Consider the following 51,877-nt stretch of genomic DNA (forward strand, 5'->3'; position numbering starts at 1 on the left):
CAAGTTGCTGGAATGGTAATAAGCGTAAAGCTAGCAAGCTAGCTCCCTAGCAAACAAAGAGCTCAAAACAGGAGACGTGCACGATAGCATGCTAGCCAGCGTTAGCATACTGCGTCACGTAGCTTTTTGTGTCAATAGCAGAAAGAAACGGGAAAAGATGGAAAATGTAGCTACGTTCTTCCATATATATTAAACACAACCCTTCTGGCTGTATTTAAGTTGTTAGGGTAACGCCACAGTGCCAATAGCTAGCTGATACTACAGCAGAAACCAGGCTGTAGTCGTGAGCAGAATAACGAAACCCACACATCTAGACCCATCAATTCACATTAAACCACACATATTTTGCATGTAGCTGAATACATTAAAAAATGAGATTACCATGCGAGCAGCCTCAGCCCAGGTCCGCTCCTTCTTTCTCTTTTGTTTGTCCTTCATTTCCTCTGCGCTGGTGTTTGCGGCTAGTCGCTGTGTGTCTACAAAGCAACCTCAAAATACGATGGCGGTTTAGTTGTTTAGCAAAAATGCTAACTACGCTATGGGATAACTGTGCAAATGCCAGTCAAGAGCTTCCTTTTAGCTCGGCTCAACGATGCGGTGTCTGCGAGTCTCTCAGAATCGCTACTCGGTCTTAATTAGCTCAACATACATAGTCTTTCTAGCGTAGAAGCCGTGTGGACCAAAGGGATGACTGTGCTGCTGCAGGACAAGCCTCTCTGGAATGCAACAACCAGGTCAAAGGTCAAACCGTCCGCAGGAATGCAACAAAACAAGCCCTGCCCTCCGCTTTCATATCCTGCAATTAACCACATTTTGCATGCAAACTATCTGATATTTTCAGAGTTAAGCTCGCACGTAGTAATGGAGCTCATATGAACAGAATAATCTTTAATTCAGGGTGAATTGATAACCTTTCATCATTAATTCAATATGGTTTCAGTTATTTATTTCAGTTAAAATGTGTCTGCAAATAACAGATAACTCCGGCCAAATGAATACACATCGGAATCAAGACAATTAGGACACTAAGATTTAATTTTGGGCCATGGTAAGTCATTAAAGATGTAACAGATACTCAGTTGGTACAAGGGTGCTGTATTAGAGTACTTCAGAATACTGTACATATACCTCAGAAATATATGTACACAGCTTTTTGTGAAAGATGCTCCTAACTGGCCTCTTCACTGCTGCACTGTGCACATACACTCAGTAGCCAGTTCATTAGGCGTACCAAATGTATGGGATTTATTCTCCAGCCACAACCTCCAGGAGTACACGGACACTGTACTCTCGTACATCAGGAACTGTGTTGACAATGTCACCATCAACAAAAGGGTCAGGGTGTTTCCAAATCAAAAACCCTGGATGAATAGCGAAGTGCAATCCCTCCTAAAAAGCTGCAACACTGCCTTCAAGTCAGGGGACAGGGCTGCGTAAAGGGCGGCCAGGGCAGACCTGAGTAGAGGCATCAGGAAAGCTAAGGCTGCCTATAGGAGGAGGATTGAAGATCACTTTGCTGACAACGACCCCAGAAAAATGTGGCAGGGGATCAATCACATTACCAACTACAGAAGCAATAACCAGGCGACATCTAGGACTGATGCCTTGCTGGCTGAGGATCTAAACCGTTTCTTCGCCCGCTTTGAGACGACCAGGCCCTCAGCTGTCACACCACTTCCACCCGCCCCCAGCACTGGCACACTAACACTTAGGGAGCACCAAGTGAGGTGTGTTCTAAGGTCAGTGAATCCCAGGAAGGCGGCAGGTCCTGATGGAATACATGGAAAGGTTCTCAGAGCATGTGCTGACGAACTGACCGGAGTCTTACTAAAATTTTCAACCTTTCCTTGTCATCAAACACCGTCCCGCCCTGCCTCAAAACCTCCACCATCATCCCCATCGCCAAGAAGACAGCTGTGGTCAGCCCAAATGACTACAGGCCTGTTGCACTTACGCCTGTAGTGATGAAGTGCTTTGAGAGACTGGTCTGTCAGCACATCAGGGCCGGTCTGCCTCCCACTCTGGACCCCCACCAATTTGCCTACAGGACAAATCGATCCACCGAGGACGCTATCACCATAGCGCTCCACACTGCGCTGAGTCACCTGGAGCACCGAGGAAGCTATGTGAGAATGCTCTTTCTGGACTTCAGCTCAGCATTCAATCATATCATCCCGGAGATCCTGGTCCAGAAACTGTCTCACCTGGGACTCTCCACCCCCATCTGCCTCTGGATCAAGGACTTCCTGACAAATAGACCAGTCTGTCAGACTCGGCCCCCACCTGTCCAGCACCATCACACTCAGCACTGGGTCTCCACAAGGATGTGTTTTGAGTCCCCTCCTGTTTACGCTCTACACATCCGACTGCTCCCCTACCCATCTCTCAAACACCATCATAAAGTTCGCGGATGATACCACAGTGGTTGGACTCATCTCAAGGGGGGATGAGTCGGACTACAGAGATGAGGTCAACAGACTGACTGAGTGGTGTTCAGTTAACAACCTCCAACTGAACACCACGAAAACTAAAGAACTTATCTTGGACTTCAGGAAGGGCAGAGCAGACCCGGCCCCATTTTACATTCACGGGAACTGTGTGGAGAGGGTACACTCCATGAGGTTTCTGGGCGTGCAGATCTCTGATGACCTCTCCTGGACTGCAAATACCACGGCGGTGGTAAAGAAGGCCCATCAGCATCTCCACTTTCTGAGAGTGCTCAGGAGGAACAACCTGGAGGAGAGGCTGCTGGTGACATTTTACAGAGCCACCATAGAGAGCATCCTAACGTACGGCATAGCAACATGGTATGCAGGGTGCTCAGCTGCAGACAGGAAAGTACTGCAGAGGGTCATCAACACAGCCCAGAAGATCACTGGCTGCTCTCTGCCCAGCCTGGAGGTCACTGCAAACTCTCGGTACCTCAGCAGAGCTGGCAATATCATCAAGGACCACTCTCACCCCAGCAATCAACTGTTTGAACTATTACCGTCAGGCCGACGGTACAGGTCACATAAAACCAGGACAAACAGATTCAGGGATAGCTTCTTTCCCAGAGCTATCACCCTAGTAAATAAGCACAAAAACAATTGAACCTGCTTAGCTATACCATACCGTCACTGCCATTATATTATGCTGCTATTCATACTGTCATTATATTAATGCTGCTATCCTGTATATATCGTACTTACTATTGTTTGAGTACTTGCGATTATTTTATTGTACTTTTATATTTTACATTTATATTTATTATTTATCTTGCACCAAGGGAGTGGCACTCCAATTTCGTTGTACTCTGTACAATGACAATAAAGGCTATTCTAATTCTAATTCTAATTCTAAAGACTCATATACACGCATTGCTAATCAGTAACTCAATGCATTTAGGCATATCGACAGGGTCAAGAGGACCTACTGAAGCTCAAAATGAGCATCAGAATGAGGAAGAAATATGATTTAAGTGACTTTGAACGTGGCATGCTTCTTGGTACTAGACAGGCTGGTCTGATTCTTTCAGAAACTGCTGATCTGTTATAATTTTCTTGCGTGGCCAAGGGTTTTACCCAGACCAGCAGCTCTCTGGATGAAAATGCCTTGTTGATGCCAGAGGTCAATAGAGACAGCCAGACTGCTTGAAGCTGATGGGAATATAGCATTAACTCAAAGAACTAATTCTTACAACCAAAGTCTGCAGATGAGTACCTCCGAAAGCATTGTAATAACGCCTACAGTACTCCGACAGTACTGTAGGGGTTCAGAAGTACTGTAGGGGTTCAGGTAAGTGACGGAAGTGACGGACAAGGTAAGCAACCCATGTTGTAGGTGACGTCAGACGCCGGAGATTTTGGCGGAGAAAAAGCAAATGGTAGCATAGAGTTTAACAAAGGTTTTTCAAGCTTCAGTATTACCAAATATACTAATCAATTGTCATATAACTAACAACATCTGTTTTATCATCTCTAACACCCTGGAGGACAACGGGGAGAGTTTAGACGCTCTCCAAGATTACATCGACCGCTGTTTTCAAGATTTAGTAATGCATAAGGCCCAGAGTGCATCTTCCCCGGCCAAAATTGAGACGCCGTCATCGAAGAGAAGTCGCCAGGCAGACTCCCCCGGTACAACATCGCCTGCCGGCAAAGACATCGCAGAAATCCTGGAGTCAATCGACAAGCGATTGTCCAGTTTCGATGCGAGGCTGTCCCTGGTGGAGATTTTACACCGGGAATTTAAGTCTCTGAGAGAATCCCTGGAATTCAGCCAGCAGCAGGTGGAAACGCTTGCCGCTGAAAATGCCACGCTACGGGAGTCGGTTAAATCTCTCACCGATAACGTGACCCAGCTAAACATTGAAAATAAAAAAATAAAAGAGTCCGTTATCGATCTACAAGCCCCGTAGCATGAGAGATAATCTTGTGTTTTCTGGTATTCCAGAAACTGCCGAAGAGGACGCAGAGGCAACGGTGAAAACTCTTCATTAAAATCCACCTGAAGCTGCCAGAGGATACCGTAAAGAACATCGACTTCGATAGAGTACATCGCTTGGGGGGCGCGCGGTCGCGGACCGGGAGACCACGGCCTATTGTGGCCAAATTCAGTCAATTCAAACAGAAGGAACAGGTGAAGAGTCGCGGCAGAGAGCTGAAAGGAACGGACTTCAGCGTGAACGACCAGTTCCCCAAAGAGATCCTGGAACGACGCAAGGCCCTGTTCCCAGTTCGACGTAGCTTCATCCAGAAAGGCTCCCGTGCTGTCATCGCCGTGGACCGGCTCTACGTGGACGGACAGCTTTACCGCGACCTCGGCACCACACCGTGGTTATATTAACTGCACTTCAGATAAGAACCCGCTACACTCTTTTCTTATTCATTCACACTCTCTCCTTTAACATGAGTCTAAGCTAGTAATATCAATATGATGTCATAGCAGATATAACACCGTCACCCTCCGTCATTGCTTTAATTGGAATGTTTCCGTTTCGTTTCTTTTTTTTTTTTGTTGTCGCTCACAGTTCATGTGGTTTCTTTCTTTCTCTTGTCTTTCACTGCTGTGGTCACCTACTTCCCCACTCACCTACAAACAACACCCTCTATTTCTCCATATTTTCACAACACGATCACGCAAACACATCAGCTCAACGGCAGCACATTCACAACAGCCTCACAGCACGCACAAACTTGCAGGACACATAAGCAAACCACGCTTGTTCATATTAGTGAATATTCACACACATAGTCAGACTTATGGAGCCTCTCACCACACTTCTTTTTTCTCTTTCTATTTACAAACAAGGGATGTTTCCATATCCTCTCCACCTGTCTAAACGAAACACCCAGCATACATCATTAGACATACACGCACAATTAAGGGCATGCTGAGGTTTGTCACATGGAATGTAAATGGAGCTGGCTCCAGAGGAAAGAGGTTAAAAATATTTAACCAGCTTAAAAAACTACAGGCAGATGTTGTTTTATTACAAGAAACTCACAAACCTGTCACAGGTTTAAACGAACTTAAAACACCTGAGTTTCCTAACGTGTTTGCAGCCGGTTATAATTCTAGACAACGGGGAGTAGCAATTTTAATACATAAAAATGTTAATTTTACAGTACTCGATACAGTTATAGATCCAGAGGGTAGATTTCTAATTATTAAACTATCAATATTGAACAAAAAACTATGTATTGTTAGTATATATGGTCCAAATGTTGATGAACCCTCATTCTTCCACGGTTTTTTTAGTGCACTCTCTGAACACCTTGATTGCACACTCATTCTTGGCGGTGACCTCAACCTTGGACTAAATGAAGAAATGGATAGGCTCAACACAACAGGAACTCAGCGCAATTGGCAGTCCACAAATATAATCAAACAGTATATGAACGACTTTGGTCTTTGCGATGCATGGCGCTCTCTTCACCCCACCAGTAAGGAATATACTTTTTTCTCGCATGTTCATCACTGTTACTCTCGTCTGGATTATTTTTTGGTCAGCAGCTCACTGCTGTGTGACATTTCAGACACTGAGATTCATCCTATAGCTATCAGCGATCATGCTCCTGTATCTTTAACACTAATGCACAAGAATAATACTACGCCAAGTAAAAACTGGAGATTTAATATATCACTACTTAAAGATGAAGACTTTATTAAATACTTTAAAAAGGAATGGACTTCATATTTAGACTTTAATGACACTCCCGGAATATCTGCTTCTGTTCTATGGGAAGCAGGGAAAGCTGTGATGAGAGGTAAAATAATTTCTTTCTCATCACACAAAAAGAAAGAAGAAAACAAAAATATTCAGGAATTAGAAAAAAACATCAAATCACTAGAAGAAGCCTACGCGTGCAACCAAGATCAGGAAACATTGAACAAAATATGCAAAACAAAACTAGAATTAAATGAAACTATTAATAAAAAAACACAATTCCTTATACAAAGACTTCGCTTGCAGAATTTTGAACACAGTAACAAATCAGGTCGATTTCTAGCTAACCAGCTAAAAATAAATAAAGAAAAAATAACTATATGTGCTGCTAAAGATTTATCGGGGAACACAATATATGATCCTGGAAGAATAAACAACATTTTTAGGGATTTCTATGAAACTTTATACTCACCACAAATAAACCCATCTAAAAATGAAATTGATCTGTTTCTTGACAACGTAACTCTTCCAAAATTACTAGACAGTCAAGCAATGGAACTGGATTCGCCACTGACGCCAAGTGAACTCCAGGAAGCCCTGATAAGTATGCCCAATAATAAGGCTCCAGGTCCAGACGGCTTCCCTGCAGAATTCTACAAAGAATTCTGGACAATTTTGGCACCAGTATTCCACAGCATGTTGCAGGAAATCGAGGAAAAGGGCAGACTACCACCAAATATGAATTCTGCCAACATTAGTCTCCTGCTAAAACCAGGCAAAGGCCCTTTATTTCCCTCAAGCTATCGTCCAATTTCTCTTTTAAATGTAGACCTTAAAATAATCTGCAAAGCTCTCTCAAAGAGATTAGAGAAAATGACCCCCCTCTTAATTCATCCTGACCAAACTGGTTTCATAAAAGGTCGGCACTCTTCAACAAACACTCGTAGATTACTTAATTTAATAGACTACTCATACGATAAAAACATCGAAACCATAATATTATCTCTAGATGCAGAAAAAGCACTTGACAGAGTTAATTGGAAATTTTTATTCGCAACTTTACACAAATTTGGTTTTGGAAACTCTTTCATAAACTGGATAAGAATATTATACAATTCCCCAACGGCTCGTATCAGAACAAATGACCAGACATCCTCCAGCTTCTGTCTCCTGAGGGGCACCAGACAGGGATGCCCACTCTCCCCTTCACTTTTTGCAATTTTTATCGAACCTCTAGCAGCAGCATTTAGACAGGCTACAACAATTAAGGGCATAAAATGTAAGAACATAGAACATAAAATCAGTCTCTATGCGGATGATGTGTTGCTTTTTCTGCAAAACACACAAACCAACCTCTCTGAGGTAATTACTTTAATAAACTGGTTTTCAAGAGTTTCAGATTATTCAATTAACTGGCCAAAATCTACAGTTCTCCCCATTAACTGCTCCTTCCATAATTCTTCCTCTGCCCCACTGCAATCCGGAAATATTAAATATTTAGGTATTAATGTCTCTCCTAAGCTTTCAGACTTAACTAAATTAAACCACATCCCACTTCTAAAGAAAGTAGAAGGCGATCTGACTAGATGGAAATCTTTACCCATATCACTCATGGGAAGGGTCGCCACTATAAAAATGATGATCTTGCCAAAAATAAATTACTTATTTTTGATGATCCCTAACAAACCATCACAAGATTGGTTCAGATCTCTGGATTCATATATTTCCAAATTCCTTTGGAAAGATAAACCCCCGCGTATTAGCTTAAAAACGCTACAAAGAACCAAGGATAGAGGAGGATTAGATCTGCCTAATTTTCACCAATACTTCTTAGCCAACAGGCTTCAGTTCATCTCAGAATGGTTAAAACATACCTTCTTAGTTGAGCCCTGGCTAGATGTTGAACAAGCACTATGCAAGGATCTAGAGATTTCAGACCTACCATTTATTAGCTCAAACATCAAAAGACATGAATGCTTTAAAAGTATCAACATCAGCTTTTCTCTAACAGCATGGTGGGAGTTTCTAAAAATAACGGAGTCTTCATTAATCCCATGCAAACGTACACCTATCTGGAATAACCCTGACATATTACAAAACTATAATATGATTAATTTCCCAGAATGGAGTTGTAAAGGAATTAAATACTTAGAACATATATTAGAGGGAACAGAATTTATTCCATTTGACAGACTAGTTGAACAATATGGGATCAACAAGACAAGGTTTTTAGAATATCAACAAATTAAATCCATAGTAAAAAAGAAATTTAACCTCAGTCAAGTTGAATTACAAACACCACTAAGTGCGGCACATTTTCTTACTCTTAAATCCCCCAAATTATTATCTAAAATATACAGAACACTTTCTAAATTAGATGAATCAATATCCCTTCCTACTGCAAAGTGGGAAGCAGATTTATCAGTCAACCTAGACCAAAACTTCTGGTCTCAGATTTGCTTAAAAACCTTTAAATTAATTAAAAATCCCAGTCTGCAATTAATACAATACAAAATACTACACAGAGTGCACTATACAGGTCATCGGATGTTCAAGATGGGCTTTACATCTTCCAACAACTGCTCACACTGTCAAGGCAATACACCAGACAATTACATCCACGCTCTTTGGTTCTGTCCACCAGTGCAAAAGTTTTGGCGCGAGATATGTGAAGACTTATCAAAGTGTCTGAAATGTAACATTCCAACTTCCCCCTTAGTGTGTCTACTGGGCAGCTTAGATAATGTCACTTCAGAAAAGAATATAGCCCATATGATCTTCACTGCCCTATGCATAGCCAAGAAAACAGTCCTCATGAACTGGAAAAATAAAAATAATCTTAATTCTAACCAATATAGAAATTATCTATTAGATTACATTAGTCTTGACACAGCCTCTGCCACCACATTAGATCAATTGCTCTGGGCCCCTTTTATCAGCTCCATCACCTAGTGGGGGTGGGGGGTCATAGTTTGGTCCCGCCTTCACTGTTGCGATTGGTGAGGGGGTAGGGACAGGCTTAGGGCGTCGGGGGGTTCCCCGGAGGCATCTTCCTTGGGGGGCTCAACCCGGGGTAGCGGTCACGTCCGGTTGGGGGCTCTGTTGGCTCTCAGGTGACTGTTTCCTCGCGGCTGCGTGCAGCGGGGCTAGGGGAGGGTCTGTGCTGACGGACGTGGGTTACTGACCTGGCAACCTGGCTGCCCCTGGGTGGGTCCGGGATGGGCGTGAGGTTCTGGGGGCGCTCCGTCTCTGGGCTGGGGCCCGGGCCGGGCCTCGGGGGCTTGGGTCCTGGTTGGTGTGTTGCCGGGGTTGTGGGCGGGTGGGTGCATGGGGGCCCGGCCCTGGAGCAGGGTGCCGCCGGTGCGTCGAGCCGCCTGGGGGGCTCTTCAACTGGTGGGGGGGATGGTCACATCTTGCAGGAGCTTTCTTCTCTTCAGGAACTCTCTGCAGGAGGGGGAGATACAGGAGAGGTGGAGGAAGATCTCAGCCTGGGCGTTTACCGTCTTATGTAGTCTGGAAGATGAGTGGATGGTGGGGTGGGTGCAGTTTTCTCTGTGGTGGGGTTGGGTGGACTGTCCAGGGCTCTGTGGAGCCGGGGGGCGCTACTGCACTGGGCCTGGGCCCCCTTTCCCTGGCGGGTCGCAAAGGGTGGGAGTGCCTACTGGGGTCAGCGGGGGAGCTGGCCCCAGGGAGGGGTTACCTGCCCCTCCCTTCCTTCCCTCCCCATCTCCAGCTGCCTCCCTCTTCCCGCTCCTCCACAACCACCCACACATGCAGGGCCTTGGAGTAGGGGTATGTCACCAGGGTGCAGAGGAGGCTACCCCCCCCTCTGTCCCCTTCTGGCTGCCTCTGCCTCAATTTTATCCCACAACTTAGACATTCACATTATTCACACTCTCATTACACATACATATAGGATCTTGGGGGTGGGCACAATCACGGAGTCCAAATTACCATCAGGGTGTATACCTCACCCCTGACGTCGTTGCCCTCCTCTCAATTTTAAATACACTTAGTCATTGAGGGCTAGCAGGAGGGACTATGCGCTTACCTGCTGCTCCTTGGCAGGTAGCTCCATGCCCTCCTGGGTTTTAATTGCACCTTAGAACACATATGCATCAACACTACAATGAGCGGGTGGAGGGAGGTTTGGAGTCTTCTCCCACCCCCATTCTCTGCGGCCTGCTGGAGCGGGAGGGCTAGTAGGAGGAGTTGGCCGTCCGACTGCGGTCTGGGGTGTGGGGCCTCCCTGCTGCTGCGGAGTCGGGGTGGTCTGCCTCTCCCCACCGCAGGGAAAAGGGTAACACCACCTGGGTCTGGGTGCAATTCCCCCCTCCAGGGGCAAGGGTACCTAGACCCGGTTTGTAGAGTACGCTTGGGGAGTGTGATTGTGTGTACAGCGTCTCTTTATGTCTGTCTCCACGTTGGTTGAGTGTGGAGTGAGTGCATATGAGAGCATGAGGGTGGGAATGGATGTTTGTGTCTGTGTGTGCCTGTATGTCTGTGTCTATATGTCAGGTTGGGTATCAGACGCCACCTCTCTGGGGACACCTCAGGCCCTCCAAGGTTTGGAGGCCTATCTCCACCCACCACCACTTCCCCTGCCGGTGGCTGACTCCCTCAGGTGTCGGTGTGTTGGTGGTTCCTTGTGTCTGGGGGTGGGCGTCCGGGTACACACCGGCTCACTCCTTGGCGGCCGCTTGTCGGGGCCTGGGGCCTGGGGCTCGCTCGGGCCCCTTTGGAGGTGGGGTGCCCCCGGCCTCTCGGCCTGGGGCTCGGTCACTCAGGCACAGCTGGGGGCCGGCGGAGCTCACGGGCGCGTCACTGCAACTCCCCCTGGCTTCTGCTCCGCGGCTGCTGGGCGAGCCCTCATCTGGGACTCTCCTCAGCTCTTACTGGAACAGTGGCGCGGCTGCCCCTCTGTTGGTCTTCCATGGTCTCTTGTGTTCTGGGGGCCTCTGGATGTCTGGAGTTTTGATCTCCCCCATACCCGCCTCACACCCTGGAGGACGGGGCTGTGGCCCCCCCACACTCCCTAGCACATCATTACATGGAGAAACCTTTGGAATGCAAGCATGCTGATCCACACAGGTATGCACACAGGTGTACACATGGGTATTCACAGACGCGGACTAAAGCTTTCTTGGCTGCTGCCTCAAAGCACACTGTGCGCTGTCTATCTTGCGTGCTGCACAATATCGTTTATTATTTAGTAACTATTGATATCTATGACTAGCTAGTTTATTGTGATGGTGCTTTGTTTTCTCTATTATTATGTTGCTCTTTGTTGTTTGCTGTCTCCTCTGTTTGTTTGTTTTTTTTTCTCCATACAGGTGACCCAGGAGTTTTTTTTTTTTTTCTTTTTTTTTTTTTTTTTTCTCTCTCTTCCCCCCCCTTCTCACCGTCTCTTCTCCCCTTTGGTTTTCTTTCTTTCTCTCCCCCTCTTTCTCTCATTCATTCCCCCTGTCCTATTTATTAAGAAAAAAGAGGAAAAAAAAAAAAAAAAAAAAAAAAAAAAAAATGACAAAGGATGAACTGAAGCTCTGCCATCACGTAATGTCGCATACTGCTGTTTCTGATGTCATTTAAGAAGAAAAAAAAAAAAAAAAAGAGTACCTCCGAAAGCACAACATGTCAAACCTTGAAGTAGATAGAATAGAATAGAATAGCCACCTTATTGTTATTTAGAACATACACACAATATAGAAGTTCATGGCGTTTACTTGTCATTGGACTGCACAAAACAAATAATGTAAATACATGTAAATTTCAAGGTATAATGTACATTATTATTATACATTATTATTAGTATGTAAAACACAATATTATGAAATAAATATATTTCACAGCAATAATAGCAGCAGAGAACAACTGCCTTAAATATACAGTCATGGAATAATTCAAGGAATGTGTCTTGTACATATTTGGAGAGAGGGGTCCAGTTTGGGGGCTATTTGTGTGTCATTAAGAGTCTAATGTCTTGGGGAATTAAACTTGCTGAATTTGTCTGTCCTCATCCTGATGCTGCAAAACCTCCTTCCAGAGGGTAGCAGGGAGAACAGTTCGTGGTGATGTCTTGTCCATAATGAGACCCACCACTGTTGTCACCACTGTGACATCTACACACTTGATGATGAGATTAGAAGCATATGCAACGCAACACATACAACTGTGGACTCAGGACACAGCCTGAGGGGAGCTGATGGAGAGAGAGATGGTGCTGCTAAAGCTTCTGTTTCCCACTGTCACAAACATAGGTCTGTTAATGAGGGAGTCCATCAGCTAGTTACATATGGGGGTGGTGATGCTCAATAGCTTATGCAGCATAATCATATTGAATGCTGAGCTGAAGTCAACAAACAGCATTTGCACATGACTGTGGGGTTAGTGAAGAGGGGCTGCTGCCCTCCGTACATTCACTCTCCTCTGGGTTGAACATGAAAATTAGTTCACTGTACTCCATTGGTCTCCACAGTCTGTAGATCTAAATCCCATTAGAGCACCTTTGAGATGTGGTTGAATCGGAGATCTACATCATGGATGCAGCCAATAACTTTACAATAATTGTGTGATGCTGTCATGTCAGCATGGACGAGAATATCTGAGGAATGTTTCCAAGTAAAGAGACTTAGGTTTTTTTTGTTGTTGTTTTTGAATGCTAATTCAATCATATCAATAAAAAAATGGGCAAATGCCAGCACAAACAAGTGAGCACTTAAATTCATTGGATCTGTGATTAAATAACCAATGATCGATTAGGGAAGAATTTGTTATTTGAGGATGTGACATTGTAGGGAATATTTTTTTAAACGTGCTTTTAGACAAAAAAAAAGTTGATCTATCAAATAATAAAAATGACCACTGATACTTTGATAATTGTATTGACAATAAAAAACTTCACAAGTACCACATGAAAACATTATTGTTTAATGCATATGTACCCTGTGACAACTTGCTTATATAGATGATACATTTATTGAAAGTGCAGGAAAACATGACTGGTTAAGCTGGAAAAAAATTGCATATAATAAAAAAATTATTTTAATTGCATTAAAAAAAACTCATGCTGATCACTACCATATTTCTTCATTTGGCATGCAAATCCAGTTTAGTGCCACAGCCAGCCTGGTGGGGGCAGAGGCGTGACACCTCTAGAAGTTTGATTTGAACCTGGTGGACTTTGGAGGCCAGCACAGAACCTCCAAATCACAGAACAGAAGGGCACACATCGGGAATCATGAGGGATGACGCAACAAAGAATACAGACAAACAAAGGGTTTAAATACACTGTGATAAAACAATGACCCACGCATATAGCGTTGTATGGTGAATGACTTTACTGTATTTGCTGAATTTCTCTTTGCAGCAGTTTTTCAGCTGCTTCCTCCTCTGCTGCACATCACACACACCTGTTCCCTCAGGTCCTTGCATCCACCTCAAATGGGTTAGACACGATGAGGTCAGGTGAGTGGATCAGCCTCCCCTGACACCACTGCTCCTCCCACTACACCCTCCACTGGAGGGGCATGATCCAAACAGAGGGTCAAAAGGTGGCTAAGGAGGAGAAGAGAGCTCTTTTTTTGGTCTTGGGATGTAGGCAGGATGCAATGGGTGCTGTTTTAGCCATCTAAGGGCGGACCTGCCTGCCTCCCAAGAGGTACACCAGATACTGTACCTTCCTGCGTCCAACCGCACACTTTTTTTGGTGGGTCGTGAGCCTCAGGGACACCAGGACTGCAGCCACCAACTGCAGTCCTGGTAGAATGACACCGTCATCTTAGTAGGTGGCCACATATGCACCATGTGGAGGCAGCACCCAGTTCATGAGTTGCTGGAAAATGGCTGGGACAACTGGTACAAACCGTATGGAGTGGAGAAGGCTGCTTTATCCTTGGACTCTGCAGAGAAGAGGAACTGCCAGTTGTTCTTGGTCAAATCCAGTTTAGTAAAACTGGTCCAGGAGCTCATCAACCCGGGGCATGGGATAGGCATCAAACTGTGACACCTCATTCACTTTGCAGTAGTCAACACGGACTCATATAGACCCATCTTTCTGTACTACAAGAACTATGGGGCTACACCATGCGGTGTCCGACTCCTCTATTACCCCCATTTTCAGCATTTTGGCCAATTCTCTCCGAATAATTTGACTCTTATCCTCAGGTAACCTGTATGGCAGGGAACACACTGTTACACCAGGCTGCGTTTTAAAATACTACTCTATGAGATTTTGCACATCCGGGCTCGGAGGAGAACACATCTGCAAACCACTATTGCAATACAGCAACATAACCTAAGTAAACTGGCCGGTCCCAGCTCTCACCCGAGGAACGGGAGCACTGATTTTGCATCTGCAAATGTTTTTATTGTAGCTCGTCTGATCAACTCCTAGCTTCCTGCTCCAAATGTATAAAAGGCTCCACCCACAGGTATGTTCGGGGATAATCGTGGGCGGATCAATTATTAACGTTAAACCCTAGCTACTGCTCCCTGTATCTTTGCATGTTAACCAGGTTACGCACCCCCCCAGGCCCTTCCTGATTCCGGTGCAGAATCTCATTGATTTTGAATTACCTATACAGTTGCACATTCCACTCCTCATGCTCGAACCTCGCATACCAGCCAAAGCCCTAAATAATCAAGTGTTTGCTCACATCACTCATCGAAGTGAACCTGTCACATTAGTCACATCAGGTAATCATAGAGAGTTACTTATCTTTTTCACATTTAATTCACCTGCCACCCTACTTATTCTCGGTTTCCCCTGGTTAGGACTCCATAACCCTCATATAGACTGGTCTGGTCAATGAATTGCTAGCTGGAGTCTGTTTTGTCATTCAAACTGCCTCACCTCCACTTGCCCACACGGTCCGGTAAACCCTCATACTATACACGGCATCGCACCGGATCTTACCTCCGTCCCATCAGAATACCATGACTTACAGGAGGTATTCTGCAAACAAAAGGCTCTCTCACTACCACCCAACAGACCATATGACAGTGTGATATATTTTCTCCAGGGATCTGCTACCTACCAGCCGCCTGTACAACCTGTCTGCGCCTGAATGAGTGGCCATGAAGAAGTATATCCGGGAATCTTCGCAGCTGGAATCATCTCTCTGTCCTCTTTTCCGGTAGGGGCCAATTTCTTTTTTGTGAGGAAAAAAGATGGAACTCTTTGGCCATGCATAGATTATCGCAAGTTGAATGACATTACGATCAAAAACAAGTATCCTTTTCCTCTAATAAATTCTGCTTTTGAACCTCTTCAAGGTGCCACAGTGTTTACAAAACTAGACCTCTGCAACACATACCACCTGGTTTGCATTAGAAAAGGAGACAAATAGAAGACCACATTCAACACACTACTTGGACATTTTCAGTACCTAGTAATGCTGTTTGGCCTAACTAATGTCCTGGCCGTTTTCCATGCACTAGTGAATGATGTCCTTAGGGACTTTTTGAACAGATTTGTCCTTGTATATTTGGATGATATAGTGATCTTTTCCAAGTCACTTGAAGAACATCAGCATCCTTCAGCGCCTCCTGGAGAATAAATTGTATGGCAAGGCCAAAAAATTTGAATTTCACTCCCCCTCTCTTTCTTTCCTTGGCTACATCCTGGCAGGAGGGCAGGTAAAGGAATATCCAGCCAAGGTCCAAACGGTCAAGGAGTGGCCAACACCTGCCTCACAGAAGCATCTTCAACAGTTCCTGGGTTTTACCAACTTCTACAGACGGTTCATAGGTAACTACAGTCAGGTAGCCTCACCCTTAACGCGCCTCACTTCCATCAAGGTTCCATTTACCTGGACACCAGAAGCAGAGACTGCTTTCACCAAGTTAAAAAAATCTGTTCACTACGGCACCAGTTCTGATTCATCCTGATACTGACAAACCATTTGCTGTGGAGTTAGACGCTTTAGACCAGGGGTCGGCAACCCTAGGCACGCGTGCCACAGTTGGCATGCGAAGGGTTAACTGATGGCACGGCCATAGCTGGATTGGCCATCGGGCATACCGGGCATTTGCTCGGTGGCCCGATGATTTTTTTTTTTGTAACGGTATAAACAATGAAAGGTGTTGGATTGGCCAGATGCTGGCCGGTGTGTAAAAATAACTCCGTTGTTTGGTGGTGGCATCGCAGAGCTTCCACAGATTCAGTAAAATTAACAAGTGGTGGAGGCCAGCACGTGGATGAGGAAGATTGGAGGCAGGACGAGGAGAGACCCAAGGCGGCCGCCGGTCCGAGCGTCAGGTGAACTGAACTTCAGGTAAGAAGTTATGACCTGCAGTCTATCTGGGTCAGATATAAACCAAGTTTAGGTGTAGTTTATTTTCGTTGTGCTGACTTTTTACAGTCAGTTACAAAAACTCGTACTGCGTACTAGCTAGAATGACGGAGTTTCTATACAGCTGGGCGGGTGCTTTGATGTTACTGATGTTGAACTTTATTTAATTCATAAGGTTAGTTAGTAGAGTTGCCAACCGTCCCATAAAAAGACGGAATCCTCCCGCATTCAGAGAAAATATTACGCATTTCGTGTTGAGCTGAGAGGGGACGCAGTTTGTCCCGTACTTCAGCTAGAATGAAAAAGACACAAAGGTGGAGTTATTCTTTGTCTTTCCTGCACAGCTGCCTCTTCTTCTCTCATGCTCACCCCTCTCTCTCCTGTTGCTACTTTAATCATGAAACTGATCAATGATCGGCTTTTCTCTCTTCTTTGTTTATCGCCCACTTTGCGCCAGAAAGAGGAAATCGCCGGATGTCGCGCTAAACAACAGCAGCATGTTTAAGCTTGATCAGCTGTTGTTAGAATTTATTTAATATTAATTTCTAGTATCAGCTGATTTTTGCTGGAGCCACAGCCGTAAAAAGTGCTGGTCATGATATCGGTTTGTATATCTGGTGAGAGGGAAACATGAAGATGAAACCAGGAGATGTCCTTACTGGATCATCAGAGCTGAACAGGTGATGGAGAAACAGGTTTACCTTTTAGGTGACATGAATGAGTTAAAGGGAAGTTATGAACTGTTTCTGAGAGACAAATAACGCCAATATCATTTTCTAAGTAGCTGACAGCTGGTAACTGTGCAGGGGTGGATCTAGCAAAGTTTTCCCAGGGGGGCCAGGTGGGGCATTAACAGGGAAAGGGGGGCACAAAGAAGTACTTTTCTTTCTTATTTTCATTTAAAATGTCTGGCTGTTATTAAATAATTATCTGAAGCATACAACCAAAGTTTTCATCTGATGTAAAATGTATAGAAATCATACTTATACCAACAAGACTGTGCATCACTGTTACAACAGCGTTTGTTTTCATTCAAAGGCTTTATGGCTTTAATACCTGGTGGGCCGGTCTTTAGTCAAAATACCCGGGCTGTTTTTTTGTCCCAGTCCAGCCCTGGGCACGACATGCAGTGAATTAATCTGAGAAGGTGCATCAAAAAATAAATGGCCGCGCCAGCGGTGCACATCGCAAATCAGCTTCTTAATAGGTATCTTAGCTAACAACCCCAACTACCAGATTCAACTTGTAATTGGCTAAAAATAACTTAGCCCGCTGGGGAGAGGGACGTTGTTAGCTTTCCACATTCCGACACTTCAAAAGCTTCAGGAGCTTTCCGCTCAGAACAGCATCAGCACCACGGAAATACACGGATACATCCGTAGACTCGAGACACAATGCATTTTTGGGACTTTCAGGCGTATGGACCAATGTTTTATTTTCTGATCAAACCAGAAATCTTTAATGAGCAGCTAGATTTGTCTCGCATTAACTGGCTGAGTTAATGCCAGTTAATGCAACATCGAAGCAGCTGGTATCCATAGCTGTGCGCGTTAATGGAGTTTGCATTTTCACCTGCTGGACATCACTACCTGACAAGTTTAACTGTCTTCAGAACATTGCAGAGGCCTTATTGACAGTATTTGGCTCTACATATCTGTGTGAGCAGATTTTCTCTTACATGAGTGTCCTCAGGTAGCTGTCTGAATGCTGGACACTCGGAGACCTGTGTCTCTGAGTGGGAGACCAGAGATCATATTAACATGTGTGCAGGGCTCTAGACTAACTTTTTGCCATGGGCGTACCGGTACGCCTAACTTTAAAAAGTTAGGCGTGCCGGCACAAAAGTTAGGCGCACACAAATTTTATAATAATTTATATAATATAATGTGTTTTTCTGGATACACTGTGCTTTTTCAGCATTCAAAGATTGATGACACCGTGTCAGAGCACTGGCTATGAATTTCAGAAGGATTAGGCCTTAACTTAACAGAAAAGTTAGCAATAATTCTTTTCCTATTACAGCTACATCCACTTCTGTCGGGCCTAGGCTGCTCACTAGGGCTGGGTATCATCACTGATTTCTATAATCCATTCGATTCCGGTTTTCAAAGTCCCGATTAGATTCAACTTAGCCTCAGACAGTCAGAAATATTATAATTCTGATCATTTATCAGTACTGACTTCATCAGAATTGTGAACATCACAGCAGATGCCTTTGTGTGAAAGTAACTGAGAATAAAACACAGAAAAACATGAAGGAGATTTTCCTGGTCTGGCTTTTTATAGCAGATAACCTTAAAAATATTCTACAATGTTCTGCATATAAAGTTTAAATTTCTTCAGTATTGAACAACAGAAAAAATAGGCTTTCTTGTCCGAGGTCATTTAAGTGAAAAAAAGAAAAAGAAAAGAAAAAGACAGCAGCTGACAGCGCTGTAAACAACAGTAGACTGGTGGGTAATAAGCGAATGAATAATACAGAAAACAGAGATTGGAGAAGGGAAACTGTTCTTGAAATACAGAGAGAGATAGAGAGGGAGCTAGCTGTGCATGGAGTGTGATTTTAATAGTCGTGGAAGCAAAACAGCAAAATTCATGACGACATTGATCAAATGTGAAGCGCAGTTTGCTGCTTCTTTTGCTGCTGGCTCGGTAAATTTTGGTTGAAAGAGAGACAAAACCTGCAGCTCAGAATCAGCGCAAAAAGACGTAATCACAGCGCGGACCGGACGCAACAGAATCGCTAAGCTCCGACAGCGTGTCCGTCTACGGGCCGTCGGGTGAGAAAGCCGAGAAAGACAAAGTTGATTCTGTTCCGCTCTGTGTTTACGTCTTTGTGTGGAATCCGTGTACCTGCTCTCATTTGCTGTTTGGTTGTTGTTGAAATGGTTTTGTGAGCTTTAATCTGAGAATCTGGCGTTTCTGGCAAAACACAGTTATATTTAAAAGTCGATTCAGGATTTAATGAATTGATATCGCTTTATTCAAGCTACTCACCTCCCACTTCCACCTGCACTTTCAACTGGACCACGGCCAATCAGAGAGGTCCCGCCCCTGACTATCTCTGATTGGTTTAGTCCACGATAGGGGCATAATGTGTGTCTGTTGTTGACCACAGGGAAGGTTGCAGATTTTTTTTTTTTTTTTTTGCTACCCGAACAGTTGGTCGCACAGGTGCAACCAAATATTTTTTTTTAGTCGCACCACTGAAAAATTTGGTCGTATTTGCGACCAAATTGGTTGCACTCTAGAGCCCTGACATGTGTGTCTCTGTATTAACAGACATGCCATATTGGCTTAGTTTATTTTTCTTATCATTCTTGTGAGGAGACCATACATGGCATTTGTATTTTCTGTTGTACAGTCCATTTGCTGTTATGGAGTTCTTGTTATGGATAAAAAGTGTCTTTTTTTGTTTCAAAATAGCTGATAACTATTCGCTGATAGCTGCCAACATCTGCGAACAAATATAATTCTAGAAAGTGGTTCTATATAGTGTGTAACTGTTAATATAGAGCGTTATTAAATTTATTGCTAATGCAATCATATGGCACACTGACCTCTGAGGAAATTTTAAATGACACTCGCCATCAGAAAAGTTGCCTACCCCTGCTTTAGACACTGGGTTAGGGGCAGTCCTTTGCCAACGTTCTGGTCCCCAGCAAATTGGCACAATGTTGCAGCAGCTGCACACCCCGTGGCAATGAACTGGGTCCACACAGCCATGTTCTCATGTCATCCAGGAAGAGGTAGGACCCCTTCCTTAATTAGGAGATACTTCTGGTGGGACACTGTTGACGAGGATGCCAGGGATTATGTGGCAGCCTGCACTACCTGCGCATACTATAAAAACTCCACTCAGCACCGCACGGGTCTGTTGCAGCCCTTGGTTACACCTCACTGGCCTTGGTCGCAAATAGCATTAGACTTTGTCACAGGGCTACTTGTCTCATGAGGAAAGACTACCATCCTCACCGTCATTGACAGATTTTCCAAGGCTGCACACTTCATAGCATTAGACAAGCTTGCCACAACCACAGAGACTGCCTGAATCATAATGGAACAGGTGTTCAGGCCCTCAATTCACATCACAGGTGTGGAAAACTTTCTGCTCCGCTCTTGGAGACAAACCCTACCTCAGCTCAGGTTATCACCCACAAACTAACAGTCAAACAGAATGCCTTAATAAAGAACTGAAAACCACCCTCTGCTGCTTGGTCACCTTATCTTCCTTGGGTGGAATATGCACATAACTCATTACCTCCTCTGCTACAGCTCTGTCTCCCTTTGAAGCCTCCTTAGGGTATCAACCCCCACTGTTTCAGGAACATAAGGTCGAGCTTGCTCTGACTCCCACATACACTCCTGGACAAAAGGTATGGCTTGCAGCTAAGGACATTCAACTTCTTGCAAGCTATTGCCATGCTACATCTGACCTTTTGAAGTGGACAAAGCCATCAGCACTTCAGCGGTCAAGCTGAAGCTTCCTTCATCGCCTCGGTTTCATCCCACCTTTCGAGTTTCTGGACCAGTTAAAACCAGTGCTCTCTAGTCCTCTGTGTCCACCTGGATGCTGGTCAACCTTAGAAACTCTAACTGCTTCTCATTGACTCACCACTCCTCACCTCCCTGCCCTCCTGCCACTGCAGTCCCCGGATCACTGAATCATCAGGATGTACTCTCAGCTCACTCTCATCCCTTTGGACACTCACCCGGCCAACACTGCCTCCCCCCTAGGCATTCCGGTTACATCTCCTCCTGTCTCCTTACCACAGCATCACTTCTAAGCTCTCTTTCCCTCTGTTTCAGAGACCCCGTTTTAAGTTTCATGCACCACGCATAATTCCCTTGTGTACAGTTTTCACTTGTGTTTATAAATAAAGTCACATTAACCTAATCCCTGCTGTCCTGTCTGAGTCTGCATTTGGGTTCACATTTACATACTGGCCTCAGCTTGCCTTGACAGCCTCCCCTGACACCACACCCTGAGCCCACTGCTCCACTCCTCCCCTGCAGCTGAGCCACCAACCACACCCTGCCACAAGGTTCATGATAAATCTAATTTCATTGTATGTTAAATTTCAATTAAAACCTTTGCTGACATACCTCTTTTAGCCCAATTGATCAGTTCAATATTAAACTGTAATGAAGTGATAGTTAGGGCTCTTCTCCATACAGTAGTATTTGCTCCTCCATACAAGTATAAGGGCTACTTCAAGTTTAGATCTGTCAGCACTATTTTGCTATAGTGAGAACAAGAACCTAAATTGTACATTAAAGTGACTGAAGTAGCTAGCACATTTGGTTTCTAGTAATGTCCACATTAATACATTTTTGTTTGAAAGTGCATCTTTTTCTCTCCGTTTTGGCCTTCCCTCCACACTGAGACTGCGTTTTTGGTCAAGGCAAACAGGGCTTTTTGAAAATGCTCTCCAAAGTGCATACATTTGAAAACAGCGTTTTCACGTCGCAGTGTGGACTGCGAAAACACGGAGGCTTTTGAAAACGATGACGAATTTTAGTCATACGATGCAGTCATGTGACCAATTAAACTAAGATGGCGGAGGCAGTTGTTTTGTTTGATCTCAACTTTGACAGCCCTATTAAAGATTAATATCAGTTCGTACATGCTCCACATAGCTTTTCTTCAAATTCTTTAATTCTCACTCGCTTTTGCAACTTTGTACTTTTGTGTTACTGGCAGCAACAACTCCACCTCATTGTCAGTCTATTTAAAAAGTTGTTGGAGATCTTGTCAAAATTGATGGAATTATAAATAGATATAAGCATTGTCAAAGTTTCATGCACCGTGCAATACTACATGGAAAGCATCTGAGTGGCAACAGCTAATTTTTCAACATGACTATGATACCAAAACCAGTGGCAATACAGTAAAACCATACCTAGATAAAAAACAAAACAAAAAACACACAGTAGAACACTTCGAATTGGCGTCCAAGAGCCCTGACCAGTGAACTGTCCACTGTGGGGAACTGCTCACAGTAGCCCCACATGGGCACCAACAGGGCATTTTGCTGGGGCAATATTTAAATGATTCCTATTTTTAGGACTGAAGATTGTGCCAACTATGCTCTAACAATGATGCCTAGTTTAAAAGTAACAAACTCAGGAACACTGCTCAGTGAGTTCTACGTTTAAATTGTCAACAGTGGTCACATCAAAAGCAGCGCGATTCTGAATCTCCGCGTGTGTGTGTGTTCACAGCCCGTTTTCTACAGTTCTAAATCCGTGTGACGTCACTCTCCCAGAATGCCTGGCTTCCAGCGCGGCGCCCAGCAGTCAAGGCCCGAAGTCCAACAAACACCTTTAAACTTGTTGCAAAATGTCGACATGGAGTCGGAGCGGAGGCTGGACGGAGAGGTGGACCTAGGCTCAGTCGGTAAGTACCACCGATCCCTCGTCTGATCGGCCGAGCTGGAGTTTAACGCTGCTGGGCAAAGTATGTGAGTTAGCTCCTGCGAGACAAACTCCGACGCAAGTTAGTGAAGCGTTCATCTTTTGTTGTTTAATCAGCTTGTTGGCTCGGTTAATATCGGGACTTCATCCTTAGCTGCACTGACACCAGTCTGTGGATGTCCCTGATATAAAGCACGTGTATTATAGACCCAATAAACATGGTAATACACAAGTACTAAACCTGATTTCACATCCACCGCCGAATGTTGTAAACGCAGGCAGGCTAGCGGTCATATTTAGCCCGATGTGGTAATGACCCTGTTCACCCGCCCCCCCTCTTGTCAGTCCACAAAGCTGCGTGGGCTCAGTTTCCCGGCGCTCGTCAACTCATCAGTTTGGCTCCTTCACCAGGAAGGTACTTAATAGTTGAGTTCAGGAACTGAAAGTTATTAGGCAGAAATTAATTTGATTGCAGCTCAATACTTAGGACCCACAAGATGGCACTGCGATATCCCGGCGCTACTTTTCGTGTCAGCTTCATTCAGTGCCTCTGTCCAAGTTTGAAGAACGGGGACCTCGTGTTCAGCGAGCATCGTGGAAAAGCACCAACTTTCTCCCAGTCACAGTGTCAGCTAAACAAATGAAACTGAGCGAGAGTTATGAAAATAAGCATTGGTGAATTCTAACGCTTTAAAAATATATTTACCAACAACATTATTGAAAGTGAACACACATTTTTATACGTGGGAATAAAATATTTAGTCTAACATCACGGTTTAAATGCTTTAAATGGAAACAAAAAACCGTGACTTATTCTCTGCACAGAGTAAAAGCAGTTAGCCCAGCACCAAAGCCTGCTCGTGAATTTGTATGTGTCAAGTGAACTTAATGATGCACTTGACAGTAAAACTGCATGTACTAACTAGAGAAGTTATATAGCAAACGTTTGGTTATTACTGCGCTAACGGGCCCAAACATGTAAACGCACACGCAGTGGCCACTGGTTTAGGCTGACGGAGATGACTGATCACAGGCTTTGACCCCATAGCCACATTTCCAAACACGCTCACAAATGTGAATGTGAGAATAACATAAAGAGAATAATCTGTGAGCTTCCTAATAAGTCATAAGTAGCAGCCATAATCACTTTTACATCAACACATTGCGAGTAGTAGGGCTCCATGATTATGGCCAAAATGATTATCACAATTATTTTTATCAGTACTTCGATTGCAGTTATTTTTGACAATTACTCATTGAATTTGGTGACAAAAATGTTTTTATTTCCATGTCATAAACACTGCATTCACATTTTTCATTTTTGCAGAAATCTTTGCATAAAGCAAGATCCTGTCCATTTAAACAAATTAAGTGCATCTCATAGAAGAAAAAAAGTATAAATGAAAAGATTTTACAGTACAATACAATACAATACAATACTGTTTTATTTATATAGCGCATTTAAAAACCCGAAGGCACACCAAAGTGCTTCACAGTAATATGGAGAGTCAGCATAAGTCAATAACAGGGTACAAATCGGGCACTAGCACAGACAGGATAGAGGCACTAACAGACCAGAAGAGTTAGATAAATACAAAATCTGCTAAGAAGACAAAAACAGCAGTAAAATGAATAATGAAATAATAAATTTAATACAATTTAATAAAAGAGTTAAAAGTTTAAAATTTAAAAGATTTAAAAGGGTATTAACTGGTCAGGAAAGCCAAGTCAAATACAGTGGGGCAAAAAAGTATTTAGTCAGCCACCGATTGTGCAAGTTCCCCCACTTAAAATGATGACAGAGGTCAGTAATTTGCACCAGAGGTACACTTCAACTGTGAGAGACAGAATGTGAAAAAAAAAAATCCATGAATCCACATGGTAGGATTTGTAAAGAATTTATTCGTAAATTAGGGTGGAAAATAAGTATTTGGTCACCTCAAACAAGGAAAATCTCTGGCTCTCACAGACCTGTAACGTCTTCTGTAAGAAGCTTCTCTGTCCCCCACTCGTTACCTGTATGAATGGCACCTGTTTGAACTCATCATCTGTATAAAAGACACCTGTCCACAGCCTCAAACAGTCAGACTCCAAACTCCGCCATGGCCAAGACCAAAGAGCTTTCGAAGGACACCAGGAAAAGTATTGTAGACCTGCACCAGACTGGGAAGAGTGAATCTACAATAGGCAAGCAGCTTGGTGTGAAAAAATCAACTGTGGGAGCAATCATCAGAAAATGGAAGACATACAAGACCACTGATAATCTCCCTCGATCTGGGGCTCCATGCAAGATCTCATCCCGTGGGGTCAAAATGATCATGAGAACAGTGAGCAAAGATCCCAGAACCACACGGGGGGACCTGGTGAATGACCTGCAGAGAGCTGGGACCAAAGTAACAAAGGTCACCATCAGTAACACACTACAACGGCAGGGAATCAAATCCCGCAGTGCCAGACGTGTTCCGCTGCTGAAGCCAGTGCATGTCCAGGCCCGTCTGAAGTTTGCCAGAGAGCACATGGATGATACAGCAGAGGATTGGGAGAATGTCATGTGGTCAGATGAAACCAAAGTAGAACTTTTTGGTATAAACTCAACTCGTCGTGTTTGGAGGAAGAAGAATACTGAGTTGCATCCCAAGAACACCATACCTACTGTGAAGCATGGGGGTGGAAACATCATGCTATGGGGCTGTTTTTCTGCCAAGGGGACAGGACGACTGATCCGTGTTAAGGACAGAATGAATGGGGCCATGTATCGTGAGATTTTGAGCCAAAACCTCCTTCCATCAGTGAGAACTTTGAAGATGAAACGAGGCTGGGTCTTCCAACATGACAATGATCCAAAACACACCGCCCGGGCAACAAAGGAGTGGCTCCGTAAGAAGCATTTGAAAGTCCTGGAGTGGCCTAGCCAGTCTCCAGACCTCAACCCCATAGAAAATCTGTGGCGGGAGTTGAAAGTCCGTGTTGCTCGGCGACAGCCCCAAAACATCACTGCTCTCGAGAAGATCTGCATGGAGGAATGGGCCAAAATACCAGCTACTGTGTGTGCAAACCTGGTAAAGACCTATAGTAAACGTTTGACCTCTGTTATTGCCAACAAAGGTTATGTTACAAAGTATTGAGTTGTATTTTTGTTATTGACCAAATACTTATTTTCCACCCTGATTTACGAATAAATTCTTTACAAATCCTACCATGTGAATTCATGGATTTTTTTTTCACATTCTGTCTCTCACAGTTGAAGTGTACCTCTGGTGCAAATTACTGACCTCTGTCATCATTTTAGGTGGGGGAACTTGCACAATCGGTGGCTGACTAAATACTTTTTTGCCCCACTGTAGATATGCTTTCATTTAAAGGATTGGATAGAGTCCAAGGCTCGAATAGAAGCAGGGAGGCTATTCCAAAGGTTGGGTGCAGCTGAAGCAAAGGCACGATCGCCTCTGGTCTTTAGTCTAAACTTAGGTTGGGCCAGGAGTAATTGACCTGATGATCTTAATGCACGACAAGGAGTGTACAGATTGAGGAGGTCAGTGAGGTAGCTGGGCGCATTTTACCCAAATGCAATCAGGATAGCACACCTTTCACTTTGATCTTGTTGCACTGTTTTTCTTGGTCTTCATGCATTCATACTGCACTTTATTGTGTGTTTTCAGGGGTTTGTTGTTGTTGTTGTTGTTGTTGGATTAGTTGTTGTTTTGCAGTGCAGACAAAACTCCATAGCATGCTTTGCATATCATTTGGTCTTGCTTAGTGTCACTTTCCCAGTATGGCCACAGTATGTCTAAACAACAGATAATGATCCACATTGAGGGACAATCTCTTCAGCTTCTGCTGTGTCAGACGTGTGAATTTGGTTGTTTATCTGTCTTTGTACATAGTGTTACTCGTCCAGACTAGTCCAGGAATCTTCATGCTGCATGTTGCAGGGGACAGCTCTAATTGGCACAAGCAGGCATGTCATCAGGGGCTGTCTGAGGGAGTGCTTGATTTTCTTCTGCTTTGTTCTGTATTTGGAACACTCATTTTTAGTATCGCTCCATCATGTCCATTTAATTGTAGAAAGCCAAAATTGTGATCAAGATTAAAATCCAACTAATTGTTGAATATTAAAAATAAACAACACCCGTCCATTCATGAATTTATTTAGGGAAATGGTCAGTAATAAATATAGTTGAGGGCAAAAAAGGATTGGTTAACTTGCTTATATTAGAGTCAGGTGATACTGAATAAGGATAGCAGTCAGCCATCATTGTCATCTTGTTTTTATCTAAAAAGTTAGGTTAGTTAACCTCCTAGGACCTGGTGTCCACATATGTGGACATCACATTTTGGGTTGTCTAGACCAAAATACTTAATTTTTCTCTAGACGGGCCTGATATCCACTTACAAGGACATTATACTGCCACTGTTCTATCAAAATTTAAAACGAATGTCCTCATATGTGGATCTCATTTTTCTCAGAAACAAAAAATAGGTAAAAAAAAAAAAATCTGGTAATTCTTTGTTTTTACATTCATCAGGTCCCAATCAACCAAAAATGCCAAAGAAAAATTAAAAATGCATGCCATGAAAGAGTTTGGGTCTTAGGAGGTTAAAGCCTAATCTTTGCAACACTTGTGACACATTCACGGCATGAACAAGCACAATTTTGTAAGACCTCATTAAAGAATTGTTGATTATTTTCAAGGTGGAAAAAAAAATCAAGACTTTGAGCTTACGAATTGACAGATGTTTGTAGGGTTGCAAAGGGGCGGAAAATTTCCGGTAAATTTCCGAAAAGTTTCTGGTAAATTTCCATGGTAAGTTAAGCTTGGGAATTTTGGAAATATTCCATATTGGAAACTTTCCATGGAAATAATGGGAATTATGGAAATTAATGGGAATTTAGGAGAACTAACTGGGAATATATTATTTCCAAGCATAAATATAAACAGAAATCATAAGAAAACCTCCATGCAAAATGTTTTCAACAGATATTTCAACAGATTTATTTGTAAGTACAGTAGAATAGAACACGTTTCAGTAACTTGTTTCATGGATGAATAAAAACAGAAATGTTGAGTTCAATATTACCATCCCCTAACCCCGCTCATTCAAAAATGCCCCCTGTCCAAAAATCTCCACAAAGTCCCATTCAAAAGGTTAAATGAAAAATGCCACTTATCCTCCAAAACGTCCCATTAAACATGCAAATCTTCCTTCAAGCAATCCTCTTTTCTCATTTTTGCTCAGTCAATAGATTCTTCCTGGACTTCATCATCATCCAACAACATGTCCACTTCCTCAGCATCCAACTCTGAGTCTTCCTCTTCAGTGTCACTTTCCAGCCTTGTTGAGGATGGCTCTGTGTCAGGCTCAAAGAGCCGTAGGTTTGCCCGAATGCCGACCAGCTTTTCCACTCTCACATTTGTGAGCCTGTTGCGAACCTTTGTGTGGGTGTTCCCAAACAGTGACCAGTTGCGCTCAGAGGCGGCTGATGATGGTGGGATTTGGAGGAGGATGGAGGCTACAGGTGCAAGGGCCTCAGATTCACATAGTCCCTTCCACCAGGTGGCTGCAGATATGTGCTGCCATGACTGCCGTATTCCATCTCCTTTCCAAAGGCCTTGCTTTGTTCGATACTTTGCCAAACTGCCTAGAACTTTGCCTTTATCGAGACCCAGGTGGTCAGACATGGCTGTAATGACCGCATAGGCACCGTTGATCTCTTCCCCAGAAAGTATGCCCTTGTCATATTTGGGGTCCAGCATGTATGCTGCTGCAGCCAGTGCATGCTCCCTCCGCTGTTCCAACTCCCTCCGCTGTTCCAATGACTTGACCACAGCCGTTTCCTCTGCTTTCAGTAGTAGGGAAGTGGGCAGAATTGTCTGGATTTCTTCTTTGAGTTCTGCAAAAAGGCACTGGACATCTGACAAGATGGCACCATCCCCCTCTATCTTCGCTATTGCTGCTGCAATAGGTTTGAGGATTTTCTGACTGCTAGATACTCTTTCCCAGAACACATCATCCAAGATGACCTTCTTGATGTCACTGTCGATGCCTACAGACTGGGATATGGCAATCTCTTGCAGAGACTCCTTTCCCTCCAGAAGGCTGTCAAACATGATAACAACACCACCCCATCGCGTTATGCTGGGAAGCTTCAGTGTAGTACTCTTGTTCTTTTCCTTTTGCTTTGACAGAAATGTAGCGGATGTTACTTGTTTGCCTTTAACATATTTCAGAACTTGCTTCGCTCTGTTATTCAGAGTGTCCATTGTTTTTAGTGCCATTATGTCTTTAGGAGAAGATTTAGTGTATGGGCAGCACAGCCAATAGTAGTTATATGAGGGTAGGTCTCCTCCACATGTGCCCAGGCAACCTTCATGTTGGCTGCGTTGTCAGTGACCAGTGCAAAAACCTTATCTGGTCCAAGGTCATTGATGATCACTTTTAGCTCATCTGCAATGTATTGGCCTGTGTGTCTGTTTTCCTTTGTGTCTACAGTCTTGTAGAACACAGGCTGAGGAGTGGTGATTATGTAGTTAATAATTCCTTGTCCCCTGATATTGGACCATCCATCAGAGATGACTGAAATCTGTTTCACCTTTTCTTGAACTTGACTGAACTCTTCATCCAGTAGATGAGTAGACAATGCATGTCTGGTTGGGGGAATGTATGCTGGTCAGAGAACATTCAAAAATCTCTTCCAGTACACATTGGATGTCAGCATCAGGGGTGAGCCAGCTGCATAGATTGCACGAGCGAAACACTCATCTGCGTTTTTCTGGCTAGTGTCATCCATAAAATCAAAGAATCCTCTGATGCCAGAGGGACCAGGAGCTGATGAGTGGGTATCTGACTCTGATACAGCTGAAACAGATTCATTTCCCCCTTGAGTGGAACTCCTGGCTGCTGCATGTGTTGGGCCTTGAGGAATTTTTTTGCACTTTGCAATGTGCTGCTGCATTTTTGTGGCATTCTTCACGTACGTCTTATCACAATACTTATACATATATACAGATTTCCCTTGTACATTAGCTGGTGTAAAATATCTCCACACATCAGATAGCGCACATGGCATTTTTCTGTAAAATAAAACAAGAGCTTGTAAAAATGCTAATGCAATGCAAGAGTTCGTAATAATACAATTGCAATATGATAATAAACAGATATAAATAGTAAGGCTAGCTAAACAACTGGAATGATCTTCAAAACAAAACAGCCAAATGAGGAAGCTAGCATCTTCTTTATGTTATACTGGGCTATGGCTTATTTAGCATCTAACAGATGCTAGCATTTTATTTAGCATCTTATCAGATTGCTATCTACCAGATTAATACATTTTATGTGATATTTACAATTTAAACATTTAATGAATATATTTTCCCATAATAGTGTGGTCCATGTGTACATGTGATGGAGGCATGCACAGTGCCAGTAGGTGGTCTCAATAGCCATGCAGCAAGCATGTGCTCTGTACATGTGATTAAGGAATGGCATGGATATTCAAGTGTATTTGAATTGCATTTGTTTGTTTTTGTCAATATTATGCTAAAATATACTTTGCTCAACTATATTTAAGTTCCCTAAGAAGAGCCAACCTTCAATTTTGAAAATTCCCAGTTTATTCCCATAAATTCCCGTTAATTCCCATGGAAAGATTCCATCTTTGAAAATTCCGGGAATTTTGCAACCCTAGATGTTTGACATCCTTGTGCTCTCTGTCCCTTTTGGTAATTGGAGTCTACCTCAATTTCTTCTCTACCTGAGCACTCAAAGTGCTTTATACAACATGCCTCATACACTCATTTATATAAGCACTTTTTTCTATGCTTAAGTGGTTTCTATCCAACATTCACAGAGATTCATAGAGAGACACATTAGCTGGCTTCCTTTCTGTACAAAAATGTTATTTATCCAATCTAATTTTTCTGTGCCTCACTTTCTCTGTGCCTCACCACCTAATTGAGTCACTCCATCTCAAATCAATTTGGGCTGTTTGCTCAACCATCTCCAATTTGCATAAACATTTTGTGGTACAAAAACTTTAACTTTCCACTTGGGCTGCAACGATTCATCAGCATAATCGATGACATCAATTGGGGCTGCACGATTTTGCATAAAATGAGAATCCCGAATTTTTTGGCTTAGAATTGAGATCACGATTTTCTCACGATTTTCTTTTCCAGTATAAATATTTATTGCACTTATTAACTGCACATCAACTTCGTAACAGTTGAGACTGAACATAAAAACAATAAATAAACATAAAAACAACAAATGTCTCACGTTTTGTTGTTGCCGCAAAATGTTGTACTGCTTGTAATTCCGTCTCCACCGTTGCTCGACACTGCGTGTATAGAGCAGGTAGTGCAACAATAGAAAAATAGTTGCGGGACAGCACTGTGTAGCGTTTGTATAGGGTGTTGATCATTTTCCTAAATCCCTCGTTTTGCACAGTGTTGATGGGAGCCATATCTTTGGTCAGGTGATAAGTAATAGCCTCCGTAATTTCTTTGTGCCTGCGGGAGTTCGACGGGTATAGGGAAGCGCTGTATAAGGTTCCCGTTATTGATGTTTGGGTGGTTGACCGGGACGGATTTTCTCCTTTCACTTTCTCGTCATCCCTGACGTGCTCTCCGTTGTTTTTTTCCCTGCTAATTTTAGCATCACACGGCACAGCTTCTGTATCACGTGGTATAAGGCTCCGCCCTTGTCATTTGTTGAGCAGGAAGAGTGAGCGCTTGTTTTCATGCAGATTACGTCCCGGATCAAAATGCGGTACAATCGTCGTCGTTGTCTTTTTTTTTTTTTTTTTTTTTTTTTTTTTTTTTGCTCCTGAATTTGCTCCTGTCAATTTCTTCATTTAGTCCCAAGTTGAGGTCGCCCCCAAGAACAAGTGATATATTACATTGTTACATTATGAATGTACTGTGAGTATAATAATACTAATGGAAATGAGTAAGGGTAGCACAGTGGCACTGTGGTTTGCACTGTTACACCAAGAGGTGTGAGGCAACAGTGAGTTCAATTCCACCATCAAGCCAGGGTCTTTCTGTGTGGAGTTTGCATGTTCTTCCCATGTTTGCATGGGTTCTTTCCGGGCGCTCCGGCTTCCTCTCACAGTCCAAAGACATGCAGTTAGTGGGGATAGGTTAACTGGAAACTCTAAATTGCCCATAGGTGTGAGTGGTTGTGTGTCTCTATGTGTTAACCCTGCGGATGCCTGGCGACCTGTCCAGGGAGTACCCTTCCTCTCTAGGACAGCTGGAATAGGCTTCAGCCCCCCTGCGACCCTGGCAAGGATAAGTGGAAGAGAATAGATGAATGGAGCATGTACGTACTTGTCTGTGAGGCTATAGTGGATGTGCTGACACTGAGTGCGTGTGTGTGTGATTGTGCCATGCCGATGTGTAAAAATCAGGGGGGTGGTTTGTGACTGTGTAGGAAAACAGGTGATCGGTGCAGTGAAAGAAGTAAGAAAACCATGGAAAAGGGCAAATGGGAGGGATGAAAGAGAAAACTTGAACGAAAACAAAAACATTGTAATGAAATATCCCTAAGATGTCAGTGTAGGTTCTTAGTCATCCAGGTCACAGTGGTCATGGTAGACTACCACGACATGAATTTGTCTGAAAACCTCACGTGGGCATGCAACTAGGGCCGCAGTGATTCATCGGGTATTTCGAATAATTTAATTATAAAAAAAATTTAGACACAAATTCTTTGCTTTGATACTTTGTGAACTCAGCTTGAGTGAAAGAAAATGTGTTTCTCGTGTCCAAAACACTAGCGCTGTTCCCGTAATCACCATTAAAACCTTTGCTGGCAAAAACTAGCCAAGTTCTTCATCAAAGCACCTGATCAACAAACTCCGACATGAAGACAAGCAAACTTTGTAGCTGTTCCATCCACCGCTCTTTGTTTTACACAGAGAAAAATCTGCAGTAAGCATCCAGAAGATGCATTAAGATATGCAGATAAACTCTTAATGTGGTCTGATACATGTTTGCTGAAGGCTGATGTCAGCCACCTTATTGTGGAAGCAAACGGGCAAAAAATGGGGCACGGTGTGTAATTTATTTCAAGGTTTTCATGTCTTTTTTTTTTTTCAGATTGAAAATGAAATAATATAAAATACTATCTCAGTTAAATTGTGTTCACATACACACTGACCTGAGTGATTTTAGGTTGGACAGTAAATATTAATGTCTACTCTATCATAACGTCTTGTTTTCAACAGCGCAGAAACATTGCATCAAAGCACAGGGCAAACTTCAGAATGCTGATATGCTTGCTTCTCTTCATTGGAGCTACCACATTCTCCTTTAAGGGCTTACAGACACAAACTCACTCATTCACTTGTAGACTTAAACACACAGAAATAAACAAAACTCATAAAGCCTTCCAAAAAGACACAGTAAAGATGCATTTTGTTTAGATTGCATGTTTATTTAGTTTTCTTTGACATTGACTTAAACCTTGTGCGTTCTCCCAAGTAGTAATAAATATATTAAAAATAAGGCTTTTATGAAACCCCTGAATAAAAAATTTCTTATTGAAAATTTACAGTTCAGTATTTAATATTACATAAAATAAACCATATACACGTGTCTTTGAATGGCAAAGATGCAGAAATGTCTGCATGGCTAGATGCAGCAGTGCTCGTTCAGCCTGACTAGAGCCTCCTTGCTGGGTGTCTCCCTCTGCTCGCTCACTGCGTTTGTGTCTAGTCTATGCGCTATCACTATGTGTTCTCTAATAAAGGTGAACCCTCAAACCTTCTTCTACTGACAGCTCATGTCTAAACTGTTTCTCCTTTGGCACAAATAATTTACCTGTTTTTGTGTTCTGAAACTATTAAAATTCTGGCACAGTAAAGAAAGACAAATGCCAATGTCATGTATATGATTACCTCACTGCATACACGAGTAGGCATGTATCAGCTAAACAGAAAACAGTTTTAATTGCTTTGATAACTCTGTGCATGCGTGTGTACAAACGAGAACAGTAGTCTAATAACTTAACAGTTGTAGCTTTAAGTGTTTGAGCTCAGAGAGAACCATCTTTTGGTGATATAGTGGTACTATTACTATTATTGTTGTTGTTCTAGTTGTCATGTGACGTCTGCAGCACACCATCTAAGCCCAGAGGTTTCATGTGAACACACTGACGCATTTTCCTGCACTTTTCTGTTTTGCAGGTCTGTGAAGATGCCGGGCTTCCTGTCATTCAGCTACTGAATGCTAAATTAGACTGCAGGTCAACACAAGAACATTTCTCAGGAAACACACAGACCCAGTCTGAGCTTCCAAAGCTCCTCATCACAACAGCCCTTTTGGGGTTGCTATGGCAGCTGCTGTCACAGAAACCAAGTGCTGGACACAGGCTTGCCCCAGTAAGGCAGGACAGACCTCTAGTCATTGCTGCAAGAGACCGTCAGACAGCACTTAGCATTTATCGTGCACTTTAACAAACGATCCGAACTCCGTGGGCTGATAGTACCGTCTCCTCATGAGTTTTGTGTTTATCAGCGCAGGCTCGTGGCCAGAGTCCCTGAGCAGCACAGCCAAAACCCACCATTGTATTAGACCATGTTCCACCAGCAGGACCATCTAAAGAGCCAGCCACAGGAGAGCCATCCTGCCGTTCGGCAGCTTTTTCACTGCCAGGACTGTGGGAAGCAGTACAACACCCAGCTAGGTTACAGACGCCACCTCGTGGCAGCTCACAGTGCTGCAGCAGCCCTGCCCTGCTCAGATGTCGCTCCTTCCCTGCTGGAGCACCTGGGTGGCCATATTGACAGGCCTCCACCGTCAGAGGGAACCATTAATGTTGTGGTGCCAGTAAGAGAGAGGAAGTACTCCTGTGAGAGATGCGACCGCCGTTTTTACACACGTAAGGATGTGCGCCGTCACGCGGTGGTGCACACAGGACGCCGTGACTTCCTGTGTCCGCGCTGTGCCCAACGCTTTGGCCGCAGAGACCACCTGACTCGCCATTTGAAGAAGAGCCATGCCCAGGAGACGGGGTTGATGCCACCCAGTTCCAGCACTCCTGTGGCTACACCGAGCCCCTCCACTATGTGCCCAGTAAAAGAGGAGCCCAGCCCAGTCACCACTGAGATGGCCTCTGTCTCCAAGGAGCCCATGGAGACTTTTTCCAGGGAAATGTACTCCTCGTACCACATGGCCAGTCCTGTCCCTGGCATGGGCCAACCTCATGGCCTTATTCAAGGCTCCTTGTCCTCGAGCATGGGTGTGGCTCGCCACATGCCCTCTCAATCTTCCCAACCCCACCATCATCACCTGGCACCATCGGCAGCTCCGCAGCAGCAGCATTATAGCAACATGCCACGGTACCAGCACCACGGCTCTACCTCATATCCTCGTGGCGACGTGGACAGCTTCCTGCTGGACCTGCAGAGTGCCCCTGCGCCTCACCTGAGTGCAGTAAACTCCTCTAGCTCTACTTCTGCTTCCCCTCAGAGGGACGTTCTGGCTGAAGGGGTGAGTGCTGGTGGTGACCCACACTTGATGTCCAGGAGCCCTGCTGTGCCCTCAGCTGAGCTGTCCTGCACCACTAACATGGACCTGGGACCCCTGCTGAGCTTCTTACCTTTCAGCCTGCCACCGTACAGCCCTCACATGGGGATGGGAAGCTTAGTGATGAGCTATCCAACTACCACCACCACCACCGCGTGCTCTCCATCCTCTTCCACCGGGCTGTCCTCCCAGGCTCCAGGGCCGTTCACCTTCTTCCAGTCTCCGCAGGCTAATGCACCACAGGGCCCTGGGCCCCACAACCACACCCAACTACCTCAGGCATACAGCAGTCCTGCTATGAGCACATCCACTTCCCTACCTCATTACTACCAGGCCTTTCAGCAGTAAGCAGCTGTCCCCGCGCAGTGCTCGATGTCTTTGTTCATGAAAATAGTCAAATTAAGGAACGGCGTCTTTACTGTAAAACAGATTTCTTGTTTTAGATATTGTTGAACGCAACAAATCACCTCAGCAGTATTACCTCATTATTTAAAGTAAGCTTGAATGTTTAAGAAGGTGTAGATGTTTTAACTGCAACCAAAATATACTTGTACTTCTCCATCTAGAAACAGTAGATGCACTTCATACGGGTGCTGCTCATTGCTCTCACTGAGCCTGTCATCTGTGAGAAACGGACACCTTCCTTACTCAGGTGGATGTGAAAACATTAGCGCATTATAGAGAGCAAGCACTACCGAAAAGACTAAGCCTCAGAGCACCTGTTTGTTTGACATTTGGATCAGCTTCCTGTCAATGCCGTGCATCATTCATACGATGTATCCACATGTTATTGTCTTTCAAAATGAAGCGTATTTTGTCTGCTTCAAGTTTCAGCAACCCTGTACAAATATCTGTCAGATCAAACATCTCATCCATCTTACTGGAAATGAAGCACAAATGAAATAGAATGAGCTTTGTGACCATTAACACAGTCCCTTTTTAGAAGCTTAGGGACATTTAGTCATAAATCTTTTATTTTTTATTTTCACCGAAGACATGCCAAAACACATGGGGGGGCTGCTCCACTGTTACCGATGGGGTTTCGAAATGTTCTGACTCTGAACCAGAATATTTGACACAATAGGAACTGATAAGACAAAGTTTCCTTAGAGCAAAATGAACTCATTGTGCAGTACTATCTGTTTTGTTCCAAATATTTCTGTTTTTGAGTTGCAGCAATGGATTACCTGTAAAGAGCAACTGGGTGAATCACAGTTTGTTCTCCAGCTATTCAGTTTCTTAAACCATCTCGGAGTCCAGGTTGCTGGAGCCTGTCTCAGAGGGGCTGAAAAGTGGCCTCCACTCTGGACAGACTAGCAGGGAGAAACAAAATATGGACATTTAGGAGGCTGAAATACATTACTGAGGTGTCATTTAACGACCAGTATGAACAGGATGCAGTATTACAGAGAAAAATCTGTTACTTTCATATTTATGGGGAATATTTAAACAAACCACTGGATCCCATGTTTTCTAGGTTTGGGTGTGTTTTTTCAAGTCAGCTTAATATTATTTTTCTCATTGGCGGCTGCTGCTGCAATGACCACAGCATGACGAGAAACCTTTTAAATGTACACATGTGAATCAAGGGATTGCTGGAAATGGTAGGAAGTATTGGTTGGATGGTGGCCGCCCTGGCTTCGTGACCTGACGTGGGGCAGCTGGGAACTGATTTAAGCAGAAGGAAGCTTCACATTCCACCCTGTTACCTGTGTTTTCTTTTTTCTGAACTGGACCACTGGATGTGAGCACCGTTAGAACCGAGCACGAACATCCATGTGGAGCATTTCTACCCATTTCACTGTTACTATTAACACCGTTCTTCAGTGGCTGTGGTGCTGGACTCTGTGAATCTGATAAAATTAGCACTATAAGCACCTTCATCCCTCTTGTCCTGGTCTCACCTTTGCTGCTGATACATGGGGAAGCAGCTAAAGAGTGGATGGTGTCACAGGAAAACAAGAAGCCTCCAGTAACAGACCCAGTTACCTGACATTCACCCAATGTGTCAGGGCTGGTGGAATGGTTTTAAGTCTTCAACTGGTGTGAAGTGACTGATGTGATCTTTAGAGAGGGAGTCATTTAGATGACTCTTTCCTCAACCTTCATTCATAAACCCCTCTAATTAGCACTGTGCCAGGCTTCACATTGTCTTAAAATGCTACTGTTGTGCCTCTCTAAGAGTGTCTAATCTCGTGACTGGGTTGAAGCACTTAGGTCAATTCTCAAAAAGTTTGAATTTGATGTGTACCTCAGACCTGGAACTGTGGCTTTCTGCTTTATTTCTGTTTGCTTTTAGTTGTTTGGACTCTTTTGGTGCCATTATATTGAAACTTTAAAGGTAAATTTGTTCTTTATGTAGTTGCAGACATAATTCAAACCTTCTACCTCTACATTGTCACGTAACTTTTGCAGCAATCATTAGAAATTGTTTTAACATGAAGCAGTTTTTAGCACTGAAGAAGGGGAATTATTCAGAAGTCATTCTGACGGCCTGCGTATACACGTGGGCTTGAGTGCTATATTGGAGAGTCATTTCTGTACTTGCCTTTAATGATATTTCTACTTATTTACTACCTCAGATGAGACGGGAAACTGTCCATCTAACTGCAGAGAAACTTCTCTGTGTAGTTTTATTTTTGTCACAAGCACATGTACTTTGTAGTTCTGTAGTTTTTATTGAAGCTAGCTGCTGCAGCTGATGCTACAGCCTGTGCGTTCACTGCTCGTGCCTCAGCCTGTTTAACACTTGTTTTGGTTAGGGATCAGGCCTCCGTCTAAAGGAATTTCACAACTCTTTATTGGAATGCTGAGATGAAATTGAAGGGAGTGCTGACGTGGAATATTCCAAATAAATGTTCCTACAGTGAGCGTAGCAGATTGATCAAAAATCTAATAAGTCTCCAGAACACAAAACAAAATCAACAGTCGTATGGAACTCTACATACGATACGTGTGAAGAACAATAAGCTGGACAGCCACAGAGAGGCTGTCCCAAATTTGGCATAATTGTTTGAGAATGTATGTTTGAAAAGTTTGCCAGCGAACACAGATGGTCTTCACCTGAGCTGTGACTACAACTGGTTGCACTGCTCGCTGCTCTGTCGGCCTCTGAAGCTTATCCCAGCTACCGTAGACCGAGAGGCGGGGTACACCCTGGAAAGGTAGCTTAAGCAACTATGGCAAATGTGATCAAACGCACTTCAGACTGATGGCGGAGAAGGGCAGAAACAAGGTTTCACCTCACTAATGACTGTGGTGCCTGCATTTAGCCCGGCTTTGAGAGCCAGTCCAGTGCAGGTTTAGCCACCTTAAACTTAGTTACTTTTTGCTTTAGGGATTTATATTCTAGTTTAATAGACTAGGAGACTGTGACAAGAAAAGGAGTTGTCATTTTCTAATTATCTGAACATAAAGTCATACAAAATAAAATCTTTAGATTTACACTGTCTGTGTCTATGTGCATTTTTATGGAAATCAAATTGCAAAGTTGGAGTATGTGTATTTAACCAGACTTGGAGTACCTTCATGTAAGCTGTATTTGTATACAGAAACAAGGTGAATAGGATAGTAACTGTGCTGGTCTTCTGCATGCTGACGCTACCTATAGATTATTTTTAAACCAGATTTAGTTTACTTTTTATTAGTGAGTGAATTACACTTAAATACAAGCATAAGAAGGCAGAATCTGTGGCCTTAAAGCCAGAAGTTTTTCAGATATTTCTGTTAATCCCATCAAAATGTCATTTTAAAATATGACTATTGTCAATACATTAAATATTAATGTAGAGTCAAACCAACTACCAAGTGTACACTACAAGTTTGAGCCAGTATGCTTTGCATTCTGGGATGCAGCAAGGTAATATAGATGTGCCAAGATCTGTATGCGGTAACTAGCTGTGAAATGATCATATAGGCTCTGTGTTCTCAAATAGTCCAGAACAAAGCACCTTCTTCCTGTATGTACCTTTGTTGCTCCCGATAAAGCAGACTAACAATTCCCAGATGGTTTGTAATGATGCATTTTGGTTTTCCCACGAGATCTCATAGTTAAAGACCTCATAGTACCATATCAGCCCTGTGTTGTGCTGTATTGCGGCTTCCCCCCCTAATTTTTAAGTACATTTCATGACAAAAACACATACAGACACTTTCTATCTCTCTCTCACACTCACACTCTACAAGAAGATTGTTAAATTATGCATCTGTGCATTTTAATATTTTTGAGCTGTATGTTTTGGGGGGAGGTTCTTACAGGTGCAGCATTTCTATTTGGGGCTGGAGCCTATGATAGCTGCCATAGTGACACTGACCCTAGACAAATACAAAAATAGTGAAAAACAGTCAGAAACGACTAGGGTGGGCAAAAAAAAGTTAGTGGCCCGACCTGAAAAACCGTTAGTGTTTTGAGAGTTGTCTCATTGTCGCCCCTCTAGTGCAACCAAAGCAGCTGAAACTGTTTAATAGCTCCCTCTCCTACTTAACTGACCAGATAAATATTTCAGAAATTTAACTGACTTGATGCTACATAAAATGTGTTTCTTTTATTTATGTCTGTGAAGGTTCTCAGTCATCCAGGTCATCGTAGTCAAAGGAGCTTGCAAAGAAAAGCGACGCTTTTCTTTGCAAGCTCCTTTGACTTTCTTTCTTTTATTTATTTATTTATTTTAGCAGTGTATAAAGAAATTAGGTAGCTCTAGACATTTGCACTATATTGTACATATTTTAAATTTTCTACATGAGTAAATGTAACTTTTGTAAAAAGCAATCAGAAGCCTCTTTGCTTTATCTGAGGATGGCGTTCAGGGCTTCTAACATTTCACAAAACAAAGGTTGCTCTCACATTGTTCTTATAGTGCTGAGATTTTTCCATTACTTGGAGCAGGCCTATGTTGGAGGTCTAGAGAAGATTTCCATGAATGATCTGCTGGCACTTCATGATCATACATCCTGTCAGATCTCCATGGTGAGGATTCCGACATGTCTATCTCAGTGAATAACACATCTGGCATTTGGTGTAGGTGAATGTAGCTGTTCACAGTAATGTGGAATTGGGTCTTGTTGATTGTTAAATTAAAGCACAACACCTGTAAGCTGGTTTGTTAAATACTGTTAAAATACTGTGTGTGTGAAGCTGTTGTAAAACCAGTCTAATGCTAAAAATGCCAAAATACAAGCTATTTCAGATCATTCTGATAATGACAGTAACTGTGGGTTTCTCTAGACCATAGGTGTCAAACTCTGGCACACGGGCCAAATTTGGCCCGCAGCCTAATTACATTTGGCCCGTGAAGCCATACCAAATTACTATTAGAGCTGGCCTACTGGTATTATACAGCTAATATATATATTGTTTAGTATTAAGCTATGCTTGTTCCATATTCAGTTTTTCAGCAAAACTTGTTTGGGTCCATAAGAAAAGATTCATTCTCATATCTGGAGGAAGATTTTTTTTTTTCAATAAATATTAATGTTAGCCCGCAACTTTGTTCCAGTTTTGAATTTTGGCCACTGTGTATTTGAGTTTGACACCCCTGCTCTAGACTGTCTCTGGTTGATGTTATTTCTTTGTCTAAAATATAGTACTGACGACTCATTCAAACTTACAGACTTTATGAAAAGAGCACAAAATACTGTAAGCACAAATATTTTTGTTCATGGGTATGGAGTGCCAGGACTGCCATAATGCATTAATTAAATACACCATTAAATAATTAATTAAATGTGGCAATAATTAATTAAAATTGGAATTAATTAATTAAATAAATAGTTATGACACATGTAATTAATTAATTATTGACACATTTAATTAATTATTTATGTATTTCACATTTTAATTAATTATTGACACATTTAATTAATTAATTATTGACACATTTAATTAATTATTTATGTATTTCACATTTTAATTAATTATTGACACATTTAATTAATTATTGACACATTTAATTAATTATTTAATGATATATTTATTTATTTCATTTTGGCAGTCATGGCGCCTGGCTCTCATCATGAAATAATTTTATCTGTCAGCCTCACCCATCAAACTCAGGGGGCGGGGTTAACGCTGCCCATGCAGCTTCTCTAACATTTGATTGGTTGCCGTGCAAAGTAAGTCAAAACAGGTCGATCCTAGATAATCGATTGCTTGTGTAGACTTGGGGCAGCCAGGTATCCCAGAATGCAGATCAAATCACAGGCAGCAATGGTGGTGGTGTAGTTTTAAAATACCCCGTTTTTCTGTCACCAGCTACACTTTTAACAGTGTTTTAGCCGCGAATGTCGCGACGTATGTCTGGTCAGGTTGTCAACATAGAACATGTTTGCAAAAGTGCTCAGATGTTTTCAGAGATTTCACTAGCTCTGCTAACAATTAGCATGCAGAGTGCACCCAGGGGGTTACGTTAACCGGTTTGTTTACATATTCCACTCTCCGTGTTCCACATGTTGCATTCGCAGATTCTCATTTTCACCGAACGATCGTCTCTTTCCGCCTGGTCTTGTGTCTCTGTGCTTCTGTAACATAAAGAACGAGCTGACATTTTCCTCACGAAACCAGCGATCAGCTCAACAGACCCTCAGTTTACCTGCATGCATCCTCCTCCTCATCTGTCAGCTGTTTAACACCTGCTGCTAATTCAAGAAACACGCCTACGTTACCTGGTGATAGTCACAGTTTAACTGGGCAGCCGGTACTCGATATAAAGCAATGTCAGCGTATTTTTCTGCACAAGATAAGTAAATATAGTGTTTTCCCCGAGCGCAGAGCTGCTGGAGCTTGTTTCCTTACAGAGCACTTTATAGGCGAACCAGCTTCATCAGCGGCTGATGTCCAATCACCGGCACACAGCTTTGAAACCTCAGCTGAGTTTTAGCTCTCAGTGGTTAAACGCTGGACTTCATTCACTCAGGTTCTGTCTGTCGGGTCACGTTTACTTCGCTGTTTTATTTACAACTGAGCAAATCGGTTTGGCTGAGGTTAAAGTTACGTTTCATAACTGCATAGTTTCACAGACGTTTAATGGTTCACTGGCACATGTGTTAGACTGAACTATCATCTAAATATCATCTGTTTTTTTAATAGTTATTCAACTGTATTCTAAGCACCAGCTGTCTGTTAGAATGTGATTTTTTTCTCTCTCTGTTGGCAGAGGTATAAAAATGCGCAGGAAAATCTGACGTGCATGGCAAACTTCACCGACGATATTTAGGGAGGAATAAACACACATCAAACATAAATGAACCATTTGCCTGTCTCCATAATTGAGAGCATTTTCTCTTCTTATGTCAACACTCTCTCTCTCTTTTTTTTTTTTTTTTTTTGCTTTTTCGGTCATGTTATCTTTACCTGTCAAAGGCTTGTTACAAACTATGAAACACATGGTGCAGACTTCTGGATGTTAGAAGAAAACTAATACTGCTCATGAAGGAGACTAAAGGCAGGAAGGTGTCCTTTAAAACTAAACATGTTAATAGGACCTCCCTATTTATATCATAGTTTATGATATAGCACGTGTATTTCAGTAATAGCCTGCTGATTTCAGGTGAACAGTCGCACAGCTCACGTAGGCGTTATCTGTGAAACTCCTTAACTATAATTTATCCAAGTTAACTTCAGTTAACCATTCAGACAGTTCTTTTGCAATGAAAAACATAAACACCCATGCTGGTGTAGGTTCCTCAGTGCCAGCTGTTAACATTATAGCTGCTTATGCAGTAACCATGGTAACCACGGACTCTAAGCGGCTGGATCGACGGAGGTCAGACAACAATTTTACATGTATGATCTTAAAACAGGACACAGCCACTATACGTGCTGGCCTCATATCAAATGTGAAGGCAGACTGAGTCTATGTTTGACGTTTTTTATATCTAATCTTCCTTTTCAAACATTTAAACAGCAGCGAGTCTGCAGCTGAGGGAATACAAACTCAAATTGTCGGAACAGGTTGGCTCGTTTCTTGGATTCATTTGGTGATTTATTAAATGTATAACTGTTATTCTAATCTGCTGCTGAGTCTCTTACACTTTTCTTTATGCTGTATATTTTCACGTCTCTAGTTGGCAGTTAGATAGTCAGCTGGGAAACTTTGTGTTAACTCATGGAGCTGAGGATATCGTGGATATGCTGACCTCGCTCCGTGGTGTACAGGGCCGTTTACCCTCATGATTAATATTCACTATAAAAATATTAGCCGAACATCATGAAGTCTGTATGTGTTTCATAGTGTCGAACAACCTTTGTACAGTTAAAGCCAGCAGTTACTACATGACGGAAACACCAACGTTATCTCTTTTATGCGTCTATACACAGGTCACGCTGATTACTGAACAAAAACCCAAAGATCAGATGTTAAACAGATTTATTTGCTCTCTCTCCTCCTTAAACATGTTTTTAATGTTAGTTATAATTCAGAATTGGCGACTGAAACACGTAGGACACATAAGAACATCAGGAAATAAAACACCGATAAATATAACCTCAGTAAAAGAAGTCAGCGGGGGTTACTACAGCTGTGTACCGGGGCCTGCGCTTTGTCGGTGGGATTGCTTGCGAGGCGAGCGGGTCTATCCCACGCTTTGCCGTGAGACTGGGCAGACATCTCCGAAATCATCGAAGCACTTTTGCAAAGAGGCTGTATCTTGACAAACCGACCAGACACATGAAGATTAAACCACTACATTCTCGGCTAAAAAAATATTAAAACGGTATTTGGTGACACACAAACAGGGTTTTTCAAAGTTCAGTTCTGTTAGCTTCCACATGCCGGTTGTTGTGTGCTAGAAACAATGGCCACCAGGCCAAAGCAATGGTTTTGACTCGATCAGCGTTAACCCCGCCCCCTGAGTTTGATGGGTGAGGCTGACAGATAAAATTATTTCATGATGAGAGCCAGGCGCCATGACTGCCAAAATGAAATAAATAAATATATCATTAAATAATTAATTAAATGTGTCAATAATTAATTAAATGTGTCAATAATTAATTAAATGTGTCAATAATTAATTAAAATGTGAAATACATAAATAATTAATTAAATGTGTCAATAATTAATTAATTAAATGTGTCAATAATTAATTAAAATGTGAAATACATAAATAATTAATTAAATGTGTCAATAATTAATTAATTACATGTGTCATAACTATTTATTGAATTAATTAATTCCAATTTTAATTAATTATTGCCACATTTAATTAATTATTTAATGGTGTATTTAATTAATGCATTATGGCAGTCCTGGCACTCCATACATGGGTAGCAGGAAGCATCAGCTAAAAGCCACGCCCCTGCTACTTCCATACCGTGCCACCAGAGGCGCAACAGCTGTTCTCCAATCCAGTAGGTGGCGGTATTCCACCTTAGAGCTGTTTGCCATTGACACTAAAGAAGAGAGCGGGTCGCGCAGATAGTAAACGGAGTAGTCGACACAATGCTGGAACGAAGTGTGCGCTGAGAAACTATATAAAGATCAACCTTTAAAGTATACTGTTTGACGTCTTTGGGGTTTACTAAAAACCAACGCAGTCAAAGTCAAACTCAGTGCTTTAAGGTCCTTGGAACACGCGGAGACGCCCCTTGCAGTAGCAGCTAACTTGAGTTATCAGTATAACGTACAGGTGTGTGGGGTCGTGGGGAGCTCGGTGACTTGTAGAGTATTCAGAAGCCTCGGGGGCACAATGTAAGAGGACGGTTTGTGAAGAACGACTCCATCCACGGTAAGGCACACCCACGGCTTTGACTTAGCAAGTCGTTAGTGAAGCTAGCCTTAGCTCCTATCGAAGTTGGTTGACAGGTCAGCTCGTAGTTCGTAATTTATCCTTGAGCAGCTACTCCAGACTGTTAACAGGACTTTGTGTCATGGTCAAGAACAAAGATGGAGGAACATATGAGAAACAGAAGCTTAATCAGAGATTGTGCAGCCGGAGTACTTGATGACATAGATTCGATTGCACAAAGATGATGAAAGCGTCAGTGTTAAAAGAGCTTGGCGCAACGTGCCGAGTGTTTCTATTTTATTTGTGTTTATATTAAAAGCAGCATTAAGAGCTTGATGGCACTGCTGCAATATTATCTTCAGCACTGTGTGAAAGGTCGCAGGGGCGGTGACGGAGCGCAACCAGCACGTTTAGCTGGTTTTGACTCTGCGTAAATGAGGTGAAGCTTTCATAGATCTGCAGTGCCATCTTTGTCGGTATTCTCATAAACCCGCACTCACATAGCGGGGGTGCCGCTAAAAATGATAAAAGAAACTTGCTTAGTGTTCATTTGTGGTTCGAGGCTGATAATTTGTTTCTGATTTAGATATAGCAGTTGTGAGGTCAGTGACTGCTACAGTCTTTCACAGTGGGCACTTTTTTTTTTTTTTTTTTTTTTTTTTTTTTTTTAAATCTTCTTTATTTTAACTTATTATTATTTGTACTATGCTTCATCCAAAGTTTATTTGTAACTTTTGAAAATACATTTTAGATGTTAGGTATTTTGCTGTTTGTTATATTGCTTGTTTATTTAGGTTCTATAGGTTCTAAAATCACAGAGCCAGCTTTCCTAGTAAGTTTATTCAGTGTGTTACTTTTACCAGCTCTGATGCTGCTGCCACAGCAGAAGACAGCAAAGAAAAAGTACAGTAAGCTTACCACAACTGACTGACAGGTAATCTCCATCATATTGCTGCCCATGTTGAAGGATATCAGCTTCCTTAGCAAATAGGGGCTTCTCATTCCGTTCTTGTTTCCAGGCTTTGTGTTGGTCATCCACTTCACCCTGTTGTGGATGTGGACGCCCAAGTACTTTTACTCCTTGTCCCAGGATAGACACGGACTGTGTAGCCATCCTCTTCGTTCTGAAGATGACCCTTTAATTTGGTATTTTTTTACATTTAGGAGCCATTAGTCTGAGAGAGGGAAACAAGGCTGTGCTTAAAAACACACAGAGCAGAGTGTTAGCCAATGATAATATTTAAATAAATCAGATAATCAGCTGTCAGAACATCAGCAAAGTTACCATAGTGACAACATTATTTGGCTTGGCGCTTAAAGGCTTATAAGACCCAGACTGTAAATGGTATCTTCTTGCTTTAGAGATCAAGAGAAGAAGTTGCTCTACATGTGTGTTCTGTGCTGTGAAAATGTATTCAAAGAGAGAGAGAGTGAAAAACAGCTGCTTTCTGCTTTTCTTAAACCAATCTAAATATAATAGAACTGCATCAAGCACTGAAATGGCACTCCTTTCATTCAAATACCTCCAGATCAAAAAGTATACATCTGTTGCCTTTGAGGAGCACCTTGTGGGAAAGGGGACACATTTTCCTACAATTTGAGGATCAAATGATGGCTCTAGATTGAAAATTGTGGATTCCCCTGCTGGTTGAAGAGAAAAATGTAATTAGATTTATTTTCTGCCCAGCCTGTTGCCTAAATCAGTCTATTGCTGTCAGGTTGATTCGATGTGGAATGACCTCTCTATGTCAAATGTTTGGGAGGAAAGATGCCTAGAGTAAGAAAATTGACAGATTATTGATATGAATGAAGATGTTTGGTAATAAATGTTAAGACTTTATTAACAATAAGCCATGCCTCAACGGTTGTTTTGGTTTCTTTATTAGAAAAATGGTGTGAGAGAGTGTGATAATGATAATTGTAAAGATAACAGTTTTCGTTTACAACAAATAATAGGCTGTCACCAATGAAATTGTCTTTTAAGGCTACCCCTGGCTAGCATGCAGTGCACTATTAGACGAGTATTGGCCGAATTCCTATTTCAGACAGCTTGTCAGTCCAGTTTGCAGTAAGAAAGTAAATGTGCTTGCACTGAATAATGTGTCGCTTTTGCTAAACATACTGGGCGTGTCTGTGATGTTTTATCTTTCTAGTGCCATGTCTCTGGTATTTCCACGACTCGGCACCAACCCATTTCATAGCAAGAAGGAAAAAAGAATCATGGCGGAAGTGAACGCATCACCGCTTAAACATTTTGTCACAGCAAAGAAGAAGATCAACGGGATCTTTGAGCAGCTGGGGGCTTACATCAAGGAGAGTGCTTCCTTCCTGGAAGGTAGTACAACACCGAACACACACTCTTACCACTTTACTACACGTAAAAGTCACAAATGTAAAGAGTCTTGCTTGAATTGATATTTTTCTGGACTCTGTCCAAACCACTTGGCCATACCTATCAGTGTTGCAGTGCTTTCCCAGCTTGTATCTTTGATCCTGCTACCATGCGCTGGCCAGTCCCAGGTAACCTTTGTGCTGTCAGCTGGGATAGACTGTTGTTATTTTATTTCCCCGCAGTACAGATAGCATGACAGCAGCCTGCATGCTTTTTGTCATAGAGACGCTTTAAGCCTGCTGTGGGCACGTAGTACAGTCAGAACATTACTTGGAGACACAAAAAGACAACAGGGACCCTTGCATTCATTAAGGTCAGCTGGCCACAGAAGTAGCACATTCTTCAGTTTTCAAATGCATTTGGATCGATGATTGATTGATTGATCGATCAACTGTGTGATGTTTATGACCTAAGCATCAGACCCCAAAATCCTGAGGGGGCGGGGGGGGACTAGACTCATTAATTTAAAAAAAAAAGTGTTTCTTATCCGATTACTCTATTAACCGATGGATTACCAAAATAATCGATAGTCGTAACCCTAGTCTGTTTCACACTGAATTATGTGAGTGTGCTACATCCTGTAGACGATGAGCTGTAGCTTATAGTCGAGGCACACTGAAGTTCACAGGGAGTGGTCAGTAAAATTTATCAGCACAAGCCTGATATACGGCACTACACAACACAGGAAATCCAATTAACGCAGTAAGATCATGTTGAACGCAAGCACATGTCTGGACAAAGACAAAAAAGATCTCAAAGATCTTCTTTGTCAGATTACCCCACCCCCCCACCTCCACCCCCCGCACGCCTGAACCAAAACCTCTGATAATCTGTGGCTGGTTGCTTAGTGTGTTTTGAATGTGTGTTCTGTTGTTCATGCTACAGCCATCAGTGCTCACAGAGTTTGAATGAGGTGATCTGTCCAGCGTCATACTATTTCTTTCTCAGTCAGGCCTTTTTTGTCATTGAAGGTCTGTGTTTTGATCTTGAGAAGGTGGCATAAATCACTTTGAATGAATATGATAACTTTCAGCATGAAAAGCTAACCTCCGCCTGATGACTTTGACATATTAGATGCATACAAAAGTGAAGAGCTAGACCCGGTTGCCACGGAGGAGCAGGTCCAGGAGGTCCAGGGTTATCTTGCCAAGGTGACCGGCATTGGAGAAGTTCTAGCCCGCCGGCATATGAAGGTGGTTTTCTTTGGAAGGTATGTACACTTAAAATAAGTGCGAGTTTATTTCATGACTCGAAGTAGAATTGTGTGAGATGCTGATCACAGCTTTGCTACGTGTTCTTCAGGACCAGTAATGGGAAGAGCTCAGTAATCAATGCCATGCTGTGTGACAAGGTTCTGCCATCTGGGATAGGACACACTACCAACTGCTTTCTGAGGGTGGAGGGCACAGATGGGAATGAGGCCTTCATCCTCACTGGAGGCTCTGAGGAGAGGAAGAACATAAAGGTGAGCAAAGCCGACTAAGTCGACTCTGTGTGGAAAGGAAGCTTCATATCTGACTGTTATGTTGTCTGTGGTTCCAGACAGTGAACCAGCTGGCCCATGCTCTCCACCAGGATGAAGATCTGGATGCTGGCAGCCTTGTTTGTGTCATGTGGCCTAAGGCCAAGTGTGCTCTGCTCAGGGATGATCTAGTGCTGGTGGACAGGTCAGATACATGTTTTGTGGAATAATTCTAGGGGTCTTGCAAGTAGTTGAGGCCATTTTTAAAGTCCAGTTCCATTTCCAGAAAATGTGTGGTCCCACTGAAAATGTAAATCAAATTGCAGTGATTTGGAAATCATTTGAAGTGTGTGTTTAATAGTCCAAAGACAAGGTGTCAGAGTTGGAAAACTGAGAAATGTGTTCTTTTAAAATATATGTTCTATCTGAATTTGAAGCCACCAACCTGTTTAAAAAGAAGCTGGGACAGGGGTTATAACAGACCTGAAAAGCTTTGCCTTGCTTTTCTCACAACTAACAAACTTGAGAGCATCCTGTGGAGTCTATACCTTGTAGTAAAGTTGTGAAGTTAAGCAATATAAGAATAGTATTTCTCAAGTCAGATTTTGAGATTGCATCACGTATAAACATGTCATTCAAAGAATTTGGATTAAATCTCTGCAAGCAAAGCACAATATGAAGACAGCAGTACGCTAAAAAACAAATCAGAGCTTTAGCTAAGGCTAACGACCTCTCCAAGCAGCCTCAGTCAAACACCACACCCTCACATACAAGTTCTCTTTCAGCATTTGCACTGTTTTCACTTAAAATTTGGAAACACAGCTGCCGGTAAAAGAAGCTGTTTTATATTTATTTAGCTGCCCCCTTGAAATCTAAGCTTTATTTTAGTGCAGGGGTGGGCAACTCCAGGCCTCGAGGGCCTGTGTCCTGCAGGTTTTTTAGTTGTCCTTGATCCAACACAGCTGATTTAAATGGCTAAATGACCTCCTCAACATGTCCTGAAGTTCTTCAGAGGCCTGGTAATGAACTAATCATGTGATTCAGGTGTGTTGACCCAAGGTGAGATCTAAAACCTGCAGGACACCGGCCCTCGAGGCCTGGAATTGCCCACCCCTGTTCTAGCGTGACAGCTGCATGCATGACTTTAAATTTGATCCATTTCAATTTGCAATGGTTACTCGGTGTGCTCAATTCTAACTCTGGCATAGCCTAATAAAGAACACCACAGCGAAATGAACTGACTGAACAGTTATTAATGGTCATAAATGGCCTATAGATGTAACTGATCAGTCTGCGTTGTAGTAGCTATAAACGGTGTAACAGACTCAGTAGCACTAGGAATACACAAAAAAGAGATTTCTGCATTATCAACTGAATGCTTGAAAATCTGCATGACAGTTTGCAACCCTATAGCTTTACAGCAGAGCTTCATTCTGTTTTAATTAGGTAACACTCAGCAGGTTGCATATATGAAAGGCTGCTTCGCTTTTCTACTCATCTGTGATCTCCAAAGTGAGTGAAGGCAGAGGCAAGAGTGAAATGCTGGAAGCTGAAGTAGCAAGAACGTTGTTCAGAGTTCAGAAAGGAGTTGAGACAAGCTCTGGGGAAGTTCAGCTGTAGTGCTAAGGGTAACTGCAGAGGAGGAGATGCAGAGTGTTGGTGTGACAGAGGAGGATTCTGGGATAGTGTGAGATGAAGGCAGATAATCTGCTGTGGCGACCCCTAAAGGGAAAAGCTGGACAAACAAGGTGGTGGCTTCGTTACTGTAGGTGGCTGACTTTATGGAAAGATGTTGGCTGACTTGAAGCAGAGTGAGACCGAGGCTTGTCTCACAAAAATGTCCCAAACCGTATTTCTGCTTCACTATAAGTGTATTTGATATTGGATTTAAATTTTCTTTTTAATGAAAGTGGCTGTGCTGACTTGGCGAGGACTCTGATTCTGTTGTTTAACATCATGTTTGCATCTCAAGCCCAGGGATTGATGTTACCACAGAGCTCGACAGCTGGATCGACAAGTTCTGTCTGGATGCTGATGTGTTTGTTCTTGTGGCAAACTCTGAATCCACGCTGATGCAAACGGTAAGAACTGCATGAAGAGATGAGGTTCAAACAGGACTGTTGATGACATGTCAAAACAATCTGAGTGAGGGGATTGTGTGACGCTGCTGTGCATTGGGAACATTTTGCTTATATGGTGTTTTCCCTGTCAAAAGTCGTGTGAGGAGAAAACATAATCCAGACAAATAATTTCTTTTAACAGGCACAGGTATTCATGCTTTACCGCCAACACAATTAAATTCAACAACTGACATGCGTAGAACTCTGCAGCTTTGTGCACAAAGAAGCCTGGTTTTTGCACACTGCTGCAGTTTGATGCTCTTGTGGGTAGCTGTTGGTGCTCACAGCTGAATCCTGCTTGCTCAAATGAACTCCCTTTTGACTGTTTGGAAGCAGGAATTTAATTGCATGAGTGCCAATGAAAACATACTACCTTGAAATTATTTACTTGGATTGTTGTTTTGTTTTTGTTTTTTTTGGCACATGACCTTTGGCAGAAGAATAATTCTATAGTTGCCATCAGGAAAGGTCATCACAGATGAATCCAAAGTATTTCAAAGGGTTCTTTTTCTTATGATGAAAGATTTCTGTCCTGATGGGTCTCATTCAGAGTAACAGTGCCTCCCTCAATAATGCTGGTTTGAGTATAAAGAAATGTGAATCTAACATTTTTTTTGCCAACCATTTGTATTTTCTCATTCACGGATTCCTTTTTTTTTTTTTTTTTCTTTCAAACATTGGTACATTTTCATCCTGCAGGAGAAGTCCTTCTTTCACAAGGTCAATGAGCGACTTTCCAGTCCCAACATTTTCATCCTCAACAACCGCTGGGATGCTTCTGCCTCAGAAC

The 51,877-nt window shown here is 42.8% G+C and overlaps 3 protein-coding genes across 4 annotated transcripts in view; 2 read left to right on the plus strand and 1 right to left on the minus strand.

Moving 5' to 3' along the window:
• asxl1 (ASXL transcriptional regulator 1) overlaps positions 1-757 on the minus strand; it is a 23,487-nt gene extending 22,730 nt beyond the window's left edge. The window contains exon 1 of the mRNA XM_040003800.1: positions 382-757. Within this exon, the coding sequence (XP_039859734.1) occupies positions 382-438 (57 nt within the window). The 5' untranslated portion in view covers positions 439-757. The remainder of the gene's footprint in view (positions 1-381) is intronic.
• Positions 758-22,459: 21,702 nt separating this feature from the next.
• LOC120716292 (zinc finger protein PLAGL2-like) lies at positions 22,460-39,831 on the plus strand. Its single transcript, XM_040003763.1, has 2 exons — positions 22,460-22,843; positions 34,052-39,831. Exon 2 carries the CDS (start codon positions 34,443-34,445, stop codon positions 35,739-35,741), a length of 1,299 nt encoding a protein of 432 aa, XP_039859697.1. The 5' UTR covers positions 22,460-22,843; positions 34,052-34,442; the 3' UTR covers positions 35,742-39,831.
• Positions 39,832-44,744: 4,913 nt separating this feature from the next.
• mfn2 (mitofusin 2) overlaps positions 44,745-51,877 on the plus strand; it is a 25,739-nt gene continuing 18,606 nt past the window's right edge. Inside the window, exons 1-7 of one of the 2 annotated variants that reach the window (XM_040003727.1) lie at positions 44,745-45,113; positions 47,267-47,448; positions 48,580-48,715; positions 48,808-48,970; positions 49,048-49,172; positions 50,940-51,048; positions 51,787-51,877. The exon at positions 51,787-51,877 is cut by the window's right edge and continues 17 nt beyond it. In XM_040003727.1, the coding sequence (XP_039859661.1) occupies positions 47,271-47,448; positions 48,580-48,715; positions 48,808-48,970; positions 49,048-49,172; positions 50,940-51,048; positions 51,787-51,877 (802 nt within the window). In that variant the 5' untranslated portion in view covers positions 44,745-45,113; positions 47,267-47,270. Of the gene's footprint in view, positions 45,114-45,927; positions 46,048-47,266; positions 47,449-48,579; positions 48,716-48,807; positions 48,971-49,047; positions 49,173-50,939; positions 51,049-51,786 lie in introns of those variants that run through there. The other variant, XM_040003728.1, reaches the window with a different exon arrangement.

This window comes from Simochromis diagramma, unplaced genomic scaffold, assembly GCF_900408965.1.
Source record: "Simochromis diagramma unplaced genomic scaffold, fSimDia1.1 OVJJ01000466.1, whole genome shotgun sequence".
In the NCBI taxonomy this organism is placed as follows: domain Eukaryota; kingdom Metazoa; phylum Chordata; class Actinopteri; order Cichliformes; family Cichlidae; genus Simochromis; species Simochromis diagramma.

Excerpts from the sequence above, each read along its gene's own strand:
- LOC120716292 (XM_040003763.1), top strand. The coding sequence starts at position 34,443 with ATGTTCCACCAGCAGGACCATCTAAAGAGCCAGCCACAGGAGAGCCAT.